The following is a 72089-nucleotide window of genomic DNA, read 5'->3' as shown; positions in this document are numbered from 1 at the left end:
CACAGACCTCTGTGAATGGATGCTAAGGAAACTGAGGTGGTTATGACAAGCCCTTTATTAATGCCAAAGTGAGGATTTCAGATAAATGGTCAATTCTGAGAAATGCTCAGAACTTGGCTAGCATGATTAGAACAAGATCATGGGATGCATATTTTTATTCACATTTACAGTGGTGAAGCAAATCAAGGTTTCATCTGGAATCCAGATGTCATTACCTACATGCAAGTTTTATGACCTAATCTAGCCAGATGCCAAAAAAGAGAGAGAGAAAGACAGAGACAGAGGCAGAGAGAGACAGAAAAACAGAGGAGGGAGAGATGAGGGAGCGAGAGTGTGTGAGAGAGAAACCATGAGTTCAGAAACATGTTGGCTAAATTCCAGTGATGTCATTATCTCCAAGCAACATAAAACTGTTCTTTTTTTTCTTACTTGGAAAGTTACAATTCCACCTTTCTTCCTAATGTTGTGATGTGGAGCAGCTGTCATATTCCAGCCCACAGGCACCTGCGATCATAGTGATCTCTGTAGATACAACTAGTTGGGCATTATGAGATCCTTTGTCAGAAAAGTATACTATAAATATAAAAATAATATAAGATCATATAATTAAATAACAACATAATGTAATAAGAAAGTTATATAATAGAATAATATAATTAATAATGCAACATAATAAATATAATACATATAAATACAAAAAAATTGTTCATCTGCCTAATGTCAACAACCAAATGTCAACATTCATAGGTAAGGAGGACTGTTAACCCTACCTTATGAACAGGAGTAGGTTCTGTTTTGTTAAGGAGTTTGAAGTGTATCTCTGATTGCACAAATGCCATGTAGTACCAATATGTGAACTGCAAATATGCCTTTGCCTGTGAATGTCAAGATGCCATGGGAACTTTGTGCTTTCTTCTGCAGATTTTATGTGTAGGAGGTAATTGAGGTGAATTCCCACAGTGAATAGGGAATTATTTTAAACTGCTTTTCTGCTAAGGTAAAATTCTTTGGTGCTGAGTCTCCTAACAGAAAACATTGAAAATACCACTCACTGTTATTTGCAAATTAGGTAACAATAGAAGTCATTTAAAGTCTAACACCTAAGTTTTTATGCTGGTGTTAAGATTTGGGGGATGTGATAATATAGCAGAATAAGTTTGTCAGTTATCGAAAATACAGTTAAGCTAAAATGTTATAGCTTAACATGAAACACAATGGATACTTACAGTGTTGCATGTAGGCAGTAAGGATCCTGTAGTATATTACTGTATAGCTTAAGATGACCATTTCTGCTAAGAAAGATATTGAGCTATAGAAATTTTGACTAAGCTAGAAAGCATAAACTGGAGAGAGCGAACATAGTGACACTTGTGGCCTTCAATTCAAAAGGGACTTGCAGGCTGTATTGCATCCTTTTCTTCATACTCCTTTAAATGTTCATTAATCTTTCTTAAAACATGACAAAATGCCTTAATAAATCAACAGAAGGAAAAAGATTCATTTGGCTAATAGTTTCAGTTAAGTTTAGTCAATGATCTCCTGGATCCCATTACTTTGGGTCTGTAAGGAGGCAGAGAATCATGGCATAGATAGTGTGGTGGGAGCAAAGCTGCTCATCCAATGGTGTCCAGGAAGCAGAGAGAAGATAGAAAAGGGCCAGTTACAACTTTATGGACACAACCAAAGCAACTTATTCCCTGTACTCAGGCTCCATCGAATAATACCTCCCAATAATACCATACAGTTATGAATCCGTCAATGCATTAGTCCATCAAGGTCAGAGAACTTTTGCAGTGCTCACATACGTTTCACCTCTGACCACTGAGATAGTAAGAATAAAGCCTTTAACACACAAATAGTGTAGGGCACCTTTCATGTCTCAACTATAGAATACCTTTCATGTCAATCAGCCAGCTCTTTTAATGAAGTCATTCTTCCTTGTCTCAACACCTTGTCCCTACCTTTAATCACCCTGTGGTGAAGCAAGCAGATAGAACAAAAAATTCCATAAAGAAGAGCAACAGTGAAGTTGTGAAATTCTGATATCTACTTTAGTTTTAAGAAAGTCAAAATGGCACTCAATATAAATACAGAAAATATAAGAATGGTAACTGAGATGCAGTAAAATAAGAACTGAAACTATTAAGGACGCATGAAACATGTCAAGTATTTGTGGAAAGAGAGGTGAGGAAGAATGAGCCATAGCCAAAGGGTAGTAGAGATCAGTATTTATGTATTTTGTTTTGATGAACCATTTAAGGTTTTATTTCATTTTATTATTGTGAAAATACTGTACAGAGGGGTTACTATTACATGGGCAAGATAATGAGTACATTTCTTATCAAGCATTGTAGCCTCCTCCTTTGTTTCCCCTTCCCATCCCTTTCCATCCTCCCCCTCCCTCCTACCCAATCCTCCCGCTCCCCCCCCCACCAAAGTTGTAAAATTCATTTTTGACATAATGACTTGTACATCTCATTGTTGCAATGGGTCCACCTGTATCCCTATTTAGACGATTTGTTTTTCTCCTTCTCCTCCACAAATTATACCAACATCAAATATGGTGAAAGCAGGGGTTATACTGTGGGAGAGGGACATACAAAGCAACAAAGAAATAATCTTATAAACGTGTTAGAAACAATCACATGAAAGAAAAAAAACATTTGAATACATATCTTAGGGATCATTTCTCTAACATCAACTTCTCTGACCTTTTCTTCTTGACTCAGACATATACCAGTTACTGCAAATAAGGGAAACCATGGGAACTAAGTTTCTTTGGTCCTGGCTTACTTCACTTATTATAATTTTTCCAAGTCTTTCCATTTCCTAACAAACGGGGCAATGTCATTCTTTCTGATGGAGGCATAGAATTCCATTGTGTATATCTACCACATAAAAGCAAAATCTTATATGCAGATGCATATTTGTATAATGTTTGAGTAAATAAAGTGCACTGAAGAAATAAATCTTCCTTTACAGAAACACTACCTAATATATAGAGACACTTAGACATTCTTCTCCTTAGACTTTAGTTCCTCTACCTTCTCATGAAGCAGGGTTAGACTTCAGGATTTCTAAACTGCTTAGAATGCAGTTTGATTCTTCACTGAGAACAATTTAATAGATTTTTTCCCCGAAGACTGAAAGCTTGTTGTCCTTGTTAGACTTACAGCCTTATATAATTTTGATTTATGCAAATGACACTTCTCATGCTGGTACTAGTAAGAAATGAATTGATCTAAATGAAGTTTAAAGGAACATACACAAACAACACAGTTTCTCCCCTACATTGTTTCCCCCAGTGGTATGGGGTGAATAAGCAGTACTTTTGTGAGTTCCATTGATTTCTTTAGACAAAGAAAAATGTGTCCAATAGTTCATCTGCAAAGATGGCTATGATTCCATCTTCTGACTTCAGAATGGTAATAGGAATGAATGCATCTTTTTGGACATGGAAATGAGAAATCGCACCTTCTAATACTCTCTAGTTGCCTCACACATAAACCCTGATGTGACTGAAGAGAACCATTATCCCTAAGCAAACTAAAGAAGCATAACTTCCCTTTTTGCTTAGAAAGGACTGTAGTGAACAGTTATCCCAAAAAGTTATCACAAACAGTGCAAATGAAAAGAACAATAAATCAACATGAGTTTATTGGGTACCTGTTAGGGAAATGAACCATAAGATATGTATTCAAGTGTGTTTTTTCTTTCATGCGATTGTTTTAGACACATTTATAAGATCATTTCTTTGTTGCCCTGTATGTCCCTACCCCACGGTATAACCCCTGCTTTCACTGTATTTGAGGTTGGTATAATTTGTGGAGGAGAAGGGGAAAAACAAATCATCTAAATAGGGTTACAGGTGGACCCAGTGCAACAATGAGATGTACAAGTCGTTATGTTGAAAATGAACTTTACAACTTTGGTGCAAGGGTGGGGGGGTGGGTAGGGGGGGAAGGATTAGGTGGGGGGGAGGGGGGAGGATGGGAAGGGATGGGAAAAGGAAACAAAGGAGGAGGCTACAATGCTTGATAAGAAATGCACTCATTATCTTGCCCATGTAATTGTAACCCCTTTGTTCAGTATTTTCACAATAAAAAATGAAAAAGCAATTTTTAAAAAAATACTAGTTGATAATGTAGGGTTCAATGATGCTCTCAACACTTTAGTTACTTTCTCTGAGAAAATAAAGTAAAATAAAAGTTTTACAGAATGACTCATTTTGAAATATATGTGGAAACAGATGGTTGTGAATGTACTGTATAATCATGAAGTCCTGTTTTAGAGGACAAAGCAAAACTAAAGGATTTTAACAAGGCCATGCTGCACACACTGACTCTTCAAGTAGCTATGGGACAGTGACATTTTTACTAATGATAACTGACAAGGACTTCTCAAAAAAACTGTTTTGTAGGGACAAGTTCTTTTATTTTGCAAAATGTACTATTCTAGCAGGTCAAGACAGAGGAATCAACGTAAAATGTGATCTGACATTTCTAACACAACTTTGAAATGACTCAAGTTTTCATATAATAATTAGGAGAAATATTTGAATAGGTGGATTAAATAAAACTGATGAAGCAAAAGTCTATTTGACGCATAAGATTATAGGTGATGAAAAATGTGGAAAATGTTAAAAATCTGAAAAAAGTCTCATTGGTTCACATAATAACATTTACTCAAGATATTTTCTTGTTGTTGATTAAAAAATAAATACTGCTGATTGCTGGAGGCTCACATCTGTAGTCTTAGCTAATCAAGAGACTAAGATCTGAATATGGCAGCTCAAAGCTAGCCAGGTTAGGAAAGTCTGTAGTGAGATTTCTAAATAACAATCAAAAACTCTGAGATAGCATTGTAGTTCATAGTGGTAAAGTGCTTCCCTGCTACCTTTGAACACAAAAGCTCAAGGATAGTTCAAATGCCAACACTAGCAGCACTTGCACTTATGCAAGTACACACACACACACACACATATGCACACAATACCAAGAAACATGCTTAAACTTCTTGAAGTTTTATTGGCTATCTATCTTCTTTTGTCTTCTCAGACTTGGAAATTTTTTTTTTATTTTTTTTATTGTGAAAATACTGTACAGAGGGGTTACAATTCCATAGGCAAGCTAGTGAGTACATTTCTTATCAAGCATTGTAGCCTCCTCCTTTGTTTACCCTTCCCATTCCTTCCCATCCTCCCCCCCCCATCTAATCCTCCCCCCCCCCCAAGTTGTAAAGTTCGTTTTCGACATGACAACTTGTACTTCTCATTGTTGCAACAGGTCCATCTGTATCCTTATTTAAACGAATGTTTTTCCCCTTCCCTTCCACAAATTATACTGACATCAAATACAGTGAAAGCAGGGGTTATACTGTGGGGGAAGGACATACAAAGCAACAAAGAAATAATCTTATAATTGCGTTAGAAACAAATGCATGAAAGAAAAAAAACATTTAAAATACATATCTTAGGGTTCATTTCCCTAACATCACCTTATCTGACCTTTTCTGCTAGACTCAGACATATACTAGATATTGCAAATAAGGGAAACCATGGGAACTAGGTTTCTTTGGGCTTGCCTTACTTCACTTAACATAATTTTTTCCAAGTCTTTCCATTTCCTAACAAATGGGCAATGTCATTCTTTCTGATGGAGGCATAGAATTCCATTGTGTATATATACCACATTTTCTTGATCCATTCATCTACTGAGGGGCATCTGGGTTTTTTCAATATCTTAGCTGTGGTAAATAATGCTGCAGTAAACATAGTTGTGCTGGTAGATTTAGTGTGGTTTTGTTTGTAAACATTTGGGTAAATGCCCAAAAGTAGGACTGCTCGGTCATAGGGGAGCTCTATGTGGAGTCTTTTGAGAAACCTCCAAACTAGTTTCCAAAGGGGTTGAACAAGTTTACACTCCCATCAACAATGAAGTAAGGTTCCCTTCTATCCACATCCCCTCCAGCATCTATTGTTGTTAGAGTTTTTGATTTTTGCCATTCTAACTGGGGTGAGGTGGTATCTAAATGTTGTTTTGATTTGCATTTCTTTTATGGCTAGGGAGGTTGAGCATTTCTTCATGTGCCTATTGGCCATCCTTCTTTCTTCTTCAGAGAAGTTTCTCTTTAAGTCATTAGCCCACTTATTTATTGGGCAGTTGTTTCTTTGAGGATTTGTTGTTGGGGGATTTAATTTTTTGAGTTCCAATTATAGTTTAATATGAGACCCTTGTCCGTTGTGTGGCTAGTGAAGATCTTCTCCCAATCCGTGGGCTTTCTATTGATCCTGCTAGCTATGTCCTTTGCCATGCAGAAGCTCTGCAACTTCATGCAATCTCATTTGTCCAACCTTTCTTTGATTTGTTGTGTTTCCGGGTCTCTATTCAGAAAATTTCGGCCTGTGCCAAGGAGACCTAGGGTTTCTCCTATTCCATCCTGTAATGTTTTCAGAGTGTCTGCTTTGACTCTGAGGTCTTTGATCCATTTGGAATTGATTCTGGTGCAGGGTGATATATAAGGATCTAGCTTTAGTTTTCTACAAGTAGTTAACCAATTTTGCCAGCACCATTTACTGAAGAGGCTGTCTTTCTTCCATTCTATTTTTTTAGCTCCCTTATCAAAGATTAGATGGCTATAGCAGACTTGGAATTTTTAACTAGTTATTAGGAGAAGAAAGCATCTTCTTTCATAATTAAAGTGCAACATGCATGTTTAAATTTTAAACTGTAATTTTAATTTAGATCTTTAGTTGAATGTGGACATTCTATAAGAAGTACTTGATGTGCTTAAGGTGGATTTTAATAATTTAACCAAATGGTTGGAATTTGGATTATGTCAATGGCTGCCTTGAGCCTCATAAACAGTCATTTTCCTTAAAGAATGTATAAATTTTTCTTTAGAAAAAAATATTTGGAGAAAGAATAGATATTAGTGGGTAGTTATTAACATAGTATAGTAGCATGGAATTTCAACTCTTATTTGTATTTGAGTACTTTTTCTACAAACCTGACAATGAAAGAGCCTGACTGGATTATTTTTAAAGAAAATATAGTAAAATCTTTATAGGTGGGGGGTGGAAAGGGCAAGGTATCGTAAGGGGAAACAAAGGAGGAGGCAACAATGCTTGATAAGAAATGTACTCACTATCTTGCCCATGTAATTGTGACCCCTCTTTATGGTATTTTCACAATAATAAAAAATTGAATAAAAAAATTAAAAAGGCAAAGATTATAATTTCCCACAAAATACTAAAGAAAATGATTAGACTTTTATCCAGTACAAGCTGGTACACAAGTTGTTATTTCTTAATGCAGCGTAAAAGTCCCACTGGAATACGGCTTCCTTTGTAAAATCTTTCTGCTCTAATTGATGTTCCAATATACAAAGCAACGTTCTCCTCTGAAAGAAGACCATCACACACACACACACACACACACACACACACACACACACACACACACACACAGAGTACCTGCCCTGAGCCTGAGGCTTGAATGTAGGGCCTGAGTTCTGTACTTGAGGTTTTTACTCAGGGAGCTTTAGCTTTAAAAAGCTTTAGCTCTTTACCACTTCAACCACAGCTCCACTTCCAGCTTGTTGGTGTTTAATTGGAGATAAGAGTCTCATGAACTTCCCACCCAGGCTGGCTTCGTACCACACTCTTTAGATTTCAGCCTCTTTTATTTATTTTTTTATTTTTTAAATTTTATTTTATTTTATTTGAGAACATACTGTACAGAGGAGTTACAATTACATGGGCAGGATAATGCATACATTTCTTACCAAGCATTGCAGCCTCTTCCTTTGTTTACCCTTCACCTCCCTTCTCAGTCTCCCCCCTCCCCCCCACCCAATCATACCCCCCCTCCCCCCCCCCACACCGACATTGTAAAGCTGGTTTTGACATGACATTTTGTACTTCTCATTGTTGCAACAGGTCCACCTGAATCCTTAAACGACTTGTTTGTCCCGTCTCCTCCACATGTTATACTGACATCAAATATAGTGAAAGCAGGGGTTACACTGTGGGGGAGGGACATACAAAGCAACAAAGAAATAATCTTATAAATGCGTTAGAAACAGATGCATGAAAGAAACAAAAACATTAAAATACATATTTGAGGGTTCGTTTTCCTAACATCACATTATCTGACTTTTTCCGCTTGACTCATACCTATACTAGATATTGCAAATAAGGGAAACCATGGGACCTATGTTTCTTTGGGCCTGGCTTACTTCACTTCATATAATTTTTTCCAAGCCTTTCCATTTCCTAACAAATGGGGAAATGTCATTTTTACTGATGGAGGCATAGAATTCCATTGTGTATATATACCACATTTTCTTGATCCATTCATCTACTGAGGGGCATCTGGGTTGGTTCCATATCTTAGCTATGGTAAATAATGCTGCAATAAACATAGTTGTGCTGGTAGCTTTAGTGTGGTCTTTTTTGTAAACATTAGGGTAAATGCCCAAAAGTGGGATTGCTGGGTCATAAGGGAGTTCTATGTGAAGTCTTTTGAGGAACCTCCATACTGCTTTCCAGCCTCTTTTATTTTTCAGTCTTGCATTAGTCCAATATCTAAACTGGACACATTTGCACTGCTTCATTTATAGTTTGGTAGTATGTTACAAGTACATAACTTGTACTAAGCTAGCCTTTCTACCTAATCCAAACTATAGTATATATATTTTCTTTCAGTTGAGTTAAAATTGTTGACTCAGTCATTTTTGTGAACTCTGTGACCACTGTTTCAGACATTTTGATAAGGTGAACAAGATGAAAGTACACTGGAATATATCAAAAATCCCAGAATTAATAATATGTAGTTCCCTCTACTAACCTATGGATAGGTAATACTTATGGAATAATTTTATATTCTGTATGTTTTAGAAGCCAGATTTACTCTAATTTCATGGCTTGCATATTTTTTTTATTTTATTTGAAACATGATGTATTCAATTATATTGCAAATGCAGTTTCTCCACACTAATAACCTGAAAAGAAATATCATTTCCTTCTAAATGAAAAGAACTAAATATATCTTCCATTCTAATTGGTGAGGTTCTTAAATAAAGCATGGAGTCTATTAACCAGGTCCACTGAAGCAAGGTTTAAGGAAGAAATATTCTTCACCACAATATCTTACTATTTAAGAAATGTTATTTGATTGTAATCCTAAAGGAACTGTAACTTGAAATACTATTTTTTCTTAGATTTGAGATATGCAATGACATTCTTTAAATAAATTGTATTCTAAAGTAATGAAAATTTTCCTAATGTTATTTAATGAAACCAATATTAACTTAAAATAGTACTTTTTAGAATAAGAATAATTTTACATTATCATTATTTTAATAAAATATTTGCATATATTTTGCAAATATTTACAATAACCATTTTATGTTCAATTAAAACTCAAAATGTTTAGATATACTTATTTCAAATAAACAAATTCTAAAACCATTAAAAGGAAGTTTTGTTCTTTTTAGCTTTTTGTACTATTAATATGTTGTAAATTAAGTTGGGTGCCAATGGCTCATGCCTATAATCCTAGTATTCAGGAGGCTGAGATTTGAGGATTGTAGTTCAAACCCAGCCTGGGCAAGAAAGTCTGTGAGCTCCAATTAATCATCAGAAAACCGGAAGTGGCACTGTGGCTGAAGTGGTAGAGAAATCACCTTGAGCTGAAGAGCTCAGGGACAGCACCCAAGACCAGAGTTGAAGCCCTACAACCAACAACAAAAAAATGTTGTAAATTAATTGTGTTTTAAGTCAAGACATATATCAAAGAAACAGAATGATCAGAGTTCAGGTTAATTTTATTGCTTAAATCATGAGTAAATTACTTAGACTTACTATCTTTATATATTCTTCTTTGACAATCAGCTCGAATGGTGTCTGGAAATGGCACAAAAGAAATTTTGTCTGCTTTCAATTCAATGTGATCACCAAATTAACTATGGAATGATTGTCTCAATTAATTAGTTCTCTCATCATTAGTCAATTATGTAATCTGCCTTCTGCCAATGTTACATTCCATCTTTAAATTTTTAAATGATAAGTGACCGTATGTACTATCTCAATATATTGAACAGTGAGCTGCAAAATTTTTTTCAAGCATAGTAGTAAAGAACATAAGCAATAAACTAGCATTTAAAAACACTTTGGTGAGTATCTCTTGGCACTGGCTAAACACTGACTAGAGATTACCACTAATCAACTCTCAAGTTTTCAGCTTGAAACTTAGGAAAGGGAAAAATATGGCACAGAAACTGTGGATATTGTCTCATTTATGAAATGCAAGCACTAGCTTCTGATTTGAGTTAGGAGAGTATATAGGAAAATGGTAAAGAAAGCAGTTTTGTAATTAGACTTACTCAGATTTAACTAGATTCTCCTACTTACTGATTATTTCATTTTCAACAAATGGCTTAAGCTTTCTACAGATCAGTTACTTCATCTGTAACTTTAATAAATAATTATCCCTACCTCATTTTTTTGAGGTTCAATGTAACATAACATAGGTGAAGTATGTAGTCCAGTGTATATTCAGAAGCTTGGATATAATGTCAGATATTTAGTATTAGTATATAAAAGATATCATGTTGGCAGGTAAAATATTTTGTATGACACACACACTGTACATCCCAAAGCAGAAAAAATAGAGTAGCTACCACTTAGGTATTATTATGCATTGTGTATATGCTTACTTAAATGCACACATACTTTTGAGTTTTTGCTTTTTAATATTTGTACAAAGTTGTTTCAGGTAACATGCCAATCTATGAGTATAATACATCTTGATTTGTGACATTTTCCATCATCTTCCCACCATCTATCCTAAATCCAGACATCCCCTTAAATTACCAAGTTCAATTTTGACATATATATGTACATATATATATATATATAGAGAGAGAGAGAGAGTATTATGACTATTCATCCATTAGTCCTTTCATAATCCCTCTGTTCCTTTCCCTTTAACCTCTGCCCCTCTCACACAAGACATATTTCAGCTTTCCAATATTTCATTTTGTTAAACTGTCTATTAATTGGAGGAGTTGCAGCATGATATGCTTGTGAGGATGCCATCCTCTCATCTGTTTGATTGCATATATACATGTGGTTTAGATTTAATTTCTGTATATGGGAGAAAACAAGCATCCTTTGTCTCTGAATTGACTCACCTCATTCAGAATAGATTTTTCCAGATCCATTTATTTCCCTGCAAGTGATATAATATTATTTTTTCTGATTGACAAAGAGAATTCCATTCTGTATATATACCATATTTTCTTGATCCATTTGTCTTTTTTAGAGCATCTTAGCAGTTTCTGTAACTTGGCTGTGGTGAAGATTGCATGCTATTTTTTCAACTGATCTCTTATATTTACTTGTTTGTGTTCAGGCTTCATGGAAGCTGACTCTGAGAAAGACAAACTTTAGCATGAAATATAGTCAGAATCAGCACATACAGTGGAAATCAGGGAGAAAGGAACAAATGATGGAAGAAGCAGGCAAAAGGGTATCATTAGTGAGATTTCAACGGCCTGCATGGTAGTTCTACAGTTTAATGGTCTTGCAGAGATCTACATGTTGTGATGATGAGGTTTGTTCTCTATATTCACATGAACCAGATGTTGGATGTAGGCATTCCTGCAATGAGACATGACTTAAAAAATTACAGCTCTCTCCAGATAAGGTCAAGCTCTTAAAGGATTTATACTTGTGTATTATCTTCTAATGGCATACAGTGGACTTGGGAGTACAAGTTCCTCAAACTTACAGGAGTTATAAGCAGCTACACAGAGCACCTATTGCAGATATTTTTCAGCAGCAGCATTTTTTTCTGGAATTTGTTCAGAAACAAAATTTATCTACTCTGTTTTAGTTTTACTAACTTCCAATGTCTGCTTTTGCAGAATTAATGGAATGAGCCCTTAGAAAATTAATGGTGTTTTTCACATACACACTTGCCACAGTAACTTTACTATTTTTTAAATATGTTTTTATTGTAAAAATACTGTACAGAGGGGTTACAGTTACATGAGCAAGGTAATAAATACATTTCCTATCAAGCATTGTTATCTCCTCCTTTGTTTTTCCCCTACCCTCCTTTCCCTCCCACCTCCACAACTAGGTTCCCCTCCCTGCCTCATCCCTCCTCCCCACCCAAATTGTAAAGTTCCTTTTTTAACATAGTGTCGTGTACATCTCATTGTTACAATGGGACAACCTGTATCCCTATTTAAGCACTTTGTTTTTTCCTTTCCCTCCCCAAGCTAGAAAAGTGTATATAAAAGATGCAGGGCACCCACATGAAATACAGTGAAAACAGGGCTTATACCGTGGGAGGAGGAACATACAAACAAACAAAAAAAATCGCATGGTACATTATAAATATTAGACAACTATATGTTGAGTCCTTGGTTTTGGCAGTCAAAAAAGCCTCTGTTAAAATATGCTCCTTGAAGTTAGTAATTCCCTGAAGTTAGGAATTATCATTCTTCATGAAAAATTTTAATATTTCAGGCATGGGTGCTATTGTTTCAGATTCAAGAAGACATTTATTCATAGATAAAATAATGGAGAACCTATGATGTAGGCTCATGTCACATTGATGGACACAATCTCAATAGTAAATGGTATAGAAAATGAGGCAGTTGCTCAAAATACAAGCTCCATTTCAGCAGTCACATAGTAACTACTATGAAAACAATTGGGACACTAATGTTCTCATTCTCATAAACAAAGATCAAAGATGCATGTCCATACATTTGTGTATTTTAATATGAATACAACAAAAAGTGAAATCATACTGAATACATATTAAGAAATTTATGTTTTAGATTTATATGTTTCTAATTGAATAAAATCTTAGATGTTTTCTATGATTTTCCTCAATACTCCAGCCTAAAATGAAAGATACTGATTCACAAATAAAAGAAAAAATGTGACAATATTTTTGCACATGTGTGAATATTCCCATATGTTTTAGAAGCATAGTTTATCATTGACTATAACCTATTCAAGATACAAGACAATTTAGGATTGCTCATTAGTTTAATTGGGTTTACATCCATAGCCTTCAGTATTTTGCTATTATAATGGGGAAAAACTATACAGGTTATTTAAAAATATGTATGGAGTCAGGCACCAGTTGCTAACATCCCAACTACTTAGGAGGCTGATATCTGAGGATCAAGCTTCAAAGCCAGCCTGGGTAGGAAAGTCTGTGAGACTCATCTCCAAGTAGGCACTAAAAACCCAGTGGCTCAAGTGGTAGTGTACTAGCCTTGAGCAAAAAGGCTAATGCCCAGGCCAAGACCTGCACATATACAAAACATGTATGAACCTACCTTTAGAAAAAGAGGACCTAAGGATTTGGTATCTGATAAAGTATTCAAACAAATAAACTCTTTTGTAAAATAGAGAGAGAGAGAGAGAGAGAGAGAGTGTGAGTGTGTGTGTATCAGTACTGAGGTTTGAACTCAGGGCCTCATACTGTGACTTTTTTTTCCTCTGCTCAAGGCTGGCAGAATTCCTTTCAGCCACACCTCTACTTCAGAACATTGGGAGATAACTACAGGTAAGAGTATTTGGGATTTGTGTGGACTAGATTCAAACCTTGATCCTCAATCTGGGAGTAGTGAGTAGCTAAGATTATAACCATGAAATACTGACATCTGGTAGAAATACTTTTAAAGAAACTGTTGAGCATTGTGTGAAATACTCCAACCAAAGCATGGACTGGCTACAAACTCTCATCCAAAATAAATTCACACATTTTAGTAGGTTCTTCATCTATAGAAATAAATAACATGACATACTATTTTATTTAATTAGTAAGTCAATTTAGACATTGATTATGACACTAAAGCATTGTGGTAAGTTTTACTGCCACCATTCTGGCTTAGAAAGTATCTAGGCTTCCTTATATGTGGCAGCCATCCTCTAGTTTAATATTTGGAATTAATTTCTGAAATAGCTTAGACAAGCTAAGCATTCAGCCTGTCGTTTTTTTTCTAAATCTGCTAGGATGGAATAATAAGTAGCTGAAATATTCTAGAGCTATATTACAGGCTTCGATGATCACAAGCAACTATGATTCATTCCCAAAGCAGTTTCTCTCCTAATATGTCTGATGTATGCTTTTTATTGGCAATTTTCATAACAGAGCCGGTGACCCTGTCATTTGTTTTTATTGTTATTGTTCTTTTTTGTGGTGATGATAAGAAAACTAGTTCAGGCCCCCTGGCTGTTTACGTCTGCAGTAAGTTAGTATTACTGCTGCTCCCCTTTGCTGGGTCCTTTTCTTGCCAACTGTTTTTGGACACCTGGTTTCTAAGCAGATGCTCTTTTACATCTCCTCTTATGTTAATTTGAAATAGTTATTCATAAAATATTCCTAGTCTCCAGTAAGCCAGGTATTAGTTTTGTATTGTGTTCAGAGGACTCACTGAATTGGTGAGCCATGGTTTCCACAGCTCTCTTCTTCAAAGGAATGATAGCTCAAAGACAGCAGGATGGATTTTGTCATCTCTTTAGAACAGTGTAGGTGCTAACATGTTCTGAACACCCAGCAGCTTTTGATTGAAGGAATAAGAAATGATGGAACAAGATTGTACAAGTGGAAATTTAATGACTATAAGTAAAAGAAATGAAATATAGCATAGAACAGATTGGCACTATTATGATGGGTTTGGCAATAATTATGCAGAAAATAGTTACTGTTTGGGGAGCAATGGAGTCTGTCTGCCTACTTTGTATTTTAACATGATTGTAAGTGTTCCTAATGATCACATGGAACAATTCAAGTACTAAATGTCAGCCTTTCCTGTTCTTTTAGATAATTAAAAATGTTTATCCTACATACAGTTTTGACCTGTACATACTTCTCCACTCTTCTATGGTTCATCTGATTCTGCATTCTTAAGTCTCAAGTGTAAGATTCAAGCTTAAGTCTCTCAAGCTCATCCTCTTATTTTGACCACACTTTGTGTTATTTCAGCTTACTGAAATTTATCCTCATAACTCTACTCCCATCATATTTTACTTTGCTTCATTATATTTTTCAATCTCTGCTTTTGGCAAATGAGCAACTCAAGTAATAGTGTCTTGGTAACTACAGTGAATCTCAAGATTAGTTTACAAAGCCATCAGAATATAAAATTTCCTTTTCTCTGAGTTATTGCAGATATTTGCTACATTTTTCTTTGAATTTTGGTAATAACTATTTTAATTTGTATAAAGTTATGTCTCATTGACATCTTGATTTATATTTGCTGTGTTAGTGATATTGATAATTGTTTATCTGCTCCAATTATAAATCTTTCTGAGACATTGCTACTCAGGTTATTGGTCCATTATGTCATTGTATTAATTGAATATTTTGTTACTGAGTTCCTCACAAATTCTGGATATTAATATCCAGAAGGATCACAGATTGTTTGTACAACATATACTATCACAGAAATTCTTTGATGTAAATGTAGAGAACCTATTTTAAGGGAAATAAAAAACATTCTATAGATAGCTTCTTCTGCTTAATTATTTTTTGGTTTATCAATGTCTTTCTTAAGTTATGATAATGGTAGTTACAGAGATCTTTTTTACTTTAAGATTCCTCAAAGCTCAAACATTTTGAAAATGAATTTTAATATTTCCATTTAGTTCTATGGAAAATTAACTACTTTTTCAAAGTTTTATACAAATTGTTCATCTTTAAGATCATTACTATTTCCTTAAATTTTAATATGTGCTCTTTCTATGAAGTTGTAGTGGGAGAAAATTTAGAAAAGTGACCTGACATTTTAACAAACATATATGTGTGTGTGTGTGTGTGTGTGTGTGTATTCAGTAATTAATGTCTACTGTCCTGTTTACTTTAATCTTCACAATAAATCTGGAAAAAATGTCATTGATAATTTTATAGTAAAAGAAAGCAGTACAGGGATGTCCAACTCTGTTTTAAACGGATACAACATTACTGGACAAAATCAAGTTCGCAGTCGGACTTTTTGACTGAAGTTCATGACTCTTTCTTCTAAAATACCACTTGTCTGAAGGACATTGAACAAATGGTACTGTATTATAGTAAACCCAGCAATAATACTTTGTTTCACGCTGTGTCAAATAACTATCTTTGTGATATATAAAACAACATGGCATGACTGTCATACAGTCATTTAAAATATTTTTAAAGCCACCACAAAATTGTCTTTCATAATTTCAACTGTGAATAATGACAAGACAGTTAACTCTTGAAGTGTTAAATTATATGTATACCCATGCTGTGTATATTCATAGAAAATCTGTTTTATGTAAAATAGATAATACACAGACCTAATACTTTCCAAAATGCCTTTGTTTTCACTAGATTGAACTGTCATCTGCTCTAATAACATAACATTCTCATTTTGGTAAAGTATCACAAGCAGCTCTCCTCTGTTCTTCTGACAAGTTATATTTTTATTTTATGCTTTATTCTTGAAGCTTCAAAATTGAAGCCAGTTCTTTTCAAGGCAATATATTCAACACATTAGGGCAAACATTATTTTATTTTGTGAAATATAGAACAGAATTCCAGGTGATAGAGTTCCAGTAAAAACTTTATCTTCACTCATAAGTTAGAAACTCATAGCATAACTTCAGAATGGGGAAAATATGTTAGCTTTCAGTGATAAATTGTTATACCATGTATGTACTCATCCAAAAACTCAGATTTAGGAAATACATTTTCTTGATTATGATTCAGGTTCAAAATACTATGTTTCCTGACTGAAATATCTGAAAACATTTTTACATTTGCATATACATGTGCATGTGAATTTCCCATGTGTTTCACAGTATTATTTTATTTTAATGTTTCTAATTAGACTGGTGGAGATTTTATACAGCATATTTTCTTAACTTTCTACTTACATTCACTGCTGCTGTCTCATATATGCTTTCTTCTTCTTTTTTTTAGTATTCAGGCTATGTCTTGGTAAGGATAATCAGACAAATGCCAATTGAAAAGAGCTATGAATGATAAATATCAGGTGAGCCTACATGAAGTTAAATGTGCTCAGAATATGAATTCCACTTTGTACACAATAACATACTCTAATCTACATATTTGTAAACATAAGTGTATACAACTAAAATTCCCTGGATGCTATCTGTAAAACAATTATTATCTAACAAGTAAAACTTCAGACTTAAGGAAAACAATTAGAAAAAAATTACAAATACAAAATACAGATAAAAGCAAATATTTACTTAAAGTATCATTACTAGTTCATTGATTTCACAACTCCAACAGTAGACTAAATGTATAGAATCTAGAATAATAAAATAATAGGTTAAAATATAATATATAGTAATTTTACCTCATATTAATAAAGAATGTTAATATTGAAATAATGTATTAACAAATAATAATTTCTTTGTATGTAGTGAATTTGTCATTTTCTCACTAAATACAATTCAAAGATTATTCAAGCATTTTTTAGAATGGTTGATATTTAAATTGATATTTAAATGATATATATAATTACTTATCCAATTTATCAATATGCTGCTGATAAAACTTTGAATTTGATTTGTTATTTAAAACCAAGTTCTCAGCTTACAATTTTACTTGTTCAATAATCAGAAGAATTTCTCACTAATTTTCCTCTGACTTTGTACTTTTCTAACCTCATTTTTACTCCATTTGTCATATACTTTTGTCACTTTGTTTCACACAAATCCTTCTCATTTTATGACTTTGTCATCTATTTGTTCAAAATTCTTCAAATGAACAATAATATGATCTTCCTTGGAAACCATTTGTATACTTCCATAACTAGCATATATAATATGATTTCTAGGTCTAAAAATATCTACTTATAATGATTGTAATCCTTCAGATTCTTCCAGTGCAACCTAAACAAATTATAATCCTAATTCAAATTCCCAGTAGAAGATCTCCAAATAATTGGTATCATGCTAGTGCTAGTATGGATGTAATGCAGTATAATGAATGAGAAAACTAAACAGAAAATCGTAGATTTTTCTTAACTACGGATTCCTCTTTATTTTCAAACTTCGTAGACACTATATTAAGCTTCATTTAGACTTATTCTTCTCAAATACAAAACTAAAGAGTATAGAAGACTTGGAACTGGTCTTGTCTGTGTGATCTTATTTATAAGAAGTATAAGTACTATGCAGAATCAATGCAGAGTAAACACAATGCTGAGTTGAAAAATCAATGAAGAGTAGAGAATGTTGAGATGAATTTGACTTATGTCAATGAATGTGACAATCATATAATATGAAACATAAGTTCTTGAAGTTTGCACACAGTATGTTTGTGGGTGGGGTAAAGAAAATGTGAAAGCAAAAAAACCTTAAAATTCAGGATAAAATTGAGGATTTTTTTTATAGCTGTTGTTTGGGAATGTGGCATCTAATCACACAGAAGAAAATAAAGAACAGTCCAAAGTGATGGTGTTTCTTTAATATTCTTTATGTTCTTCCTAGGTCTTAACATCAACTTTTTCAAACTTAGTATGGCAATCCACAAAAATATAGAATATAAAATTTATTTTGAACAAATTTTAAGCTAATAACTAAGGAAGGAAACTTACCTTATTTTGCTGTCAAAGTTTAAACTAATGATTAAGGAAGGAAATTTACCTGCTTCTGCTCTTAAAACACTATATTATTTTTCTGGGTTGATACAGTGAAATTATGCAAAAATCCAGTATCAATGAAATCACTGAGGCAGTCTGCCATCTAGTTCAAAACCATACCTTGCACCATGGTGTTTTCTTTCAGAAAGCAATGAGATGACAATGAATTTTCTTTTTTTTTCTTTTTTATCTCCAACATTTTTATTAATATTTATTGAAAAGGTGATGAGCAGGGAGGTTACAGTTACATAAGTAATGTAATGAGTACATTTGTTTAAAACACTATTACCCATCCCTCATTTTTTCTCATTTTCTTCCTTATATTATGTAGGGAGTCTTAGGAAATGCCATCAATGAAAGAGATCAAGATCTGTTCAGTTGCAGTTTTAAAATCTACCAGTCTCTTAACTATCCCAGATATTGGGGCTCAGAAGGTGACTCACTACTAGAGTGCTTGCCTTGCATGCATGAGGCCCTGGGTTTGATTACTCAGCACCACATACACAGAAGAAGCTGGAAGTGATGCTGTGGCTCAAGTGGTAGAGTGCTAGCCTTGAGCTGAAGAGCAGAGGGACAGTACTGAGGCACAGAGCTCAGGGCCCCAAAACTGACAAAAAAGAATCCCAGATATTAAAACATAAATAAAAAACAGGCATATATATTTACCTCCAGAGATAGACCAAACATTCCCTTTGCTTTTGTAAATCCATCCCTGAGATAATTCGATTACATTTTTCTAAACTAAAACACCCCTTCATTATTTAACTGTGAGGCCCTGTAAAGTTTTATGTGGTAAGTTCTTTGTTATTGCTAATTTATGATGGAGAGCCGTCAGGTGTCCTTTCTCTCTTCTTGTCTACATTGATTTATTGGTGAGAGGAACATTCAATTGCAGTGACCACTTTTTCCATTTAGCCTGTACAGATATAGTGCACACAATTTCCAATGATTAAGCAGAACACAGCTGACAGACTCTGGGTCTGCAGGCTTTCATTATTGAATCATAGAGAAGGGATGACACAATTTTTAATGGCATTGGCTTTTTCTTTCCTAGATATTTAGGTCAAAAGTTACTGCAATTTTGGCAGCTCCAACCTTATCCCCATTTAGACATATAAAATCTTCTAATTTGGCGCACCAAATGCCAAAGGCTGATTGGCAACATTAGTTTTAAAGTGATGGATGATCAAATTGAGAGGTCCATTACAAGGTAAGTGTATTGTGAGAAAGTATACAGGGAAAGTTTAAAGAACTTGCTCAAACTCTACCTGACCCCTATATTTTATACCACATTATTTCCCACAGCTTTTAACAGAGTGGAATTAAATATATGCCTTTTGTCTATGCCTATCTCTCAATCCATTATTGTTTTTGCTAAATGTTTTTAATTACTGTCAGAACCAGAAACTGTCTTGACTTAAGATGGAGAAAAGAAAAGGAATTGAGAACACATCTATGGCAATCCAATTTGACTTGACTGAAATCATTAATACATTATGACCTGAGATCACGACAAGTGATCCCGAGGTTTCTTCTGTTGTTGTCGTGAGCTGTATTGCTCAACAAGTCTACATTACAAAATTTGAGATATTCTACTTTTTTACAAAGCCAAAATATTTTGTGCATGAGTTGTGAAAGGATAGATATCCTTAATTAGTTATAACTCCAGACATTTTCTAATGAAGTAGGCTTTATTTTGTAATTGAGAAATTTGTAAATAGATTTCTTTTAGAAATTATAATTCCAGACTGATTCAACCCAGCTTTCTTAGCTATCTTCCATATGAAAGGTTACTGATAGGAGTTTCAATAAAGGATAGTAATCTGAAATTGATCATTTATTTCTGCAAAGACAACACTAAAATAATTGCAAGACAAAATGAGAGTTTATTAAAAACTGGAGAGAGAAATTCATAATTCACAAACTATATCACCACAGTGGAAAAATTGATAAGCCACCTTTCTCAAACTCACCCTTTCGGTGAATAACAATGAATAATTAAAAAAATAAAATTAAACTGAGTCTTAAAGTTTAAAAACAAGTTGGCTCACTATAGTGACTGTAATTAACTAGGAGACACCTAAGTTGACATGATTATCTGAGATATTTGAATAGTAATACATATGAATATGTATTTTATGAGAAAAGTGTCCTATCAATCCCAGCAAAAAGGATGGGTTAAATATTTAAATGGAACCAGTTGTTTAAGGATACAGGTGGACCTGTTGCAACAATGAGAAGTACAAGTTGTCATGTCCAAAACGAGCTTTACAACGTCGGTGGGGGGGGGGGGAAGGAGAAGGATTGGGATGGGGGGGAGGGGGGAGGCTGGGAAGAGAGATGAAGGGTAAACAAAGGAGGAGGCTGCAATGCTTGGTAAGAAATGTACACATTATCCTGCCCATGTAATTGTAACCCCTCTGTACACTATGTTCAAGAATAAAATTAAATTAAATTAAAAAAAAATAAATATTTAAATGGAGAATTAAATATTAGATATTTCCTTCAAGTCATCTAAGAAAAGTCATAAATAGAACCTTGATCTCTCTAAAATATTATAGCCCAAATGAATACAATTCAACTTAGTATAAATAGTTTTCATATATTTAGCTATAGCTCTTGAAAAGTTAAGTGAGCATCAAAAGAACACTTTTAGGTGAAAGAAAATGAGATACACTTTCATGATTCAGGGCACAGATCATCAAAACAAAAGAAAGATTTATGACTTAAAATTAACATGCACCTTTTATATCAGATTAATAAAGATTGAACTCTTTCTGGGCACTGGTAGTTCAAGGCTGTAATCCTAGCTACGTTGGAGGCTGAGATCAGAGGATCATGGTCTTAAGCCAGTTATTTCATTAAAAAGTCCAGAAGACTCCATCCACAATTAACCAGAAAAATGGCAGACTGGAGGCATGGCTTAAGTAATAGAGCACAAAACGAAGCTCTGAGTTCAAGCCCCATTACCAATACATACATATGTACATACATATATACATATACATATTTACAAGCAAACACACAAAATAATCGCATAAAACATGCTAGTATTCTGTCTAGGAAGAAACAAAGTCAGTCAAATACATGGCAAGACCTAAGTCAGTTTTGATGTTGTAGCACCAAGTTAAGATAGATAACATATATATATATAAAATGACAGGGCATTTTGTGATGGTCAACACCTGCCAATGTCCTTTTAAATAAGCACTGATGACAATTTTAAATGCAAATGTATCACATTTTCTGTCAGTACATTAACTCTATATTCTATTAATATGAGTAGACCATTTATATTTCTCAAGACTTGAAGACATTATTCAATGAGAAATAGATCAATAATGGTTGATACTGACACTTAATTAGAAAAAAAAATCCTGAACCTAAATTAAAGTCAAATGCAGAATAATTTATTAGGAGGAGAATTAGTTTAGACAACATCTGCATTGTACATCCTATCAAAATTTCTTACACTGGATAAGGCTCTTTAAATATGGGGACATGACAAGTTTTAGAGATCAAATGTAAGAAGACAAAGATTTGACAATAGCCTTACTAGGTTAGCATGCAGATATTAGATAAGAGGAGGGTCATGGACATGTAGGGCCTGCATTTTTTAATGATCAAACAGAAATCTGAAAGTGTGGAGCTCAATCATGTGTGGAACCATTCTCAAGAACTAAGTGAAGACCAGACATGCTTTCCCTTTCCATGAATTCCCTGTAAGCCAATTAATACTTCCTTAGAGGAGAAAAATTCTGATTGAGGTCATTTGTAGAACAAAAATGACTTCTACATGTTATATATTATAATAAGTAACATATATACTTCATACATATTATTGAGCTTTCTCACAAATTATTCTTTATAAAAATATGCATTTTAGGAAGTTGCACTGTGGGTCGAGTGGTAGAGTGCTTGTCTTGAGCTGAAGAGCTGAGGGATAGCACCCAGGCCCAGAGTTCAAGCCCCACAACTGACTATATATACATATATATATATATATATATTTTTTTTTAATTCTTTTAGGGGGAAACAAAGGAGGAGGCTACAATGCTTGATAAGAAATGTATTCATTATCTTGCCCGTGTAATTGTAACCCTTCTGTACAATATTTTCACAATAAAAAATTCTGTTATTTTCTGCCCATCTAAATTTTTATGGAACTTAAATTTTTCTCTTCTTCCCTCTTCCTGAGATTTCTGTATCAGAGAGATTCAAAGGGAATATGTTATAGCTCAGTAGGACTTTTCCAAATGTGGAAAGCCCTAGTGCCCATAATTCTATTAAGCATTATTAATTCCATAATTACAGGAATCAAGAATTTACTCATAACCACTTACATAAGTTAAATACTGATTCATGTTCACTTATATTCCTAACAAGTATCAAGCATTATAGATAAAATCATTTTTGTTTAAAAGGCTGATTCAGTTTTGTCCATTTTGAAATAATTTCTTTACTTTTCCACTGTAGCCTTTCTTAGAATATACAAGTTCTCTGCATATGTACAAATATGCATCTATCTATATCTAAATAGATACAACTATCTATCTATCTATCTATCTACCTGCCTATCTAAACTAAAACTCCCAGGGTGATAGGTCTGGTCTTTAAGGCAGTTCATTCTGATCTAAGTTATCTAACAACTGAAATAGTTTGAATTATAAAAGATAAAATGGAAGCCGGGCGCTGGTGGCTCATGCCTGTAATCCTAGCTACTCAGGAGGCTGAGATCTGAGGATCGTGGTTCAAAGCCAGCCCGTGCAGGAGAGACTGTGAGACTCCTATCTTCAATAAACCACTAGAAAACTGAAAGTAGTGCTGTAGCTCAAGTGGTAGAGTGCTCACCTTGAGCTGAAGAGCTGAGGGACAGCGCCCAGGCCCAGAGTTCAAGCCCCAGGACCGACAAAAAAAAAAAAAAAAAAGATAAAATGGAAAGTGATGTTGAAAGAGAAAGATTTCAAAGCTGTCTATTTTTGGACAACAGGCAAAAGTTTAGAACATGTTTTCTTTTTTTCTTTTAACTCTATTGCCTAGTTTATTTTTCTTCCTGTTATCTTTTCCCTTTTAAATATATATATATATATATATGTACATGTATATATACATATATACACATGTATACATATATACACATATATATGTATATATATACATATATATATATATGTATATATATACACACACATACATTTACTCTTGAAACATCTCCTCTTACAAATCCTCTTTCTGCTGGGCGCTGGTGGCTCATGCCTGTAATCCTAGCTACTCAGGAGGCTGAGATCTGAAGATCACCGTTCAAAGCCAGCCCAGGCGGAAAGACTTGACACTCTTATCGCCAATAAACCACCAGAAAACTGGAAGTGGCACTGTGGCTCAAGTGGTAGGGTCTTGCCTTGAGCTGAAGAGTGCAGGGACAGTGCCCAGGCTCAGAGTTCAAGCCCCACGACCGACCAAAAAAAAAAAATTCTCTTCCTGAATGTCATAACTTACAAATGATACAACATACAATGTACATATAAGATAAGTAAAGTTTCACCAGTTTTATAATTAACAAACTAAGGATGGTCAATGAAATTCTTTTTAACTCTTATGACTTTCAGTTAATAGGCCTGAATTTTAATTCTGGGACTACTCTTCATAAGATAAATTTGATAAGTAAATATCTAAGGAAAATAGCAATTAGTGGATCTTACTATATAGATATTATTTGTGTAGCTTTGCTACATCTCATGCTCCCCTTTCCCACACTCCATCATCTAAAAAAGTAAATAAAATAAAGAAATAAACGGAATGTGGTGGTGAAGCAATGGGGAATCTCCCAATTTCTCTCTAATCAAATAGAGATCTAGGGTCCTATCATGCACTACTCCCCAATAGATCACAAGAAGAAAAAAATAGACAGAGAAACATAGAAATGAAGAACTCATATTGAACACACACAAGGATAAAAATCTTCAAAGTGCCCTCTCTCCATCTCGTAATCACTGCATGGCTGAGCCCAAAGAGAGGCCCCTTGGCTGGACCATGACCCTGACTAGTGCAGACAGCGTCACAGATCAGCAAAGTGAGAACACCTCATCCAGATGCATGAAACTTTCAACGCTGCTAGTCCGCTCAAAACCAACCTGAAAAACTGTAAGTACCCTACCAGGGACCCTTCTCACAGGACACCAGCAGTGGTGACCCAGCGTCCTTGGCCTGGACACCCCCCACTCCGTCCGGAGAAGGAACATCATACTTGAAGAGAAAAAAGAGGCCAGGGCCATTCCTCACCCCCGTCCTTTATGCTTCCAGTAAAAGACCACTAGGACAAACACTGGTTGGGAAATAGGATCCTGCATCCTCCGCAGCCTTGGCTACCTGTAGGAAAACCTGATCTACTAAAGGACAATGGGAACAACCTCCCCTCTACTGCCCTGTGGGAGCCTGCCCCCTTTGAAGCTTGCACCCCAGAGTCTTGAAACCATTCCACCCAACATGAGGGAAATAGGCACTAGTCCAAGATAGAGCACGTGCAAGTCTAGGAAAGGATGGGAATGATTTTCCCATCCCACCCTGTGGGAACCTGCCTCCCACAAGACTTTCGCTTTTCCAAGAAACCTGAATATATCCTCTCACCTCGTGGGAAGTAGCTACCAGTCTGGGAGTGGGCCAGTGTGGGACTGGAATGGAGAGAATCCTTGCACCACCCGCCATCTTTGATTCCTATTCCTGTCCCAATTCAAAACTTATGCAGAGACAACCTCCTTTTAAAGTTTAATGGAGGCCTGTGCCACCCTCTCCCAGGACTCAAATTAGGTCTGAGTGCTGTAAACACAGGAGACTACTCTTGACCCCTCTGGAAATGTACCCCAGTTCAGGACTTGGGCCAAAATGACCTCCCCATTAGGGGAGACTAGTGAGAACCTGCCTACTGCAGACTCAGAATCAGCTAGGATGTTAAACTGCTGTGCACTACATAAAGGAAACCCTCCACTGGGCCAAACCCAGGCCAAGACACAGACCACAGAGCCCTAACAACTGAACAGAGCATATTACATTATTTTCACCACCCAGAGCTGAAGGCTTCCAAATGCAAAGTCAGACAGAGATCTATCTAATGAATACACTCCACCACCACACTTCATAGTGACCTGAATGACCTCTACAATGCCTGAACCTAAACTCCTAAATATAAAAGATTACAAAATTCATGAATAATCAAGACAAAAAAAAGTCCAAAAGCCAACAACAATCCAGGGAAGGACCTGGAGTGAAAGAAAGCGGATGAAAGACACAAGAACCATTAGCGTAATAATGAGGGCATTGTGCAAAGAAATGAGATATTCAAAAACGTATAGAAGAATGTAAGGAGGAAATGATCAGTCATATGCAGGCCTTCCGAAAAGATATGAAAAGAAAAAAATGCTATAATCACATTAAAAGATGAAATTAATACCCTAAGAAATGACTTCAGTAAAGAACATGGCAGCATAAAAAGTTGAGTTTCCCTATTGAAAATCACAGTTGACAGCATAACCAATAGAATATATGAAGTAGAAAAATAGGGCATCAGGAATTGAGGTTAAAACAGAGCTAATTAGAACAAGAACAGAGGAATTAGAACAAAAATTCCAATGCCTGGAAAAGCACCCAGAACTTAGCAAATGAAATACTGTAATTGTCAGACTCATCCAAAAAAGAAAATTTATGCATAGGTAAGATAGATGAAGGGAAGAATTCAAAACTAAAGACATTGAAAACATATAAAAACCAAAAATGTTCCCCAAATCTTCCATAACAAAAGATTATTTAAGGAATTCATGAACACTAAACCAGAATTATAAAGAATACTTTGTGAAACATACAATCAGAAGATAACAATCAAAGTCAAGGAGACACATTAGAAAAAAATCACAAGAAGACTATTATAGTAAGCAGAAGAAGAGGAAAAAAGCAAAATACAGAAAATCAAGAAAATAGCACAAAACACGACACAACCCTCCACAATAGCTTTTAACATTAATGGACTCAATTCCCCAACCAAAAGAAACAGAGCATCAATTGAGTCAAGAAACAAGATCCATCCATTCATTGTCTCCAAGAGACTCATCTCACTGTCAAATATAAAAACAAATTCTGAGTGAAAGAACAGAAAAAAGATCTTTAATGCAAATACATCCTGCAAGAAAGCAGAAGTAGTCATATTGGGTTTTGATAAAACAAAAAAATATCATTAAAATCAGTTAAGAGACAAAGAAGTCATTACATGTTAATAAAGTAAATTGTTCATGAAGAGGAAATCACAATATAAAATATTGATGCATCAAATGATGGAGCACATAAATACATTAAACAAACACTTTTGAAATGACAGACATGATAAACCTCAACACAATAATAATGGGAGATTTTATCACCCCTGTCCTTTTGCCAAAGGACAGGTCAACAAAACAAAGGATTACCAAAGAAGCCTTTGAATTAAAGACATTATACCCCAAGTGGACTTAACAGATATCTGCAAAGTACTCCACCCAACAAAAACCCAATTCACATTCTTCTTAGCAGCCCATGGAACATTCTCCAAAATTGATCATATCATAGACACACAAAGAAGCCAAGTAAATACAAGAAGATTGGCATAATTCCTTGTATCCTATCTGATCAAAGTAGAATTAAACTAGTTCTCAACAACAAAACATACTAAATGAAAACACATCATAATGGTACCTCTGGGATACAGCAAAAGCAGTACGGAAGGGAAAGTTTATAGTTCTAAACATACATATAAAGAAAATGGAAAAAAAAAAACCCTCAAGTAACTAACCTCATAATGCATCTAAAACTGCTAAAAAAACAAGAACAAACCAAACACAGAACTACTAGATGTAGAGATAGCAAAGATTAGGACAGGGATCAATGAAATAAAGACTGAAAAAAAAAACCAATACATAAATCAATGAAAGAAAAAGCTGGTTCTTTGAAAAAAAAATAAAATTGAGAAAACTCTAGCAAAATTAACAAAGAAGATTCAAATCAATAAAATCAGAAATGCCACAGGAAACATTACAATAAACATCCAAGAAATTCAAATGACTATAAAGGACTACTTTTATAATTTACACTCAAAAAAGAAGGAAATTGAAAAATCTCTAGAGACATACAAACTACCTAAGCTGAACCAAGAAGGTATAAGCTGGTTAAATAGGAAAGTAACACACAATGAGAGAGGGGACACATTCAGAAATCTTCCAAGAACGAAAAGGTCAGGCTCGGTTGGATTAACCATTGATTCTATAAGACTTTTTAAGGTGAATTTATAACAATCCTCCTCAAAATTTTATGAGAAATGGAAGCAGAAGGATCAGTCCCAAACTCATTCTATGAAGCCAATATCACACTCATCCACAAACCATTAAAGGATCCAACACAATTGGAAAACTACAGACCAATTTCTCTGCTGAACACAAATGCAAAGCTCTTTCATAAAAAAACTCACCAAAAGAATGTAGAAACAAATTTAAAAAATTATACATTATGACCATGTAGGCTTCAGCCAACAGATTCAAGGCTGGTTTAACATACATAAACCAATAAATGTAACTCACCATGTCAACAGAGCCAAGGTTCAGAATCAGATGATCATCGCAATAGATGCAGAAAAGCTTTGACAAAATGCAATATCCATTCATGTTAAAAGCTTTAGAGAAGTTGTAAATATTTCTCAAAAATAAAGGCTATCTATGACATACCAACAGCTAATATCATACTCAATAGGGAAATACTAAAAGCTTTTCCCTTAAAATCAGGAACAAGGCAAGTATGTGCACCCTCATATTGTACTCTAAGTCCCAGCCAGAACAATAAGACAAGTAAAGGACCTAAAAGGGATTCACATAGGGAAAGCAGTCAAAGTATCCTTATTTTCAGAAAACTTGATTTTTTTTTTTGGTCAGTCGTGGGGCTTGAACTCTGAGCCTGGACTCTGTCCCTCAGCTCTTCAGCTCAAGGCTAGCACTATACCACTTGAGCCACAATGCCACTTACAGTTTTCTGGTGGTTTATTGGAGATAAGAGTGTCACGGACTTTCCTGCCTGGGCTGGCTTTGAACAGTGATCCTCAGATCTCAGCCTCCTGAGTAACTAGGATTACAGACGTGAGCCACCAGCACCTGGCTCAAAAGACATGATCTTATACCAAAGGATCCAAAAAACTCCCTCCCTCTCCCCAAGCTCCTAGAACTGACCAACCACTTTGAAAAGTAATAGTATACAAAATTAACTCACAAAAATCAGTAACTTTTCTGTATTTCAACAATGTATAGGCAGAAAGGGTGATCATGAAACCAAGTTCATTTACAATAGCCTAAAAAAACAAACAAGCCAAAAAACCAAATACCTAGGAATAAACCTAACAAAAGATATATAAAAAGACTTTCACAGTGAAAACTAAAAAATTCTGAAGAAAGAAATCAGAGTGGACACCAGGAAATGGAAAGACTTTCCATGTTCATGGATAGGTAGAATCAATATTGTAAAAATGGCCATACTGACAAAAATGATAACAAATTGAACATAATCCTCATCAAAATCCGAATGATGATTTTTACTGAGATAGACAAAACAATCCAAAAATTCATATAGAACAACAAAAGACCTTGGATTAGCCAAAGCAATTCTAGGCAAAAGAAAAGCAATGCAGGTGCTATCACAATATTGGACCTCAAGTTCTACTATAGAACTATAATAACAAAAACAGCTTGGTTGGCACACAAATAGACCCAAAGATCAATGGAATAGATTTGAAGACCCAGAAATAAAGACATAAACATACAGTTTCCTAGTATTTGATACGAGAGTCAGTGACACAGTGGAAAAAAATCCTCTTCAATTGTTGGTGTTGGGAAAACTGGCTAGCCATATGCAGAAAACTAAAAGTGGACCCCTGTTTGTCACTGTGCACTAATATCAATTCAAAGTGGATGCAAGACCTCAACTACTGCAAGAGAGTGTAGGAGAAACATTAGAACTTATACATAGAAATTCTTGAAAAGAGTCCCAGGGGTACAATGGATAGGAGAGAGATTAGACAATTGAGACTTTATCAAAATTAAAAAATTCCTGCACAGCTAAGGGTATAGTTAAACCAGACAGCCAACAGATGAGGAGAAGATCTTTACCAACAATATATCAGACAAAGGCCTAATATCTAATATATAAAAGGAGCTCAAGAACCAACCCCTCCAAAACCTAATAATCCAATAACTAAATAACCAAGAGAGCTAAGAAGAGACTTCTCAGAGGAAGTAAAAATATCAAGAAAACACATGAGGAAATACTCATTATCCCTGGCCATGAAGGGAATGCAAATGGAAACTCTGAGATTCCATCTCACACCAGTTAGATTGACCAGCATTTTTAACGTGAACAACAATGTTGGTGGGTTGTGGGGAAAAGGAATCCTACTGCACTGTTATGGGGAATGTAAACTAGTACAAGCACTCTGGAGAGCAGTCTGGAGGTTCCTCAAAAAATTTAAAAATAGATCTTCTCCATGACCCAGCCATGGCACTCCCAGGCATCTATCTGGAATATCATGAGCCAGGATATGATAAAGACACCTGCATATCCATGTTTATTGCCTCACTATTCACAATAGCCAATACAGAAACAGCCCCATGGTAGATGAGTGGATCCAAAAAAGTATGGTACACAATGGAATTTTAAACACCATCAGAAAGAATAAAATAATATCATTTGCAGGGAAATGGAAGGAAATCAAACAAATCATATTAAGTGAGGTAAGCCAAGCTCAGAGAGATGTGTTCTCTCTAATATAATAGATCTAAAATAATAGATCTAAAATACACTGGGGCATGATAAATTATACAGGATTCTAAATATTCACACTCAATGAGACCAAGAGGATACTCTTAGGAGAGAAACATAAAGGCACAATGCATAAGTTTCTCTTCATATTTATATAAATAGTACATATATAGATAGACATAGATATATAGAGATTGAAACAAACTTGAAGATATGGAAATAAGAGACCTCTCTGGGTTATTTTTTAGTTTTTAGGTTTTGATGATTCTCTCTTTTTTTTTCCAGTTGTATGTAGGATTACAAGTGTGAGCCATGGACACCCAGCATGAAACTGTTATTCTTCAATGAATTTGAATATTGGTATCTTGCCTTAAAATGTAAAGAATTTGGTAACCTTGGCAATGTTATTATTCTGACATTATTTTATAAATATTATGTCTCTCAAAACAGCATTCAAATTTTACAATTGTAAATGTTGACTCAATCTGTTTCAGCATAACATTGGAAAGTTGGAAAATTGCAAACATATGGATAAAACTGTGTTCAAAGTGAGCCCAAAATATTGAAATTAATCTCCATGAGGATCACATTCAGGACGGACAGTTGACTTTCTTCCATTTCATCAGTGTCTTTATTCACATGTGTTATTTCTGACAAAAGAACTTTAAAAATGATAAGTACTGTATTTACGTCTCAAATATGAATAACATATCTATTTCCAAATCATGCTGTAGAAATAACCTTCTGGAGAATGAGGAGCAAATGTTGAACCATTTGTATATTTTTTTTTTTTTGCTTAGCTTGTCTCAGTAACGTTGTCTCTAAATGAGAACAGAATGTGTTTTAAAATGTGTCTTCACTAAAATATTCATATCTTTTCCCAAATGTGTCTCCATTTTTTTAAGTTCATTCTGAGAAGATAGAGACAATGTACTTTCAAAAGCTCTGTGACCTATAGGACTGAAAGTCCTTTCAGATTGTAAAGTTATACCAACAAAGGCAGAAACGGATAAAGGATGCATAGACAGCTGGCCTGTGCTATTTGCCAATTACTGTGTCTGAGATTACAGTCTGGCCTTCATGTAAAGCTTTGCTGTGTCTGATATTTTCTTTGATAGTGTGGCAGTTTTGAAAAAGTTGGCCTAATAGTCAATTAAATTTCCAACTGTGAGAGCTCATTGATTTGACAAACTTACATTATATCATCAAGCTTATTTTCTGACTTATTTCAGAGTTTCTTGCAGAATGACAATCATTAATTCTGTGTATTATTAAATTCCCTCTGGCTGCAGACCCAGTTTTCCAAATTAGAAGAACCTAACATTCACAGAAAGTAGAATTCAAAATTCTTTTGGTTGACATTAAATAGGAGTGCATAATTATGATATGAATAATATGAAGACTAGAAAATGTAGTAGAAACTTGATCTTTGAACACTTGAAGTTCAGTGGAAGAAATAATACAATAATCATTTCTTTGGCACTATATTTCTTTAATGGGCTTAAAACTCCATAAGTTTATTTGTTTTACTTTTTAGTGTAATTTTAGAAAGTTCAATTCTACCTTGTGATTTTCGATTGTCATTTAAAGGGTTAAGAAAAACATACACAAATACATTTATAATATAAACAAATTTGATGACCCTAAATTGTAAGAGGCATTTCATCTGTACTAATCACCTTGAATCAATTCTGGGAAATAATTACCATAAGAGTTCTCCAACTACTGTCTATATTTTATATTATTTTGAATACAAACTATAGGTAAATTGTGTCTACTACAAGAGAATAGGATGTGTTTGAATTTTTCAAAATTTTCTCCAAATAGGCAAATGACTGCTTATAATTTTTTAAATGAAGGATGCCCCTTATACACTACAGAAAGTGACTCATGATTGAGGAAAATTTCATCATTGTTTTGACAATATAGGAAGTATCAAGCCTAGATGTTTTTATAGTTTGGATGTTAACATTATTACTTATTTGTTAGAATTCTTTGTTGGTAGAGGAAAATTATGATTCTTTTAGAGATATTGTAAATTAATTTACATATATTATGCATATACTAGTTCTTTTCCCAGAATGTCAGTCACTTCCTTTTCTGACTCTTTTCTTTGTTATTCTCCAGATACGTCATTCACTTTGGACTACAGTTTTAAAGCCATTGCTTTGTTCTGTGTGTTTAATGTTTTTTTCCTTCCTTCTTCATATAAAGATCTCACACCATTCAAGGTCGAGGTTAAACATCTCTATCCACGTTATAACTTCTCTTTTCCCTCAAAGCAGAATTTTCATGGTGACCACATCTTTTCTAAATACTTCATTAATATGATTCCATATTATCTAAAATGGCCTGATTTTCTGGTTAATTCATTAGATGATAGTATTATTTTAGGCCAAAGAACATAAGCTTTATCCATTCCATGAATATTAATGTTTTATATTATTGATTATATTAATGCAGAAATAACCCCTTTCTAAGATCCAAAGAAGGCATAACTACATGGATATTTATAAGCTTTTCTATCATGCATGACCTAGGCCAGCTGGATATACAGATATATTTGGTGAAGTCATTTAGGGACCCAGGATTTATCCTCTGCATTGTCCTGTCCAATCCTTGGATATCGTTTTTATCCACGTGGTTGAAGAGGTTCCTGTCTTCGTTACATTCTGCAGAATGAGAAAAGTGTCAGTACTAGGAAAACCTTTAGTTTTAAAGATGTAACTGGAAGTTGAACTCAATGTACATACAATATTGACACATATCCATTCATTTAAATTCAATTTTGAGGTATTACTTATCTGCAAAACAGGATTTGAATAATTTTGTGTTGGTTTTCAGATATCAACCAAAGTCCTTTTGGGGCAAGCTGGATTGCTAAAAGGGAAGGACAGAATAATGTACACAGTGGAATGGTTACCAGTATTCTCCATTGCATCTAAACAGAGGATCTGTCATATTACATATAGTGAGTGAATATTATGGAATGAATGAATGAAAGAATTTGGAGTTGCATATAGAACTGGCAAATAGGAAATCACATCTTCCAGATAGTTAAAAATTGACCAGATACTTAAAAATTGACCTGGTTCTGGTGACTTTGGGATAGCTCCCAGGGCCTGATTTCAAGTCCCAGGCCAGGCATTAAAATAAAAAAAAAATCAGCTGCAGTTTCATAGCTTAGAATAAGCACTATTTTAACGGAGCACTATAATTACAATGATCCCTTTCACTGGTATTTTTATGATACAAAATCTTGTATTTAGGTTCTTGCACCTGACAGGTAGGCACTCTTCCATTGAGCCATAGCCTCCGGCCATGGTGCTCATTAATTATTATAAAGGTAGGCTCTGGATTACCGCTGAAGTACACGTGGACATCAGTCTTCTTATTTTATTGGGATAAGTGTACTTCATCCAATCAAGCTATGGATTTAGAAGGGAGTCTCATAAACTTTTCTTCCTTGGCTCTCTTGGAACTGCAATCCTCTCATTCTCAGCCTCTTAATTAGGTAGGGCTACAAGAGTGAGACACTGATGTCTCGCTACAGGGATTCATATTTTACCATCTAAATTTTTATTGGTATACAAAATACAATGTCCTTTCACAATATGTTATTAAAACTAATTTTTACTGTGTAAGTGACCTAGTTTTAACACTGCATTGAATACTTCATAGCAATGTTGGCATCTTGTTTTAAAGATTTGGGATATCATCTTAACAGTAACTTAGAAACTAAAAGTTTCTTAGCTTTTTAGGCAAAATAAAAGTGAGATGTACTACAAAAAATACTAGAGATTCCTTCACAACAAATAAAGCATAGATAATTTAATTTCTCTTTAAATAACATAATAGTTATGTAGCTATATACATACACCTAAGTTATTTAAAATTAAGTATTTATAAATCCAGTTTACTGCCTTATAATAAGAAGATCTACAATTTGTTACTACAATCATGCTTTTCTATATCAATGATACTATGTGAAAACAACCAGCAAAATTCATTTTTTAAATTATTTTATTAGTAAAGAAGTGAAACACAAATTTACAATATCTACAAACACTAGATGGAGCTCTATTACTAATGCGAGTAATACTACTACTATAATAATATGTGTGGGTGTGTGTCCATATGTGTATACATACTTAGAAAGGAATCTGTTCTATGGATATTATGAAGTCCAAAATATGGAACCTGAGTATGACAGCATTGATTATTAAACACCATTTCTTTTTAAGATTTACATTAATAACTTTTTATTTTACCAATTACTACAACCTACCTCAAATTCATGGTTGTTTTATATGTAAAATAAACATTTAAATTTGTAGGTCATGTCTTTGGTCAGATAATACATACCCTTTTAAGTTACTTGTAAGAACAATTAAGATGGCTCTAAAACATCTAGTAGTATTCAGCTTGGAAAATCCTTTTATTCATATCCAGTGAAATCTGTTAGATTAAAAAAAAACCTATATATCTCATCACTCAAGACATTATTTTAAACTTGCCAAGAAATTCCCATATTCACTAATGAAAGCTAGGTGTTGTGGCATACAACTCTAATCCTGGTGTTTGAGAGACTGAGACAGAATAATAGTAATGGTAGCTAGGCTACAGCATGAGTTCCAAGGCCAACCTGAGCTATGTAATGAGATTCCGTCAAAAAGAGAAAAGAAAGAAAATGCTGTGGTAGAAATATAATGCCCTTCCATGTGTAGCATAAGAATTGATATTTCTCTCTTATGGTCAAAGATCTTAATGAATCTGAAGGTAACTTTACCTCTCAAATGTAAGTATGCCTTCTCCTTGTATGAAGAGCACCTGCCTAGCAAGTAGAGGCCCCGAGTTTAAACCCCATTAACAACAAGAAAAATATAAAGTCTCTCCTACCAAGAGGATACTTCTTTTTGTTGATGAGTAATATCCAGCTTTGTTTTGTATGTTTAAGACATTTTTCTAAGTGTCCAGGAGTCCTGATAAAGGTTACATTTCCCAGTCTTCTTTTTCTGTACTTGCTATATGATTAAATGATATATTTGAAATATACATGGTGTCTTTATCTTCAATGTTATGCCTTAAAAGAAACATATATTTTCCTCCCTTTTCCAGGTACTCTCCTTGATTATTTTAATGGGTATCTCAACGCTAGAGCTAGACTAGAATGCCTGAGTGGCAATGAGTGATATGATACAATAAAAGAAAGAAAAATCCTGATATCACAAACCTAAAATATTTATTATAATTTAGAGAAATTAACATTCCATATTTCTTAAATTCTTGATATTTTTATTATTTCTATTTTGATATAGTACCCCACTTAGTGACTTACTGTTTTTCTCTTTTAAACTTATTAAAATATATTTTTGTGGGTAACGTTTACTTTGAGGTAAAATTAAATTTATTTAGTACTGATTATTTATTTAGAAAGTCTTTAAAACAAGAAAGTCTTTAAAAATGAGAGTTCTCTAAGAATGTCTGATTTAACTTCATTTATAGAAGATGTTCACTTACATAAAAATTAATAAAATTATAATATTGTGGTTATATTTTACTAAGTGGTTGAGAAAATAGACTTTGTTAAAATATGATTGATTTACTGTTCCTACGTTAATAGTTTCCAAACCAGATTTTATTTCAGATCTCTTCTGTTGTTTACATTTAACATTAAAAACAAAAGTTCTATTGATTTTGTTTATACATTGATAATAGGATTAGTATTATTCCAAAACCTAGGTAGTTTATAATACCCAATTCTTTTTTTATTTCTAGAACCATAATCCAGTTGTTATAATCCTATTTTGGAGTTCAAAATAATACTTACATATTGGTATTTTTCAAAGCCCTAAGGAGATCTCTCTTCAAGATAGTGAATGAACAGGAAAAGTAAGTTAGTTTAAAGCCTGGATGGAAAAAATGATGAAGTACAAAATTAGAAGATGAAGCCAGCTTAATTTGGTTTACTACTGTAATCCTAGCGACTCAGGAAGCTGAAATCTGAGGATCATAGTTTGAAACAGCCCAGCCCAGGAATTTCTGTGAGACTTTTTTTGGTACATAACAACCTTTAAATTTTATTAGAACATATTAATTGCACCTTTGAGTTTCATTTTCATGTTTACAACTTGCATTTATTATACTTCAGTCTAATTCATACCATCCACGTTAATATTTTCCTCCCTTTTCCTACATCTTTTTTGTGATGCATTTCATTGGGTTATTTTCATATACATATAGATTTCTGTAATATTTGTTAACTGTAAAACTTCTTATTGTCCCTCCCACCTGACTTTTTTTTTTTAATCTCCAATTAACAACCAAAAAAGCCAGAAGCAGATTTGTGGCTCAAATGTTCAAATGCTAGCATTGAATACAAAAGCCCAGGGACAGCACCCAGTGCCAACCCCAAAACCAGCACAAAGAGACAGAGAGAGAGAGAGAGAGAGAGAGAGAGAGAGAGAGAGAATGTATTACTGAAAGCCTAAAGTGACATAAAATAGAAACTAACTTTACGGAGAAAGGTTACTTCCATTCAGAGAACAGAATAAACTCCATGAAATGTAGTAGTCCTAAATGTCCATCAACTCAGTAGCTTTAAACAAAATAACAAACTATAAAACCAACAACAGAATGAAACCCACTAGAATACTTTATTAGAAAAGTAGCAAAAATTCCCTCCCCCACAGTGTAACCCCCGCTTTCACTATATTTGATGTCAGTATAACTTGTGGAGGAGATGGGGACAAACAAGTCCTTTAAGGATTCAGGTGGACCTATTGCAACAATGAGAAGTACAAAATGTCATGTCAAAAACGAGCTTTACAATGTCGGTGGGGGGGGGGGGAAGGATTGGGTGGGGGGGGGGAGGGGGGAGGCTGGGAAGGGAGGTGAAGGGTAAACAAAGGAGGAGGCTGCAATGCTTGGTAAGAAATGTATGCATTATCCTGCCCATGTAATTGTAACCCCTCTGTACAGTATGTTCTCAAATAAAATAAAATTAAATTAAAAAAAAAAGGAAAATAGCAAAAATTAAAAACTCTCCGTAACAGAAAATATAAAATATCAAAGATTATTGTTACTAAATAGTAAACATAAATATATTTAACTCATATTTCTATTCCCCAAACAAGAAAAATATAATTCAAAACCTAACATAAAGAAAATCGATCAATAAAATGATAAATATAAAGATAGTGTCAAACTGGAAAACAGAAATAGATCAAGACATTAATTTCAGGCACCCTTTGCAGAAATTTAACCCCCAACACAAAACCTAAATCAAACTGAGGAGAAAAAAAACATACAATAGAAATAAAATTAAAAATAAAATAATGGCTCTAATAACAATTCATAATAGTATTGTAACTCAGGGCATAGCACTCTCACACACATTCATATTCTCTCTCTCTCTCTCCCTCTCTTTCCCTCTCCTCCCCCCCCCTCTCTCAACCTCTACCACTAGACCACTTGAACCACACCTCCACTCTGGCTCTTTGCTGGTTAATTGGAGATAAGAGTTTCTTGGTTGTATGTGCCCTACTGTCTTTGAACATCAACATTTGGCTCTTAGTCTTCTGAGTAGCTAGGATCACACCTCACACTTAAACTACTTTTGCTGTAAAGCTCTGATTCCTTACTTGGGCCCAAAAATTGCATAAAAGTTGGGGAAAATTTTTGGCATTCCTACCCTTGTTTGGTATCTGTGTTCTTTGCTCTGATCCATTCACTCCTGAAACCACCTTGGAATCCAGGAATGATAGGACTTATGGATAACATATTTGCAGGAAGCAATCAAATAGAGTACCTCCAAAAGGGTACACTAGAGTCCAGAAGGATGGACCAACCACCAGGAAACAATGGCTTGTTCTCTAACCTGTAATAACACTGAAAACAGCTTTTCTTAAAACATTTTCCAAAAGAGTAGAGAGATATGATCCACTTGAACATATCTGTGGCCAGAATGATTATGAACACTTCTCTTACCCTTTCATAATTCTTTGTCTCCTAAGCCTAAAAATCATGTCTTTAGTTCCCAAGTAGATGAAGATTGTTAAGCACTTCACCTCTTTCAGTAGTTGCTGGGCCATATAATAAATCTCTCTTCTTTGCTCTTTACTTTATCCTACAAGTGCCTCATCATCCTGCTGTGTAGGACAAGAGACTGGAGGATTTATATTTCAATTATTGAAAAGTGATTTAAATTTCTCCCTATATAAGCTCTTCTTTAAACCACCATTGCAGTAGCCCCATTCCTGAAAAGCAGTAGCACTAATATGATGTGGTTCTTGCACTTCAATGATACAGCTTTTAACCTTAAAATTCATGTTGACTTCTGCTGGGTGCAGCACTTCATGACTGTAATCCTAGCTACTCATTGGCTGAGGTTACAAAGACTCTAGGTATAGTCCAACCTAGGGGAAAAAAATGTTCAGGTAACATCTCCATTTCAACCATCATCTATACAGTAGTTAGTAGCTACCATTTCAGCTACCTGAGAAGGTAATATTGGGAAGATTGATATTCTAGGTTGCTTGGGTTGTTAAACCAATGTGCAATATCCAATCAATCTCAACAGAATAAATGGAGCGTTGAGGTATGTGAGTGATATCTCACTGATGATTAAAGAGGAGGTCCAAGGTCCAAACCAGCCAGTAAATATGGCTCAAATAGCACACCATCTGTTTAGCAATGAGGAAGCCCTGAGTTTAAAAAAATGCACGGGTTTAAAAGTATTTTAATTATAATTGAGTTGACAAAATTGATTGTATGAAAAATAAATACATAGACATTAATGGTATGACATACCTAAATTATCAAATAATATGTTAGAGAAGGTTTACTTGATTAATTCTTTTTAAAATGACATTGAAAGCCATGCACTAGTGGCTTATAACCTGTTATCCTAGCTACTCAGGAGACTGAGATCTGAAGACTGCAGTTCATAGCTAGCCCAGGCAGAAAAGTCCGTGAGACTCTTATTTCCAATAAACTACTCAGAAAAATCCAGAAGTGGCACTGTGGTTCAAATAGTAGAGTGCTTGCCTTGAACAAAAGAAGCTCTGAGAAACAGACTCAGGCCAAGCCCTGAGTGCAAGTCCTATGATCAATGACAAAACAACAACAACATCATCAACAACAAAAAGACTGATGTTGGACTTTATTGTAGACTCAAAGAATACCCTTAGAAATATAGTTTTGCTTTTGTATCATCTTTAAGTAGTTGTACAGAGGACGTGCCATATAACAAAGTAGTTTACGAGTATAATACATCACCTTGGTCAGCGTCACCTCTGCCACCATTCTCACTCAACCCACCACTTTCATTACTTTTCTTAATTTTGTGGTATATACAATTAATTCTTTACCTCAGTCTTCTCCCCATCATTCATTTACCCTCACCTTGATTGTACATAGAAATATATTTTGAAATCCTAATAAACTTGGTTGCTTTTACAATTCATTATCAAAATAGTGCCCCCCCCCCGCATTCCCCCCAGGGAGCTCCTGAGGCACTTTCTTAAAACCAGGAATCAATGAACAGAGTGTCAATTGTGTTGTGTTAGTAAGTGTACATGTGTGTTCCTAAAGAGGGAATCTAATAAATCCTATGATCTAATAAACTATAGGAAATTTGTGGCCTATCCTAAAGCATATGCTGCTTTGCTCTCTCTTCTGACTTTTTAAAGACCACTTTAACAATATGTCTGTTGGGAAAAACTTGTAGAATTCTGTTATTTTAAGTTTCAGATGATGCAGCTAATGATTCACTGAGCAATTCTTTGTTACTTCTTATTTATTAGATGCTTTCCTAGGTATCATTACATATGTTTTTCTTGCTTAATGATGTGTTCAATGGATCTGGAGGACTTGGGAAAGAGTCAATGAGAGGAATATAACTAGCTGAATATTTTCTGACTAGTCAACAGCACAGCTCTTTTCTTTTATCTGAAAAAAAATCATTAGTTACCTACTATGGTACAAACAAAATGCATAATAAACCACAGTAAGAAAAAATATTCAATCTGCCCCACTGGTAATATATACATATGGATATATAACTATATATAGTATCATTTAGTGTTATGAATAACATGTATTTATTTATTGTGTATATAATCTAAGATCATTTAATTGACTTTGATGATCAAATGTTGACAAATAAATTGTTTAGCTTCAAACTTCAAATTTAGAGTTTTAGAATTTTATGAAGTATATTAGCACTACTAATCCCACTGTAACTAAGAGCTCTAACATATATACTATTGTTATATTTATGAGTGGTAAACTAACCCTTATATTAGCAAAATTTCTTATTGTGATCTATAGGTTTCAATTTCATTACTCTCTGCTTACTTCTGATAATTTTTCTTTTCTTCATTCCTCTCTTCACTGTGTAATTCTTATTATCTACTCCAACAATTGTCTCGGTTTCAGGTTTTTTTTTTTTTTTGTATTTATTACCATAGTAGAGTCTCCCTAAGCTCTTTTGCTCAAGGTTAGCACTGTACTACTTTGAGCTACAGCTTCACTTCCTGTTTTCTGGTGGATAATTGTAGATAAAAGTCTCATGGACTTTGCTGCCCAGGCTGACTTTGAACTGTGATCCTCAGATCTCAGTCTCCTGAATAGCTAGGATTACAGGCATGAGCTATGGCACCAGACATGTCTTATGGTCTAATGGCCAATAATAACAGCATATGTATATGGCAGAAAGTGATATTTTGGCGGTTTACACATTGTTGAACAATCAAATCAGAATTGTATATCAAATCAGAATTAGTATATCAATCACTAATATTTTGCTGTGGCTTGAGCACTTAAAATCTTCTTTGTATTTTGAAATATACATTATTATTGAGTTATAATTATCCTGCTATAGAGTATATACTCTATACTCTATACCCTATAGAGTAGCACATTTAATTGTAACTTTGTATACATAGATCAAAGTTCATCTTTTCCTACCTCCTCCAGCAACCCCTTATAACTTCCATTATACTATCTGCAAACTAAAACCACAATAAGATATTATTTTGCTTTGTTAGAATGGCTTTTATATAATCCACAGAAGATAACAAATTTTGGTGTGGTATGGTGATGAGAATGTGGGAACCAAAATACTATTATTGAAAAGAAACATAAAAGAGCTATTTGGAAAAATACAATGGGAAAATTAAACATAATCTGAAAAATAGAATTAGTAGATCATTTAGCAATTTCACCACTTGGTAGATATCAAAACTAATGGAAAGAATAATATGGAAGTGACATCTGGCTTTCTCCAATTCTTAACCTGGCTTTCTTCTGTCCATTATTCAGTTTTGGAATAGTGGTCAGTGCAGGAAGATTTTACCCACTATTGTAAAAACAACAACAAACCCTCTACTCCTCTCATCACTTATTTTCTTCTATGCATTTACCAGTACCAAAAATTGTCTCCTCAAAGTGCCAGGTCAATATTACATTTATATGTTTGGTAGCAGATCTACTAGTATTTATTGAAGAAAAACTGAGATATATACTTACATACATCCAGGCAATTTTCTCAACACAACATTAATGAGTTAACATTATTAATATCAACCTCATTTTCAATTGAAAACTCTGAGGGTAGAAAGGTTAATTAATGTCTAAGTTCACAAAAATGTTTCTCCTGGAGACATGATTTACAACTGATATGATTTGACTGCAAAATCTACTTAGCCAATATTCTATTTACATGGAATACGTTCGTGAACCTTCAAACTCAAGGAGTGTGAAGGAGATAAAAGGAACAGAGTATCTTAATATATATTTGTTAAGTATTTAGGCTATTTTGCTGTACATTTAATAGTATGACAAATTCACTCAATGTTATTCTTTCTTTAATATGTTTTTGACAGCCAAACACTTCTTGTATACAATTATTGGTTGAAAGAAATGTTTCAATAGAACTAAAGGTAGAAAAAGGAGAGAGCGATTGTTATTATTCTAATATGTATTATTTAGAACATGTTTCACATTTTGTAGATTAATTTCCATCATTAATTATTCCCTGTCAAGTTGCCTTGGTTACAATTGCTCATAGTAACTGAAGCTGTCTGATGCTGCCGGCAGAGCATGAAGAGTATTGGGTCAGATTACCACTGAGTTACGTTAAATGAAAGTGGTCATCTTCCGATTGAAAGCTTTTCTAGTTCTTCTAAAATGATTTTATTAGAAGTTATGGCATCAGGAAAATACAGATTTAGATAATTTCCCTATTAAAAATGTGCTCCAAATTGGTGCCCTTGCCTCTTATGAGCAGCATTATATTCTGTTCCTTCATATTTCACATGCATTTAAAATGAGCTTCAATTAGTGTACTCCTGCTTAGTAAGTAAGTATTCAGAAGAGAGATTATAAGCAACAAAGACACTACATAATTCCACCATAAGTAACCTGGATCTGAAATTCTGGTAAATTATACCAGAAAGCTTGGAAAGTCAGTTCTGTGCTTTCAATTTCTTTCTCAAGAATGTAGGCTGCAAAGCAGTTTGAAGACCCTCATGTCTGTTGCAAAATTATGTATGTATGCCCAGAGGAAATTAAATTAAAGGAAAATAACCATATTAACACTAATGGCTTTTATATGTGTTAAGAAGTTTTAACTTGTATTATTTTTAAAAGCATACATCTAGGCTTACAAGAATTAGATAACTGGCATGATAATGAAACAATGCTAGAACAATGCTCATTATTTTAAGTTAATATTATTGTACTCATAAATATTATTATTATTATTATTATTAGTTGTTGTTACTATTTTTAGTGCTAAAAATTGAACACTGAACCTTGTAAATTCTAGGCAAATGTGCTAGATACTCTACCCCAAATTATGTTTTTTTTTTATTGTGAAAATACTGTACAGAGGGGTTACAATTACATGGGTAAGATAATGAGTACCTTTCTTATCAAGCATTGTAGCCTCCTCCTTTGTTTCCCCTTCCCATCCCTTCCCATCAAAAGTATGTTTATTTTACAATTATATTGTGCTTATTTGTATATCACTGCCCATCTTTCATTTAATAAATAATAATCCTGGTATCGTCTACCTCAGGTTTATTATGAAACTGAAATATCCTGGAAATTTTATTATATGAAAATATTGTTTCTCAGTAGGAAGGGATGATATGTATAAACAGGTAAGAATGTTATATGAAAACATTATTTAGAAAAATTATAGATATCCAGAAAGACAGATTTTAACAATGTAAGCGCTTCATCATTGTTCTTGAATAAATATCATAAGGAATTTTATTAAAGAAAATTTCCATTATGTGGATACTTAATTGTACAATCAATGTGTAAATAAATGAGACACAAATTACATCTTATTTCAGAGTTGATGTCCTTAGTGTTTGAGGAGACTGCTTTATAGCAGAAAATTCACTGAGCTGTGTTTTAATCCTACATTCTGATTGGTTTTTTGTTTATAATCTAGCCAATTTACAAACTTTATAATCTTTCCAGTTTACAAACTTTTGCCAAATATGCAGTGACTGATGAAAGAGTGCATTTCTTCAAAGTCAGGAATCATCACAAAAATGTTGAAAATGGAAGCAAGTTGGCTAAGTGAAATTAGCCATGTGTATCTGTAGGATGAATAAAAGAGTTGTTGATGTATGTTTCTCTCATAGTGCATAGGTTTGCAAAGGTTTGCATAGGTTTGCAAAGGTAAGTCAGGTCGCAGTTTGTTGTATCTGGTAAAGAATTTGTAGTGTCTGCTTCATTCCTGGGTACTAAGTGCTGGAGTCTCTATTCACCTCTACAGTTCTCTACTCATCTTTGAAGCTGAAAGTTTCTCTGGAATCAATACCAAACTTATCTCAATGGCTAATATTTTAATGTATTCAGAGCTCATACTGCTTGCATTCCTGACTCCACCTGTCATCTTCCTATTTCTTCTAATTCTCCTTTCTCACATCTTCAGAACACCTTTACCATATTTCGTTGGGGTCATTCTATTTAACAATTCTTTTAAATGGACTCTCTATGGCTACCACTTTTTTTTTTTAACAAAAGTTCAATTTCTTCTGAAAATAATCACATAGGGGTTAGAATCAGAAGGAAATAATCCAAATTTCTTCTTTTAGAACCACAAGACTATCCATGATATATGTTTATTTAGATGACTGTGTATATAGATTGCACCTAATCTGTGTGCATAAAATTATATAGTTATATAAAATATTCATAAAATACATTATTTGTTTAATAAAGAAACTTCTAATACCTCACAGTAGAAAAAGATATAATTCTAGCATGTAAGAGCAGCTAATTATTAATATTTTAGTATACTTTTTATTCATTCTAAAAGAAATAATTTAGAAAATAAAACACATGTAGTCATGTTTCCCAAAGTAGAAATGACTTGATTTGTTCTGGAGAATGTATATTTAAAAATAATGTATATTAGTGCAGCAAATCAGAAAGCTTGGTTGTTGAATTTTCTGTTAACTTGATTAGTTAACATTAGTGTGACTTTTTATGGAGACATATTTACCCCCAAATCTGAACATTTTATGCATTTTTATCAAAAGCATAAAAACCCATTTCACTAAAACTTTTAATATAAATAAATCCTGGTCTATATGGAGAGATAACTAGATATGAAATAAGCCACAAAATGTCTAAAAAGTATTTTATCAAAATATCCATTAGTTATAGGGATTTAAACATAGAGTAGAATTTTAAATCATCTATTGAGAAGTAAGTAGTATGCTTATTCATGCTCACTTCATATTTCAATCACTTAAATATAACTATTGTTAAGGAATTAGTTGAAGTCATTAAGAAAGTAATTTTCACAAAACCAATTTTGAGATATGACAGACACAAAATTGAAGGATTAATAAAGGAAGATGTGTCCAAATATTATGATCACCATTATTATACATAAATTAGGAGAGAAATGAAGAAATTCTAGCTGAAAAATTAACTTCTGCTTCTTTATTTAGGTATTAAGATCATTAATTCTATTAGCGAATTAAAATATGCATTAAAGTATATGTAATGAATTCAAATTCGATGAGAAAAAGATCACTTGTACATTTGATAGATATTTATGGCTTGCTATAAAGTATGGAAAATATGTGGTAATGGTTTCCATTCCAGAGACCCATTGTAAATTTTTGTTTTTTGTTTTTGTCGGTCATGGGGCTTGAACTCTGGGCTTGGGTGCTGTCCTTGCACTCTTCAGCTCAAGGCGAGCACTTTACCGCTTGAGCCACAGCACCACTTCCAGTTTTCTAGTGGTTTACCAGAGATAAGAGTCTCTTGGACTTTCCTGTTCGGGCTGGCTTTGAACCGCGATCCTCATATCTCACCCTCCTGAGTAGCTAGGATTACAGGCATGAGCCACCTGCCCCCTGCCTACATTGTAATTTTTATATGATGGATTTAGAAATTTCTTAAAGCTGGGTTCTGATGGCACATAGATGTATGCAACCTTAGTACTCAGGAGGTTGAAATAAGAGGATTACAATTTGAAGCCAGCTGAGGAGGAAAGTCTGTGAGATTCTTATCTCCAATTGACCTCCAAAAATCCAGAAGTGGAGCAGTGTGTCGGTTGATAGAGTGCTAACTTTAGCAAAAAATGCTCAGGGAGAGCACCCAAGTCCTCAGTTTAAGCTGTAGGGGTAAGGGACTTCTTTTTTAATTGTTAAGGAGATGTACAGAGGGCTTCCTTACATAAGTAAGATAGTACATTTCTGGTCAAACTTCTTACCTCTTCCCTCAAATTTCTCCTACATTCTCTCCCCCATACCCTTTCCAAATTTGTACAGATTATTTCCAACATATTGTCTTGTGTATATCGCTGTTGCATTGGTTCCCCTTTGTCCTTTATCTCACTATTCTGTTGTTCCCCTTCTCTTCCCTAATTCAAATAAATGTATATACAATACCAGGGTACCAAAATTGAATGTAGTGATAGCAGAGGATAAGCCATAGGGGGAAGAACATTAAAAAAACACAAAAATTCTCATAGTACATTAAAAACAACAAAGAAAAACTTCATGTGTCAATTTCTTGGAGTTCATTACACTTGGCATCATCTTATATGGTCATATCTACATCCAAAAATAAATCCTCAAAGAAACAACCGCCCCATTAATAAGTGGGATAAAAACTTTAAGGGAGACTTCTCTGAAGAGAAAAGAATGGCCAATAGACACATAAAGAAATACTCAACTTCTTTGGTCATAAAAGAAATGCTAATCAAAACAACATTGAGATTCACCCCAGTTAGATTGGCTATAATCAAGAAATCCAATAACAACGGATGCTGGAGAGGATGCGGCCAGAAGAAAACCCTACTGCATTTTTAGTGGGAATGTAAACTTGTTTAACCACTCTGGAAAGCAGTATGGAGAATCCTCAAAAGAATCCACAGAGAGCTCCCACTTTTAGGCATTTACCCAAATGATCACAAACAAGACCAAACTAAAGCTACCAGCACAAATATGTTTATCACAGCATTATTCACCATAGCTAAGATATGGAACCAACCCAGATACCCCTCAGTGGATGAATGGATCAAGAATATGGAATCCATGCGTCCATCAGAAAGAATGACACCACCCCATTTGTAAGTGAAGTAAGCCAGACCCAAAGAAACATAGGTCCCATGGTTTCCCATATTTACACTAATAGTATTCATTTAGGGAAAAAATGTATACAATACACACAGACATGCACACACACACACACACACACACACACATGTATATCTTCAAATCTGGAATAATGTGGGCTGGGAAAGTGGCTCAGTGGTAGAGTGCTTGCATTGCATACATGAGGCCGCATAGGCTGGAAAAGCCAGAAGTGGTGCTATAGCTCAAGTGGTAGAATGCTAGCCTTGAGCTGAAGAGCTGAGGGACAGCACCGAAGCCCAGAGTTCAGGCCCCACAACTGACAAAAGAAAAAGCAAAAAACAAAAACTGGAATAATGCATTGTTGAAAATCAAAAAGCTGGCATATGAGGTTTATTACAACGTTATATGAAAATTTCTAATATTAGAGTAAAGGAAATTTAAATGCCATTGTTAAAGAAATGAATGTATACATTATTTTATTTATAAATTAATGAGACTTAAACTGAAACACTCAGAGATGTATTAGATATGTACTATGGAGATGAGGGTAATTTTTATTTTATTGATTTTGCTTTTGCTATTTCAAAAATTTTAACAATGATCAACTATTTATTTTGTAACCAAAAGTATTTATGTTGACAGGAAAAATCATATATACCTGTTCTGTAGACCTTTATCTTGCTGAATAAACTAATGTAATTAATACCTTATCTGAATATATTAAAATTGAAAGATAAAATTAGCTGAGTTTTGGTAGAAGTCAATCATTAGTAACTTCTTAGATTTTAAACATAAGGTTTTGATGGATTTTAGCTGGACAAGCTCTAAAATCTTTTTTACAAGTTTTTTTATTGTAAAAATAGTGTACAGAAAGGTTACAGGTAACATGAATAAGGTAATGAGTACATTTCCTATCAAGCATTGTTACCTCCTCCTTTGTTTATCTCCTACCATTCCTTCCCTACCAACCTCCCCAACTCCTCTCTCCCCCCCCCAGTTGTAAAGTTCGTTTTCAAAACAGTGTCTTGTACATCTCATTGTTACAATGGGCCAATCTGTATCCTTATTTCAGCATTTTGTTATTTCCCTTCCCCTCCCCAAATTAGAAAAATGTATATACAAGACGCAGGGCACTGACATCAAATATAGTGAAAACAGGGGTTATACCGTGGGGGAAGAACATACAAAAGAAACACAAAAATCACACAGTACATTTTAAATACATTGAAATCAGTAATAACAAAGAAAAAACAGCTGTGTACTATATTGGAATTCATTTCACTTACCATCATCTTATATGGTCATATGTACATGGCTTTTGACCCTTTCTGCTTGTCCTGGACATATATTAGTTATTGCAAATAAGGGAAATCATGGGACCTATGTTTCTTTGAGCCTGGCTTACTTCAATTAATATAATTTTTTCCAACTCTTTCCATTTCCTAACAAGTGGGAGGATGCCATTCTTTCTGATGGAGGTGTAGAATTCCATTATATATGTATACCATATTTTCTTGATCCATTCATCTATTGAGGGGCATCTGGGTTGGTTCCATATCTTAGCTATGGTAAATAATTCTGTGATAAGCGTAGTTATATTGGTAGCTTTGGTATGACCTTGTTTGTGATCATTTGGGTAAATGCCCAAAAGTGGGAATGCTGGGTCAGAGGGGAGCTTTATGTGGAGTCTTTTGAGGAACCTCCATTCTACTTTCCAAAGTGGTTAAAGAAGTTTACACTCTCACCAACAATGCAGTAGGGTTCCCTTTTGCCACATGCCCTTCAGCATCTGTTGTTATTGGATTTCTTGATTATAGCCATTCTATTAGGATGAGGTGAAATCTTCAATGTTGTTTTGATTTGCATTTCTTTTATGGCTAGAGAAGTTGAGCATTTCTTCATGTGTCTATTGGCTACTCTTATTTCCTCTTCAGAGTAGTTTCTCTTTCAGTTTAGCCCACTTGTTGATGGGGTGGTTGTTTCTTTGAGACTTTGTTGTAAGAAAGCCTCTTCAGTAAATGGTGCTGGCAAAATTGGTTAAACACTCATAGAAAACTAAATCTAAATCCTTATATATCACCCTGCACCAGAATCAACTCCAAATGGATCAAAGACCTTGAAGTCAAAGCAGACACCCTGAAAACATTACAGGAAGGAATAGGAGAAATTCAAGGGCTCCTTGGCTCAGGCAAAAATATTTTCTTAATAAAGACCCAGAAAATCAACAAATCAATGAAAGGATGAACAAATAGGATTGCATGAAACTGCAGAGCTTCTGCATGGCAAAGGGCATAGCTAGCAAGATCAATAGAGAGCCCACTGGGAGAAGATCTTCACTAGCCATATAAGAGACAAGGGTCTCATATCTAAAATGTACTTAGAACTCTAAAATCTTTTTAATCTTTAAGAAATAATAATTGTTTTTAATGTAACTAAGAGTCATTCAGTGTCTAGATTCTTTTAAAGCATATCTTTAACCAAAATAAGGCAATATAAAATAAAATGGTTCTTTTTACTTACATAAGTAGCCAAATGATTTTAATCCATACATGCAATTTGCTATTAGACTTGCTCTTGAAAATCTGTGTGTACATTAAATTACTCCAAATGACTTCTCATGCAATATAAAAAATGTTTTCTTTATATTTTTATTGATTTTTAATTGGATATCACTAACAGCCTTTTAAGCTTAAATTTTCTACCCTTTACATTTTTATTAAGCAGTGGAAAATTGTGCTACTACACAATTAAACATACTGAAATCCTTTGTCTTTTCCCTGAATTCTGTAAAAGTGTTTGCTTTAATAAATGGAAAATTTCTGTAAAATATTAACCTTATTAATTATTAACATAATGTTTGATAGAAAATGGTGTCTACTGTCTTACATAAGAAAACATTTAGAAAGCTTTTTTTTTACCTGAAATTCGTGTTTCTATCAATTATTTAGAATTTCAGGTTATTAAGATGATGCTATAACTTGGAAGGGTAGTGTTTCACTAAATGGCTTGTGAGGTGAATGAAGCCTTGCCACTCAGCTTGTGGCATTATCAAAAGATTATCGGATGATTAGAGGTCCAAATTCATCATTAGGTGGGGCCTAACAATAGGAAGTACTTTGGAGTTGTACCTTTCAATGGTTCATTTTCTTTTCCCTAGATCCTTCCTTTTTTAATCTCTACCTCTTAGTTACCATGAACCAATTTACCCCACCATGTGCTCACTGCCACAAGCTTTTTTCTTTCTACAGGCCTAGAACCAAAGAAACAAAGTGACAAACAGTATGACTGGGAACAAATATTCCCTCCTTTAAAGTTGTATTAGTGCTTGCTCTACAGAGATAAAGACTGATAAACATGTTCTCTGATAGTTGTTTATCTTAATTGAGCATTCATTTACTCAGTATCAAAATTATTTACAAGGAAAGAAAGAAAGAAAGAAAGAGAAAAAAAGAAGGAAGGAAGGAAGGAAGGAAGGGAGAGAAGGGAAGAAAGAGAGAAGGGAAGGAAGGAAGGAAGGAAGGAAGGGGAAGGAAGAAAGGAAAGAAGAAAGAAAGAAAGAAAGGAAAGAAGGAAGGAAGGAAGGAAAGAGAAAAAGAGAAGAGAATAAAGAGACAAGGGAAGAAAGAGAGAAGGGAAGAAAGGAGGAAGGAAAGAAGAAAGAAAGAAAAAGAAAGAAAGAAAGAAAGAGAAGGGAAGAAAGAAAGGAAGCAAGAGAGAAAATGGAAGAAAGAAAGGAAGAAGGAAGAAAGAAAGGAAGGAAGGAAGAGAGAAGAGAAGAAAGAAGGAAAGAAAGAGAGATAAGGGAAGAAAGGAAGGAAGGAAAGAAGGAAGAAAGAGAAAGAAAAAGAAAGAGAAAGAAAAAGAAAGAAAGAAAGAAAGAGGGAGAGAGAAAGAAAAGAAGGAAGGAAGGAAAGGAAGGAAGAAAGGAAGGAAAGAAAGGAAAAGAAGAAAAGAAGAGAGAAAGAAAAAGAAAGAAAGAATACAATGAGGGATGTGGAAAACCATTGGTAAACTTTCATTAGATCACTGGCACCTATGATTCCTAGTTTTAATAAATTCACTTGACACACATGGAAATCACTGTTGTGAGAACACAACAGCACCTTGTAACTAGGTGAAAATATATATACACATACATATATACACATGTGTGTGTTCATATGATGGAGGTAAGAGTGCTGAAAATGAGTGAAGAAAAGTACACTCATCTGCAGCTACATCTTGAAGACCAACTTTTGCATTTGCAGCTTAAGATGAATGCCAAACCACTTTGTAGCTTTCATTAGCATAAGTAGAAATAAAGAGTAAATTACAGATACCCACCTCTTTTAACCAACGCTTTTAAACACAACTGTAAAAATGAATAAAAATATGTAACCTCTCTTGCCATGCCTCATGCATCATGGTGGGGCAGGCAGTCAAAGTTCTCTGAATCAATAATGGTTTTGATTATACCATTCCAGAGAAACAATATATAAAAACATATTCTAGTACAATTTCTATGTAATCTGTTCCTCCTGTCCCATCAAGTGTGACAGTGTATTATTATGTATTGACAGAAAACATCAATATGGATGATGTTAGACAGTGGGAGGAAAGCATTTTGGTGTGCTGGTTTTGTCTTCATAATAACACCATTGATCTGTATTTCAGCTTACTACTTTTCAGCAGCTCACAGCTAATTTGCCCGTATCTACATTGGTATGGGTAGTAATACAGTCAATGTCAGATAGGATCTGCAATTCATAGAAACAGCTCTGCAGCCTAAGGATTTTTGTCAATTGAATTGATTATTAATCTGATTTGTCCTTCTTTGTTCAAAGCTCTGCAAATGTTAGTAAATCAAGGTCTGCTGAAACTTTTAGTTCAATTAGCATGATAATAAGCAGCTACTCTAGTTTTGCTTACTTTTTTCATGCCTGATAAATAAACTAGTCTTGTACTTTCATTGTTTAAGGTTTGCCACTTACTCAATTTTACAATTATGTACTCAAAGTAAATTGTCTCCCTAGTGATTTTTATATTTCACCCCTGTTTTCTTTGGAAATTTTAGCATTTTCCTTCAGTAACATGAAGTCTTTCATTCTATTCTTGCTTCACTAAATACTAATAGTGAGGAAAAAGAAGGAGTTTTCAAACTTAATTTAACCAATCAAAGCAAGTTATTTACAGAGGCCTCTAGTTATTTTTCCACATAATCAAATAAAAAATATCTATGAAGTCTCACCTTCATCTAACTTTAATGACTCCCCTGAGCCCTCTGCTGGACTCCATCTGCATTTTATTATTTTCTTTCTCTGTCTCTCTGTCTCTCTCTCTCTCTTCCCCTCCCATTTTCTCTCTTCCACCCCAATCTCTCTCCTTTTCTCTGAAATTGTTTGAGGAAAAATGTAAAGACCCACAACTTTCCCTACCTTTTGTACCTGACCATTCTCAGTACCGGATCAAATTTCCCACACTCAAACTTCTGTTTTTCTCCTGAAAGACCAGAATTAGATCCTAGGCTTTGATCTAGTTTAGTAAGCATCTTTCCCATCTCTGATATTTTCTCTAGTAATTCTCTCTCCTCTGATTCTCTCCTTTTCTCCAATTCTTTATTTGTAAATCCTAATTTCTTCTTGGAGTTGATGAGCCATTTTCTCTCAACTCCATTGAGACCTTATTGTAATGATGTCTATGTCCATGCAATAAAAGCCTTTCATGTCATCTTTAATAGAGACACTTATTTTTAACATTACTTAATAGGCTTAAAATGTATATTTAGCAAGATACCCTATATAGAACTCCTAGCAGATGACCTGGTCCTCACTTTCTGCCAAGTACTTGCTAAGTACACATTGGCCTGGAAGGTACACTGGGTTATTTAAGTGAAACTATTTCCCTTCCCTGATTATTTTGCTGGGGGTTTAGTCAAAGTATGAAATTAACACAATCAGCACAATTCATCAAATGCTCTTCAAATGAGTATAGCAAGAATCATTATTATACTTTTCACCTCATCCTTAAGTATTTCACAGATGAAATCTCATCCTAAAGTTGTGCACCAAAATAATTTACATTCTATATTTGTAACCTCAGGATTTCTATATTCTTCCAGGTTATGACAGTTTGGTTTTCTACAGCACACTGACTAAACTTGAAAGCCACATAGTCTAGAAGAACAAAATGTTCATGTTTAACTCCAGCTTAGCCCAGTTAAGGACTGAGATTATAGCGCTTGTACAAAACAGTTCGCTTCCCAGTTTGTACACATGAATGTGACAAGCAGAAAATTAGACACCTGGCAGCTACAAGTGTTTTGGTTTTATGTTTTTAGATACATGGCCAAGATTACTTCGTGACTGCCAAATTGCTACCTTAATGTAAAAGCAGAGAAACATATTAGGTTTTTACCACCTAGAAAATCATGTTCAATCTTTGCTTAAAAATGTCTTCATTAGCAGAGAGGGGAAAAAATAATCTTTCTTACCAGAATTACTTTCCATTCATTTTATAAGGTTGGGACCTTGAGAAATGTCTGACAATACTGCTAAACTCTAGGAATAGCTCCTAGGCTTTGAAATGTTAATTTCATTGCTGGAAGCCTTTTAGGGCAAAGTGTTTGAGTGGCTTAGGGGTTGATGCAGTTATTTGCTTCCCTAATGGGAAATAAGTGAAAGTCAAAATTCTGTTATTTTTTTCTTTATTTCCATTTTACTTACAATGTGGTTTCATGTGCCATTTTCAATAGATAAAATCCTCAAATACAGCGTGGGTTGGAAGAGAAAGAGTTATAAAACATTTAGCAAAGCAGATCAAACTGTATACTTTATACTTACCTACAGTTGATTTACAAAGGAAACATAAGAGAAAAGTACATTTGCTAAACAAAACTCAAGAGGCAAATGAGGTACTTATTATTTTTTCTAGATCCAAGATAGTAATTCAGAAATGTTGAAGATTTTGAATATAAAGAAAAACAAATGCGATAAAAATTAAGTAATGTATCTTACTACTCTTAAGTAAGATATATCCTGTGAAAAGAAAAGTAAAAACCTAACTGTTTAAAGATACTATGGGATGGTTTTTGGAAAAAATAAGTTCATTTTTTGTCTTTTTTGTTATGTTTTTAAATTTATTGGAGGGAGTCATTTGTGACAAACATGTGGGTAAGACAAATATGCTTGGGGACTTTTGTATGTATCTCTGATTGCTCATAGTTACTCCTTGCCTATTTATGACACACATGTGGGTAAGAAAAATATGCTTTGGAGACTTTTGCATGTGTTTCTGATTGCTTATAGTTACTCCTTGCCTATTTACTCTCCCACACAGATTTATGCTAATAAATCAAATCAAGGTGCTTTATCTACTACAGAAGGAGGTAAGAATTCAGAGATCAAAATTTTGGCAGATCTGGTGTCTAGGGAGGGTTTGTTTCCTAGTTGATCTATGACAATTTTTCACCTGCATCATAGTCTAGTGGAAGTAGCAATGCTGCTCTCATGGGCTACTTTTATAAAGGCATTAATCTTATTCATGAGAGATAGTCTCCATCTTTCCTATCATTATCCTCATTAATTTCTCTTCTACAATACTGGACAGAACTTGATTGATTGGATGAACAGTCAGGAAATCAAGGAAATAACAACCAAAATGCAAAGGAGACAAATCATCTTAGAAGGGCTATTCACTAATAAGAACCTTGCAAAGCCAGACTCTCTCAGCTTTTCCAGAATTGGTTTTAATTGGTTTCCCTACCAAGGCAGCACTGAGCAAGGAAAAGGGACAAACTTTTACCAAAAAAAAAAAAAAAAAAAAAAGCATTTTGAGAAGGGACTTGAATGAATCACTCTTTCTGCAACACAGAAGGAGGAACTATGAGGGATATTAAGTAAATAAAGAACATTGAAGGGATGATTTAGAGCCAATGCATTACCATTCTGAAAGCAGGCTTATTTTACTACCAGTGTATTGATTTAAAACATAGCAGAGGAGAGGAGGAGGACTATCAGAATGCATGATAGCCACAGGCTCTAATATGAACTGTTTTCTCACTAATCGCAAATGTCTAAAGCACAAAAAAGGACCCTCTCAACATTAAAATAAAATGGTTCTCTTATGTGTGTTTATATTGAATTATAAATGAAGGCAATATTGAGTAAATAGAAGCAGAGAGAAATAATCTATTGTTTTAAATTATAAAACACTTGTTTTCCCAAAGAATTCAAAATTTTCATTTGTTTACAACCTTAAATGTATGTGGAAGCTCGCTTTTGAAAGTATTACTTGTAGTTTGCTTGCTCATTTATGTAAGGGACTTTTAAAGAATTAAATCAATTTATTTCTTCCCTTTGTTTTACTTTCTTTACCACATTTCTAGTCTTTCCTTTAATGCACAAATACTCCTTGAGAATGCTCACGTGGAGAAAGTTCTTGTTTATTTTCTATAGAATATTTCCTTAGAGAAATATTGTCTACATCTCTTTTTCATGAACATGTTTCTATCAATTGTGGCTCTTTTTGTATACTCATATAATGAATATTTATTGTTTATTGTGATTTACAATTTAAATGAGTCCCATGAATCTATCTAATAAAACACAAACTATATAATGAAATATCTAATGATGTACCATAAGCCACAGTTAGTGATTTAAAACTCACTGGTTTACTCAAAGCATAATTAGTTAGGAGATTCTTGCCCTCTAGTTGTTGAAATTCTTATGGTGGCTAGACTGGATTCAGAAGGGCTCCCTCCATTTCTGTTGAGTCTAAAACTTCTCAAGTAGGCAAGTCATGTTTAATATATGATGGCTCATAGTTGACAAAGACAATGGCTGGCTTTGTTTCCATGGCTTACTTATGAAATTCTATATCCACAAGAGGCTGAGACCTAAAGATTGTGGTGCAAAAGTAACCCAGACAGGAAAGTCTGTGAGATTCCTATCTCCAGTTAGCCACCCAAAGGGCAAAAGTGAAGCTGTTGCTTAAGTGGTACAGAGTGAACCTTGAGGATAATAGCTAAAAGAGCGTACCCAGGCCCTGAATTCAAACCCAGTACACACACACACACACACACACACACACACACACACGTCAGTTTCCTTGACTTCTAGGCTGAAAGTCAAGAAAATTCATTTAAGCTACTTACTCAAAATAGTCACAAGTCATTCTAAATTCAAGAAGCAGAGTGGCACTGTGGCTTAAGCGGTAGAGTGCTCACCTTGAGCTGAAGAGCACAGGGACAGTGCCCAAGTCCAGAGTTCAAACCCCACAACCTACAAAAAAGAAAGACTAAATTCAAGAAGCAGAAAAATTGATAAATTATAAAGATTTTTAGTATGAAAAATAGTGATCAATTTCATTTAACTTTACTTTCAAGGTTTATATGGCTTCTAAAATCCATCTGAGCTTGAATAAAAATATCTTTTAAGAAAGATAAAATATTTGTTTATACTTCTCTATTGGTAAATATTTTGCTGGTCTTGATTTATCTACTTGCTTAAAGGGTTTTCAGTGTTAACATTAATTGAATTTAGTTGAATTATTTGAATTTCAATGCCTCTGTCATTGCAGCTTTAATTTTTAATCTAAATGTTTAAAATCTTAAACTATCTGATCATTACATAGTACTAACACATTACCATATATGTGGCAGTATATACTATATATCCCATAGTGTATTTCTATGCAGTCTAATATATTAGTAGTATGGTGGTAACATATTATTATTAGCCCTACTCAATTCCACAGTTTTTGTGAAATTCTGGCTATTATGATTGTAAATAAATTCCTTCCTGCTAAAGATGACATGTTTCTTTGTACTACTTAACATGATTCTTTTATTATTAATCCTTGTTAGAGTGAAATTTTTAAAATCAATTCTTGTAGGTACAAATAAAATGTTGGTAAGCAGAAAAGATGATTTTTATACTATGATATTTAAAAAGATATTCTAATAAATATTCCCAATAGATATTGTTCATTTGTTAATTGATGGCTTAATGAATCAATGATAGATTTTTTTTTCTTTCAGAGCTATTTCTTAGTTGAAAATACTTAAGCTATAAATGAAAAAATATTTTATTTTTGGAGAGTCTTGGAATAGGATCCAGCAGCAAATTTAGATATGGTATGATTATTGCTTATATTTTATAAACAGGAAGAGTTTTTCATCTAAGGAAAAAAATAAGATATTCCTCTTCCTTCATAAAAGTTTCAAGTAGAAAATGAGAAAAAAATTGACTAATATCTGGTGGACTCAGTTTTATTTGTCTATTTTTATTGTGCTTGCAAAAATGTCCTTGTACATTATAGTTAACATTTTAGAGTAGACAATCATTATGTTAAGGAAATGAATACACATTTAATTAATACATATTTAATTTTTTAATATTTTGAGTATGAACAATTTTGATTCAATTTGCAAATATAATTGTGATGCACAGATTAACAAAAAGGTAATCCAAAAAACAGCTTTATTTCAGTTACTTAAGTACTTTTCCTTAAAATTAAGTTAGGCTGCCATTATTATAGGAATGGTACTTTTTTTTTTTTTGTCGGTCGTGGGGCTTGAACTCTGGGCCTGGGCGCTGTCCCTCAGCTCTTCAGCTCAAGGCGAGCGCTCTACCACTTGAGCTACAGCACCACTTCCGGTTTTCTGGTGGTTTATTGGAGATAGGAGTCTCACGGTCTTTCTTGCCCGGGCTGGCTTTGAACCGCGATCCTCAGATCTCAGCCTCCTGAGTAGCTAGGATTATAGGCGTGAGCCACCAGCGCCTGGCTAGGAATGGTACTTTTTTGTACTTTGAGAAACAGACCTTTTACAATCAATAAAATCACATTTCCTTTATTCTTTTTGAACAAATGATCCTACATGCAACTTACTACACATGTCTGTATTGAGCTCACTTTTGCTTATCTAAAATAAAAAGTTAAGTTTCAAGAAAAATGAATATTGGGACTCTTTCATGTCAATTTAATGGCAAAAAGGGACAAAGATTCACACTTTTAGCTGACTCTAGGGACATGTCAAACAAGTAATGTCATACAACCTGATCATTTTACCCACCCAATCATTCTGTTTCTATTAATTGCCAGGTACTTGTAAAAGACTGTGAAGAAAAAAATGGAAAACCACGACCAATTTCTAGTGAAATAAACAGAATCTTACTAGGTATTTACTAGCTATTCACTTTGTGAAATGCTGATTATGTATAGATAATCAGAAAATGTATTAAACACAAAAATATACTTTTTAATAAAAAGACAGAGGAGAAACAGAAGATATATTTGGGGAAATGAGTGGCTACCAACCTGAGTCTTAAAAGAAATCTGAAACATAGCAGATAAGAAGGGATGTTAAAGAGAATAGTATATGCAAAAATATAGAGAGGAGAATATATACCTATAAACATTGTAGCTCATTAATATAGTGCTTGAGATGTGCCTGGAGGACAGGAGAGGATAAATACTGGGGGACTTTTTACCAGAACAGCTCTCAATATTCTTAAATATATCTTGAGTTTTGCTCAGTTTCTCCTTTTGTTGGCCAGCCTCTCAAATCCTGCCTTAAACAAATTATGTACTTTTACCTTTTTGATACTAAAAATCCTAAGAAATAAATAAGATTATACATTCTAGAACATTACTTTTTGCTTTCAAGCCCAATGTTGCCACTATCTAGTTGTATGATCTATCAGCTAGCTAGCTTTACTCATTTCTCATATAAACCTACTTTGACATGAAAATAATTTATACATATTATTAAAACTGTGATCTTGTACAAAACTTTCTGATTATAAACTACAAAAACAAATGAAAATTTATGAGAATTCTTTACATATTTGTGTCATTAATATACATATATGATTCCTGTATATATACAGATATATGTATATATAGTATTTATTATATAGATATTAGCTACATAAATATAATAAAAATAATTAAGTAAAAAAGACAGTTGTGATTTCATAGTACATGAGGTATGGTGTATTTAAAGGGTTCATAGGTTTTGAAGTAATCAAAATCAGCAATGTGGATTATTCTTATTTTAGAAAGGAAGCATTAATATCTCATATGCATTGTATATTTCATTATATGTGCACAAATATAGTGAAACCATTCTCAGAATGGTTAGCTTTATCCTTCAGCTAACATGCAAAATTACATAGAGAAAACAATTCTGGAAGGGCTCAAATCTCATTAAAGTTGTATGAAGAAAATTATGTATGCCCCATTTACAATTTTTCTGTATTGCACAGTATCAAGTAATCCATGATTTGAGAGCAAACTTTAGTTTTATCCTAGACCAACTTGACCTTGTAAGTGTTTCTTGATTTTAAAGGATGACATTTAATTAAAACTGCCTGAGTGAAGTATGGTAATTATTGGTGCAGATAAAAGAGATTTATAGAAACTCAACTTAGTGAATTGGTAAGAGCAACACAGATTTTTCTGAACACCCTGATGTATCATTTACAAAATGTGATATACTATCTAGTTTTGTATCATTTAAAAGCACATCAAGTTTGCTGGTTGAATTAGCACACACGATTGTAGAAGAGGCATTTCAATTAAGCCTAAAGTCAAACAGACTTCAAGATTTTCCTACCTTTATTTGCAATGCTGTACATAAAATTATTCAAGCATTACATTGAAGAATGAGAACTCATGAAGTATGAAATCAGGCCAAAAATCTCTCTTTTAATAGACTATATCTTTCCTTTTTCATAGTTTGCTGCTCTTCAACAAATGACATTTAATAATATGTGTGAGTAATTGCTGAGTTTACTGCTCATTACCTCTTTAAAAATCCAAGTAAGTACTAAGCACACTTTGATCCTTTTATAAGAAAATAATTTATGTTATAAAGGTTAAACAAAATAAGTGGTTATTATTTTTATTTCTGTAACTTAGGTACTGAGTTCCTATAATATTAATACCTGTGATTATCTTTTCAATTATATTTGTGAAAACTTGTCACTAAAATAAAAAGTATAAGACACTGAGCACCAGTGGGTCATGCCTGTAATCCTAGACACTTAGAAGGCTGAAATCTGAGAACCTCAGATCAAACTCAGCTAGGGAAGGAAAATCCTTATTTCCAATTAACTCAGAGAAATCCACAAGTAAAACTTGTTAAAGAGACTCAAGTGGCAGAACACCAGCTTTGAGCAAAAATCTCAGGGACTATGCCCAAGCTCTGAGTTCAAACTCTTGAATGGCATGCATATGTATGTACAGCTACACAAAAATCATGAGAAAAATGATCTATTCCTTGTATATAAAAAGGAACAAGAGTTCTTTTGATAGCAATTATACCTTTTATTTATTTTTCACAATGTTGTGAGATTTTTATGGGCCTATATTCATATTTTAAAATTTTATGAAAATGGTGTATGATTCAATGTGTGAAATTTAATATCATCATGTTGTATTTGATAGTCTCTAATCTTTCATGAGAAACTATTTAAAACACTTTTAACTTAAATATATTTTTGGTAACTCATTTCATTACTCATTTCATTTTACTCATTTTGATTTGTTTTATTTTTATTCATGCCTATTTTAACAGATTCTGCATGTTAAAATAGTACTTTATAATCATTAATTATTGACATCATGACAGCATATTGCTTTCTGAATTCATGTCAAAGTATAATGAATTTCTTGGTCCTTAAAGTATTTAATAAATATTTTCAGACTCACTCTAATTACTAAGATGATAAATGTTTTCAAAATATCAAGTTTATCTTTTCCTATCTCAATAAAGATGGCATGTATCATTTTATCTTGGTAGAATCCTGGTTTATTACTATCATTCAAATTGATTTCTGTAATCTCTAAATCAGATAGGAGAGAAACATTCATTATTGAAATGAAAGTTGGAGGGTTACAAGGAATCATCACACCACTGTTTTCACCTATAGGATCAGTTTCAATTTCATTTTATGACTCTGGGAAATGAAATTTTGCCTCCTACTAAGGTAACCCCACATATTAAAAGAACCTCAATTTTATCTTATGAATATAATCATGATGATAATAATCATAGAGTTCACTTTGGAAGACATTCATGTGCAACAATAAACTTGTGTTCTTTGAAGTTCAAGTCAAAATTAAAGAAGGAATACAGACTTTATATTTTAGCCTGGATCTACCTCCTCTTAAATATTTATATGTGAAGAACAGTTGGAAAAATAAGCAGTTTCATAACAAGAAATGCTTAGTATTTGATCAGACTTTGTCTATGATTTTCACAAAAATTATAAGCCCTAATATGAAATATTATAGCTAGACAACTTTTTCACAGATTGATTTGATTACAACCATGTGTCAGGGAAAAGGATTCATTAAATTGAGAATCCTCAAATCTGAATCACATTTACATATCCAAACATTTTTAACAATGTTTGTTTTGTCAAAGAAAGAAGATATTATGCATATATGGACAAGCATAAATAGTTATTTGTTGAAATATGAATTTTTCTTGTCTATTTTGAGTATATATAACTCTATAGTTATGTATATAGATATCCATATATACTTACATAGATATCCATATAGCTATTGAAATGTAGATATAAACATCTCTACATGATATATCTATGTCTATATCTCTATAAATATTTAGATATATCTATGAAGATCTCTAAAGATATCTAAATACATCTATATAGATCTCTATAAATGTATATCCATAGTGATATATGTAGAGATATATGTAGATAACTTTCTATCTAGATATATAGTAGATTTCTAGGTATTTCTAGGTATCTAGGTATCTAGATATCTGTATCTGTAGATAACTAAATAAAGATATAGATAGATATGTCTCGATATCTAGGTAGATTTTATTTATTTTTTAATTTTATCTTCAAGGTGATATACAGAGGGGTTACAGTTACATAAGTAAGATAATAAGTACATTTCTTGTAGAACTTGTTACCCCTCCCTCATTTGTCTCCCACTTTCCCTCCCCCTCAGTTGTCCAGATCATTTCCAACATATTTTCTTGTGAGTATTGCTCTTGCATTGGTTCCCCTTTGTCCTTTGTCTCACGATAGGCTTATTTATTTAATTTATTTCTCTACCAGTCTTGAATTTGTGATCTGGGCACCGAGGCTTTTATTTTCCTTGAGTGTAATATTCCCTGGGATGGTTTTGATCCTGATCCGAAGATCTCAGCGTCTTGCTTAGCATTGGCACCAACAATTGTATTAACATGTATTTTTAAATGTAACTGAAGAATTTAAAGCCTTTAAAAAATATTTTTGTAAGAGGAAGCATAGTTCTAAACATAATCTAATTTTGTGTATAAGGGGTTTGTTTATTCTCTCTGTAATATTATGCATTTCTGAAAGCTACCCATATGAAGATAAAATAGAAAATAAATGAGAGATTAGGGTAAGAATGGATTAAAATTGAAGAGTACTGATAACTAGTGAACTGTCAATAAGACTATTTGAAACTAACTAGGGCAAAGCAGGATTGGAGGTGTTGTTCAGTTCTAGAATGTCAGACTAGCAGCTGAAATATCTTGAATTATATGTATAGATAGATAGATAGATATGTATATATGCATGTGTGTGTGCATGTGGTGTGTTATGAGTGTTCTGTTTGTGACAAAAAATTTTGTAATCTTTACCTCTCTGGGATTTTCCTTAAAATCTCCTAAAAAGCACAAAAGAAATTCTCTTCTAGTCTGATTTCATTGTTGGCGTTTGACTACTCAAAACTGGTCAGCTCAGCTCTCCCATTTCATCTATTGCCTTTTATGTTGGCAAGATGGTACTTCTTCCACTAGTTTGGAAAGAAAGTTCATACCATAGTACAATGATCAGTCATTGTTCCCTTAAAGCCTAACCAGCAGTACAAACCTAAAGCAAGCTTCCCTTTCTTACTTCTCAAGCTAACTTTAAATCTACTAGAAATGCTCATGTGAGCCATAAACTTTATCCTCTGTGTGTGTGTTTGTGTGTTTGTGTGTGTGTGTGTGTGTGTGTGTGTGTGTGTGTGTGTGTGTGTAAAACTCTGAATTAAGTTTTAGTAGAGAGAGGTACAGTGCACTTCTGTATGACGATCCCATTGTCTAATCCAATAAAACCTTGCTACAAGCTATTAATTATTCCATCAAGTAAATTATGACTAAATTTTACAACACAAAGTTTTCTCAGTTAGCAATCGTTCATTGCTTCTATGTTAATGACAAATATCTTCTTTTTTTCACTTAGTGTTTTTCTAGAGTTAAGAAATCAGAGGAAAAGTGGGAAAACGATAATCATTCTGCCTTTGATATACTGAGAAAGTTATTATGGGACTTGTATTTAAAATTCTTCTTCCTTTCCTAGTAGAAGCCCAAAACCTTGGCCCTGTCCTTTCTTGGAAATTTGGGCTGGGCCAAAGATGGGAGCCTATTGAATATTTTTTTTTGCATCACAATATTTCAGGAAATATTTCTGTAGGAAATTTAGAACTTGCTATCCTTTAAAAATGCTAGGAAGATTACTGAAGCAGTGTCTGATAGCTGTACCATTCATTAAAGTGTGCTTCCTCTGTGTCCTATCACCACAACTCTAATCATGTAGTCTGGAGCAATCCTGAGCCTATAAGCTCATGAATTTGACTTCTCAAAGTATATAAGAGAGTAAATGGGCCAGGTAGTTTCTAGTACTTTTAAGAATAACTCTTAAATGTGGTATATTATATAGACCACCATTTACAGTGGTTGTAATTCTATGATGATATTATTCTATACAGGGAATAAGGAATTTGCATTTTTACTAACTCATTGAGACTCAAGGGAACAGAGCTAATAAAATTTCTACAGCATCTCTCTGAGAACAGAAATATAAATTCATAAAAGTATGCCCTTTGACTATCAAAGAATATTTGTGTCAACATTCCTTTTACAGGCCAAAATCATGGGGACTGTCTTAACAAATCAAAAGCCACTGATTTTAAAACTTTTAAAGATACTTATTGAAGAAACAAAGAGTAGCTGCCATTATTGTTTTTTAAATAAAATTTATAAGAATTACTATTATATAATGTAGCAAGAGTAAGAGATGTGATACTTAGTATTTTTATTATATTGTCCGGAGTACAAATACAGGTAAATTAAGTCATGCTAATCAGAAAGATACTTAGCACTTCACTGTGTGGTTCCTATTAAGAGGACAGTTGGTGGTTGGAATAAGAATGGGAGTCTATATGGAATTGGAATCAGTATTCATGCAATTTAGGTCTAAAAAGAAGGACAGAATTGTCAAGTAATATCTTGAAGAATGGAGTAAAGACAGAATTTTCAAGTAAAATTCTGAAGGATGAAGTAAAGGGTAAATAAACTTTACCATCACAATGTGAAAAAAGAAGAAAGAAGAATCAGTATTTAACTTAGGACCTGAATAATATATATTTTAGGCTGAGAAAATAATGCAACCAAAAAACCCCATGGACATGAATGTACTTTGCAATGAAAATGTGTATTTGAGAAAATGTAAAAAACAAAAACAAAAACTTGTGTTAGAAAATGGGTGGAGTAGGGGTGTAGAACACATTGAGCAATAGGAGTAGATTTTTTTTTTTGAGATTACTGAGGATAACTGAAGCTTTTCAGTGACAAAATAAAAAATGCTAAGGGGACATAAATCTAAAGTAGTGACCCTGGTATGGTATATAGGTTTATTTGAATTAGGGAAGGGAAAGGGACCAACAGAATGGTGAGTCAAAGGAAAAGGGGGTAGCCAATACAATATACACAAGACAATATGTTGGAAATGATCTGTAGAACTTAGTGGGGGATTGGGGAAGGGAAATTAGGAGAAAATTGAAGGAAGGGGTAAAAAGTTTGGCAAGAAATGTACTTTTACCTTACTTACTTATCTGTAATTCCTCTGTACATCACCATGACAATAAAAAAGAAATAAATTTTTTTAATCTAAAAACAAAATCTAAAGTAGTGAAAGCTGTTCCCTTTACATGTAGCTGTTAGAATGAGCAGATGTTGAGGTAGATCTGTTGCTCTCCATTCTGATTTCATTCATGTGGTACAGCTTCCCCGTTGTATTTCTCCTCCACCCACTCACTAACCCTCAAGAGTGTACCTGACTTGATTGGTAACTTTACAAAGACAGAATAGAAGACTGAAATCCAATTCCCTTCTAGAAGTGAGGGGCTCACTGAAGCAAGTGTTTTCTTCAGCTCTTATAAACCATGATTTCTGTAAACATGTGCAATGGCTATGTAAGGACACTTTCCCTGTCAACATTTCCTGTGCACAACATGCTGATTCCACCATTCAAAATGAGAAAGCCCCTTATCCACACAGATAAATCATAAATTATATTAGCTTAATAATAAGTATCATTATAATGATATTCAAGTTTTGCAACTACTAAATATTTTTCTAATTTTGAAATTGATTCTGAAATTGAACTGGAAAGAAAAAGTGTCTTCTAACATTCCACCACTTATTAATCTTCTAGTGAATAAGCACCTTTACAAATGTGATGTGAAATATCAAACCTTTACAGCTGAAGTGGCATTCCATTTAATTCTCTCCAAAATGAGAAGTTTTGTTATACATATTTGTAAGTTAGAAAAACTAAACTTCAGAGAAGTTAAGTAATGACCCCCCCTAATCATTCTGAGTATTTTTTTCCTGGGCTTGCACTTAGAGACTGGACATTGTACCTAAGTTTTTGTATTTTTGTTTTTGTTTCTCAAAATAGTACTATACCACTTGAGCCACAGCTCCACTTCCAACTTTTGGTGAGTTCACTGGAGATAAAAATCTCATGGGGGGGGGACAAAAAAAAAATCTCATGGGCTTTCCTGCCTCATTGGCTTCAGACTGAAAGCCTCAGGTCTCAGCTTCCTGAGTAGCCAAAATTACAGGCATGAACTACTATGTCCAGTACTCTGAGTAGGGTTTTTTTTAAAAGATAGGATTATCAGATTAAAACTTTATGCTCCACAATTAATAGCATAAAATTTTTTGCAGATATATAATATGCTTATCAATTATATTTATATTGGCTATGTGTATTTGGTATTATAATAAATAATATGTATATATTAAGTATATATTTTAAAGATAAATTAGCAACCAGAATCCAGCCACTTGTACTTTAATCATATAAATCAATGGAATGACACTAAGGCACTAATGAAGAGGATTTGAAAAGACAGGTAGAGAATGAAAATATCTGAGATTTATTGATACAGAATAAGGAAAAGCTAGAAAAAGAAATTTCTGATATTGATCACTTTTATTGCTCAATAAGGTGATATCTGTTACAAAAAAAAAAAGAGTAACTGAGATGAATTCAGTTGTAGTTGAGCTTCGGATGTAAGTTAACATCTTTTTGTGAAGTAAAAAGATAAATTTGGGTCTGGAGCCCAAAAGAGGATTAGTTCACCATCATGATAAATCAAGTAAAAATGAAGTGTCAATCTATATGGTTCTCTCAGAGGAAAACTAAAGCAAACACTATGGAGTGCAATACAGCTTAAAGGAAAACAAAATCATGTTATTTGCAAGATGGATGGAACTGGAGAGAGTTATGATAAATAAAATAAACAAGATTTAGAAAGACAAATACTTTTTGCTTTCCCTCAAACTCAGAATCTTTTTTTGTATGCTTTTTATTGTAAAAAAATACTGTACATAGGGGTTTCAGTTACATGAGTGAGGAAATTAGTCCATTTCCTATGGAGCATTGTTACCTCCTCCTTTGCTTTTCCCCTAAGATCCCTTTCCTTCCCACTTCCCCAACCCCTCCCTCCTGTCTCTCCCCTCCTCATACTGCCCTCCACCTCTGGAAGGTTTAAAGTTTGCTTTTAACATAGTGTCTTGTACATCTCATTGCTAAAACGAGTCAGCCTGTATCCTTATTTCAGCATTTTGTCATTTCCCTTCCACTCCCCAACTTATAAAAATGCATATACAAGAAAAGTTTTTAAAAATTGGTCTTGTACTTAGAATTATTTCTGATGATGTAACACTCAAAAGATCTTATCACACATTTTTGTTTAACTTTATTACCTAAGAAAGAGATAGAGTCATACAGTTTTCTGTGTTATCCAGGAAGAGAAAGAAGGCATTGAGCAATAGCAATATTTAAATAGAAGCATTCTTTGTCTATGTCACTTTCCTGAATTTTCTTTATACATTATTATTGTGAAAATACTGTATAGAGGGGCTACAGTTATATGAGCAAGGTAACTAGTACATTTCCTATGAGCATTCTTACCTCCTCCTTTGTTTTTCCCCTACCTTCCCTTCCCTCCCACCTCCACAACTACATTACCCACCTCTCCCCACACCCCACCTAAATTGTAAACTTCGTTTTACAACATACTGTTTTGTTCATCTCATTGTTACAATAGGTCAACCTGTATCCCTATTTTAGTATTTTGTTATTTTCCTTCCCTTCCCCAAATTATAATAATGTATATACAAGAAAAGTTTTGTTTTTTTATTAAGATTTTTATTGTAAAAATACTGTATAAAGGGGTTACAGTTATAAGAGCAAGATAAAGAGTACATTTCTTATCCAGCATTGTTGCCTAATCCTTTGTTTTTCCCTTAATATCCCTTCCCTCCCACCTCCTCAGGTACATGCCCTAACCCTCCTATCCCACGCCTAAATTGTAAATTTTGTTTTTCGACATAACATCGTGTACATCTCATTATTGCAATTGGTCAATCTATATCACTATTTAAACATTTTGTTTTTTCCCTTTCCTTCCCCAAATTGTAGCAACATCAAATACAGTGAAAACAGGGGTTATACCGTGGAGGAGGGACATATAAAGCAACAAGAAAAATCACATGGTACCTTATAAATACCTTAGAAGCAATAACAAGAAAAAAAAAAGCACTTGTGTCCCTATCTTGGGGTCCATTTTGCTTAACATCATCTTATCTGACCTTTTCTGCCTGTCCCAGACATATACTAGTTATTGCAAATAAGGAAACCATGAGACCTACGTTTCTTTGGGCCTGGCTTACTTCACTTAATATAATTTTTTCCAAGTATTTCTATTTCCTAACAAATGGGGCAATGTCACTCTTTCTGATAGAGGCATAGAATTCCATTGAGTATATATACCACATTTTCTTGATCCATTTATCTACTGAGGGACATCTAGGTTGGTTCCATAGCTTAGCTATGGTAAATAATGCTGCAATGAGCATAGTTGTGCTGGTAGCTTTACTATGGTCTTGTTTGTGATCATTTGTGTAAATGCCCAAAAGTGGGATTGCTGGGTCATAGGGGAACTCTACGTGGAGTTTATTGAGAAACTTCCGTACTGCTTTCCAAAGTGGTTGTACAAGTTTACACTCCCACTAACAATGCAATAGGGTTCCCTTTTGGCCACCTCCACTCCAGCATCTGTTGTTACTAGAGTTCTTGATTACAGCCGTTCTAACTGGGGTGAGGTTGTATCTCAATGTTGTTTTGATTGGCATTTCTTTTATGGCTAGAGAGTTTGAGCATTTCTTCATGTGTCTATTGGCCATTCTTATTTCCTCTTCAGAGAAGTTTCTCTTTAAGTCTTTAGCCCACTTATTTATTGGGTAGTTGTTTCTTTGAGGATTTATGTTGGGGGATTTAATTTTTTGAGTTCCAGGTATATTTTAGATATGAGACCCTTGTCCATTGTATGGCTAGTGAAGATCTTCTCCCAATCCATAGGCTTTCTAATTGATCTTGCTAGCTATCGCCTTTGCCATGCAGAAACTCTGCAACTTCATGCAATCCCATTTGTCCAACCTTCCTTTGATTTGTTGTGTTTCTGGGTCTCTATTCAGAAAATTTCGGCCTGTACTAAGGAGACCTAGGGCTTCTCCTATTCTATCCTGTAATATTTTCAGAGTGTCTGCTTTGACTCCGAGGTCTTTGATCCGTTTGGAGTTGATTCTGGTGCAGGGTGATAAATAAGGCTCTAGCTTTAGTTTTCTACAGTAGTTAACCAATTTTGCCAGTGCCATTTACTGAAGAGGCTGTCTTTCTTCCATTCTATTTTTTTTAGCTCGCTTTTCAAAGATTAGATGGCTATAGGCCTGTAGGTTCATTTCTGGGGTTTCAATTCTATTCCATTGGTCCTGTGGTCTTTTCTTATGCCAGTACCAGGATGTTTTGGTTACTATGGCTTTGTAGTAGAGTTTGAAATTTGGTATTGATATTCCTCCAGCACTGTTCTTTCTATTAAGGATCGTTTTTGCTATTCGGGGTCTTTTATTGTAAAATATGAATTTTTGGATTGCCTCTTCTATTTCCTTGAAGAATGAGGTTGGAATACTGACAGGTATTGCATTGAATTTGTAGATAGCCTTGGGAAGTATTGCCATTTTCACGATATTGATCTTTCCAATCCAGGAGCATGGGAGTTTTTGCCACTTACTAAGTTCTGTTTTGATTTCCTTTTTCAGGTTTTCAAAGTTTTCATCATAGAGGTCCTTCACTTCTTTGGTAAAATTAATTCCTAGGTATTTTATTTTTTGTGGGGCTATTATGAATGGAGTTGCTTTCCTAATTTCAGCCTCACTTTTCTCATTGTTGACATTGATTTTTGAGGGTTAATTTTATACCTTGCTACTTTGCCAAAGTTTTGAATCAACTTGAGTAATTTGGGAGTGGAGTAGAGTCAATGGGATTCTTTAAATTCAATGTATATTTTAATTGTATACTAGTTGCATATATTAGTGGACTTAATCTTTAAGATATATATAATATATATTATATAACATATATAATTATAATATATAATCTTTAAAATATGTAATTCAATAGAAGCAACTATCATTGCAATAAAAAAACTAATGTATTTAGTCACTGTTTAAATTTTAGACTGCAAATTTTAGCCTTTTTTGTTGATTAGTATTAGCAACTACTCAGGAAAAAGTATTAAAAATGATATACATTTCAACTTATACATGAGGTTCTTTTCACTCCAATTTCAACAGTTATTGATATCCTTTATAAACTGCCAATTAATTTCATTAAAATTTCATTAAAATTAATTTCATTAAAATTGTATCAATTCATATATCTGACCTTTCTCTTCACGTTTATTAGCCATTTACATAAACTACTATTCAAACAAAAATACATTCCTTGTGTTCGTATTATAATTGAATTTATTTATTTTGTAATGAAGAAATTCAGTGGGAAGATTTCTAATCTTTCATTCCGTAAACTTTTATTTGTCCTTGACAGATTCCACACACAGTTCCAAGTTGTTTGTATTGTAGAAGACAGTTAATAATTCTTGTCTAGCATCAACACCTTCTGCATTTGTCAATAGTTCTCCATTTGCCTTGTTACACAGCACAGATACCCTAACCTTGGCTCATGTCTTGGATGAATTCATTCTTATTTCTGGATGTTTGTGTATAGGATTATGTGACTTGGGGAAGGCTAATCAGCACATTCCATCTTTCTTGCTGTGAGTCTTGCTTCAGAGAGAGGCACCATCCAGGTGAAGCCAATCATAGCTAATAAGAATCAAATTTCTGCAAGCAAACCAAACTTTTCTTTCTCTCTCATTTTATAGGTTTTATAAATGTGGAGTAATCTAGAGACTCCTAGGAGCAGCAAGACATGGCAGCAATGTCTCAGTATAAGCAAGGACAAAATAATTCTGAGTGTAGCCAAACCAAAGACATATCTGCCCTGCCTTGTTCAGTTATGTGAGCTTATGATTTTTTTTCTTAATGCTAATTCTATTCAATATTCTACTCCTTACAGCAAAAAGTTTAATTGAATGATGAATTAGTAATAAAGAGATAATTACAACAATTTCCTTGATTTATCAATAAGAACCCTAGTTCATTATTCTCCAAGAAACACAAAGTTTGAGAATGCATTTAATTCCCAAATCCTTCAGAGTGTCATTTGTGTCTATGACCCTGACTGTTGAGGTTACTTTCCTCCCACATAAACATAGTGTAATGACATAAATCAGAATTTTTGACATTACACTTTGAAATTAACTAGATTCTTATTGTTCTCATAAAAACTTCCTTATGAAAAGAAATGAAAATTCATAAATATTTAATGAAGCAAGTGAAGGGATTGACTATTTATAAATTAAACTGAGTCAATTTCTTATGTTATAATGTTGTATGTTGAAAGGATTACAGGTGTTTCCCACATCACAGGAGCAATGCAAAGGCATGCATTTTAATTATTACAAGAAATTATAGCCTTTAACTCATTTGCATCCATAGCTTCTAGGAAAACAAATGTAGTAAAGAACTTTCATATAAACACAATCTGGGAGACTCTATTACTACATGTTGAATATGATTATTAGTTTACCTCATCATTGCATTTTTTACTTACTTAGAAGAATTAATACAACATGGGGTGCCTTATTCTTTGATTTATTTCTTTGAAAAACAAGTATGTTTGAAAAATCTATATTCTGGTCCAAATTATCTTTTTAATTTTTGAATTCTATACTATTATTGTGGAAGAACATAGTTCATTTCTTTTTTCCTAAGACTCCATTATCTAAATGACATTTAAGTGACCTACAAACCAGAAACCTAGTTTTGGCAAATACCATTTTTCCTCCATACTCACAAATGATTGTTCACAATGATGTGTTACAGTGTGAGGACTGTATCAAATGCAGTCCTGACTCTCTTTTCTCTTCCTAAAACTTTGGCATTAATTTTGGTCTGAATGCTTTCACATTAAAATCACTAAAGTGGAGATTGCCTAAATTGTTCCTGTGGTTCTGTTCTGCCTTAAGTCTCCTTTCATGGATGTTACTATTTGTCTACAAATCCTTTTCAAAATAAAAATAATATTCAGTAATAATATGACAGGGGTTTTCCTGTTTCTTCTCTATTTGCCCAATACTTATTCATGAGGCTCATGTTATACCACATCTTTCCATCCTCTCATTCTTGCAGTCACCTAATCACTGCTGTGTTCTTACTAAATAACAGTACATTCAAAAGAGTCCATTAGT

Source organism: Dipodomys spectabilis, unplaced genomic scaffold (assembly GCF_019054845.1).
Source record: "Dipodomys spectabilis isolate Male_0828 unplaced genomic scaffold, ASM1905484v1 ptg000002l, whole genome shotgun sequence".
Taxonomy (NCBI): domain Eukaryota; kingdom Metazoa; phylum Chordata; class Mammalia; order Rodentia; family Heteromyidae; genus Dipodomys; species Dipodomys spectabilis.
The sequence above is the reverse complement of the archived record's forward strand: the minus strand, read 5'-3'. Positions refer to the sequence as shown.